This window comes from Rhinichthys klamathensis, unplaced genomic scaffold, assembly GCF_029890125.1.
Source record: "Rhinichthys klamathensis goyatoka isolate OS25496 unplaced genomic scaffold, OSU_Roscu_1.1 h1tg000769l_1, whole genome shotgun sequence".
NCBI classification, from domain to species: domain Eukaryota; kingdom Metazoa; phylum Chordata; class Actinopteri; order Cypriniformes; family Leuciscidae; genus Rhinichthys; species Rhinichthys klamathensis.
This window is the reverse complement of record NW_026607169.1, coordinates 260001-315000: the sequence shown is the minus strand read 5'-3', so window position 1 is coordinate 315000 and position 55000 is coordinate 260001. Positions and strand designations below refer to the sequence as shown.

Below are 55000 nucleotides of genomic sequence, written 5' to 3'. Positions count from 1 at the left end.
AACATCACTTGTGGCAACTACTGTGAATTAAAGTACAGTATTGTGTGTTAACATGCATCCTGAAAAAAAATGTATAGAAGTAGAACAAAATATTGTAATGAACTATATGACTTCAGAGATGAATTGTACTTTGTTAAATCATTAAGAGTGAAGCTGTTTGCACAGAGATGATTGGCTCTCGGTGTAGTTACAGTCTCCATGCGAGTGAAGCACATTTCCACATTAATGTCCACAGGAACAGGTGTGCTGATTACGATCTGCACACACTCACACACGCTCAACTGCACAAACACACACACACATGTCAAATACACTATAGCTCTGGGCTTTAAAAGGCATTTCTCCTCATTTGCCCTCGTCAGGTGTAATGATTAAACACTCTCGGAGATCTACAAAACACTCTCACATTACAGATGAAACTGGAAAAATTAGAATATGGTGCAAAAGTTCATTTATTTCAGTAATTCAACTTAAAATGTGAAACTAATATATTATATAGACTCATTACATGCAAAGTGAGATATTTCAAGCTGTTATTTGTTATAATTGTGATGATTATGGCTTACAGCTTATGAAAACCCCAAAGTCAAAATTAGAATGGGAGTTTACCTGTAAACCATAATCATCACAATACGAAAACTTATACATAGTTTACATTTAATCTTCAGAAATTTAGGAATTTTATGTTACAATATATAACGCTGTTGCTTTTTAGATATTTTAATCTGAAAATCTTACATATTGTGCCTTTAAATCAAAACAAGGGAACAAGTTAGCAGACATGATTTAGTAAAACGAGATAATGAAGAATGATATCGTGCGCACAGTTCATTTTAAACGAGGAAATTAATTAGTACCCAAAAAAATTACTAAAATGAGAGAACGAATTGTGCTGGGCTCAATAGTTTTAAATGTGAATATATAGTAAAGTGTAATTTATATCCTGTGATCAAAGCTGAATTTTCAGCATCATTACTCCAGTCTTCAGTGTCACATGATCCTTCAGAAATCACTCTAATATGATGATGCGCTGCTCAAGAAACATTTATGATTATTATAAATGTTGAAATCAGTCGTGCTGATTAATGTTTTCATGGAAACGATGATGCATTTTGTTTCTCGGGATTCTTTGATAAATAGAACAGCATTTTATGTATACTTAATATGTCCTTGCTGAATAAAAATATTAATTTTATTGATTTTATATATATTTATCTACTATGTAAAGGCCCTTTCACACCAGACGCGCAACGAAAAAGTGAAACGGAAAAGTGAATAGTTCGCGTCAAAACCATTCACATCAGCCGCGACGCGAATTTGCGACGTTCAGAGCTTCAACATTCCAAAACTTTCGGGCCGACAGCTGAGAAAACACGGACACTTTATCATCATCATCATCATCATCATCATCATCCAGTGAAGACGAGCTTTTCGTTTTCTTTAAAAGACAGAAAATAATGTTTTGTGTGCACCCAATCTTAAAGAACAGAGAGTCTGAAGGGGAGTATGCTAATCTTGTAAAGTAGCTAAACCTTTGACACAAAGAACCGGCCAAAGTAAGGATTATGCATTAAACTTTTGAATTGTTTATTAATAAACTAGTGTTTTCTGTCAGTTTTCGGTATGAGACGCGCTTCAGTTCATGTGCCGGCGCCTCCGTGTCCTAATTATATTGTCTACTATATTTGCTTCTTATTCCTATAAATCCAGGCAATTTGTTGATGAAACATTGATTCAAATTAAGATACAATTTATACAAAACGAAATTCACTTTAAAGAAAGGCTTTCTACAAAACAGAACTTAATAAGTGGCCAAAATTATGTCTGACCCATTCCAAATGTTTTCGATATATTGGGCATCTTATGATCCTTACTCATCTCATGCGGTCTCCATATAGCTCATCAACATAGATGAAATAAAAAAAAAAATAGCATTATATTATTTAAACGTATATGAAACGTATGTTTGAGTTTTTTAACTTATAGGCCTATTTAAGCGTCACCCCGCTCCGCTTTACGCACATGCTCTGGTGTGTGGCCTATACATGCATGCAAAAATAATATGAAACACACAACCATGAATGTTGAAAATATTCAAAATCAATTATTTCCCTCAAAGTCAAAAATATTATAAATCATCAGCAAGCACTTCATCAACTCGCCGGAGACACCAACTATCCCAGCTATTCCTCGTTCTTAACTGGTCCCTATAAGCAAACACCGTCATGTCATAAATGATGGGTATGCGTGCGTTGAGATGCGGAATAGGCAATATAAAAATGCTGTCATTATAAAAGGTTTCTAGTTTTAACGTATTGTTTGTTTTTAGTTTACATTTCATGTTGTGACACTTCTCTTCTCTTGCACATAACGCTGCTACATCAGAGCGGCCAAAGCGTCAACAAGCTTCGGCTTTGTTTCCTTGTATGTGATTGGCTGAAGCCTTTTCTGTCGCCGCAAAAGTAAAAAAAAAATCGATTTAGCAGCGGAAAAAATAAAAGTCGTTTTTCGCTGCAGCACATTCGCGTTCGGTGTGGAAGCACTCATTACACAAACAGAAACAGCTGATCAAAAAATACAACTATCGCGCGAATTATTCGTGCGTCAAAATCGCGTCCAGTGTGAAAGGACCTTCAAGGCTTGTACACACCGGGACGAATATCGGCGCGCGTTATTCGTCAGCGTTTTTCAACGCGTTTTTGTGTTCACACCCAATCGATTTTCGCTGACGTTGAGCCGAGTGAACATGCCAATTCATTCCCTGACATTAGATGGCGCTTAATGTAAAACAGAATAGTCCTATTATATTTTGTAGTCGCTGTCGCCTTTGTCATATAGTTCTTTATGTTCCGACACCAACGAGACCAGCAGCTCTACATTCATCTTGCCTCGCATCTTCCTCGTCTTATTTCTCCTCGGCAGTGTAGACCATAGATATCCATAATAAAGGCCATTGGCCAGCAGCGGGGACGAGACATCTAGCCTTTATTATGGATATCTATGGTGTGTAGACGCTACATGACGTATATCTTCTTCGCCGTTGCGTATGTGTGCTCGGCAAGACCGTTTTGTGTTTGAGCGCCCCCAAGTTGTGTTTTACTGTAACTTCAGAAGCTCCAGACACGTGAGCAAAAGCGCCAATCTCATTGGTCGGATAGTTTTTGACGCGGCGCGTCAAACCAAAAAAACGAACCTGAGGCGTTTTTTAAAAAATGACGCTTTTACGCGTGGCGTTTTTCGCGTCGGTGTGCACACTCACATTGGCGCCCTTTGTTTAGTCACGAGGCGTTAAACGTCGGCGAATAACGCGCGCGAAATTCGTCCCGGTGTGACCAGGCCATTACACCGTGTCCTAACTACACGCGGCGCGATGCCGCGACACGTGATGAAAGGTATCTTTTCCATGTTAATCAGAGTTCTTGTCCTAACCAGACGCGACGGCGACAGCGAAGTTTCTAATTTAGAAACGGTTCCTATTTCTGCGACGTCGCGGCTGAATTTCCCCATGAACAAGATCTGATTGTCATATGAAGAAATTACACTGGTTATGAGTACACATTATTTATTTTTAGTTAAAAATAGGTCACTGTGCCACAAGCGATAATGGATAATTTACCTCAGATTTTGAAAGCATATAATATAGCGTTCAAACTGAATTCTATGCAAACATACAACTGTACTTCATAACAAAATTAGTCAATGAGTATATTTTGTTAATGTTTTGATTTTTAATAATGTTATTTCTTGATTTGATTATGTCCTTACCCATTTCCAATGCGAGTGCGGGCCAGTGCGCTTTCACAGAGAGACTCCGCCCACACGCTGTTCTGAATGGCTGTGATTTTTGATTGACGTGTGGCGTCTCACAGTCGCGTCGCGTCTAGTGTGGACTGACACACTTGCTGTCGCTGGAATTTTATCGCGTCGCGTGTAGTTAGGACACGGTGTTATCCTGTAATTTTGATCAAATAAAGAGAAAATCAATTGAAAAGTACATTTATGTTAAGTAAAAACAATATGTTTCAAAATGGAAATACTGATCTGAAATCTTGATGGAGCTTCGATCTCTTTCATGACAGCGATTCCTAGTTAAACTAAGAGATCAAACACACACACACACATGGGAAAATGCAGATAAGGTCAAGCAGAAATGCTTTGATCGCTCAAAAACGTGTGGAAGATTGTGAGATAAAACATGTAGACATTACACAGTCGTGCAACAATATTCCCCATGCTTTCTCATCAGAAACCATCACTAAAGCATAGAGACAATTCTCTAAAGATTTAACATTTAAAATCTGCAATTAAAATGCAAATTTCACGTCTTCAAGTGATATGAGACGACAGGCCAAAGCATTAAAGGAAATCCATGTCATTCTTAATACTCGTCCAATGTTCTCAGTCTGAGAAACTCATTCTCAAGGGAAAACACTCCAACAGCCAATCAAACGCTCACAATCTGGCGGGAAATCTCCTCGATGGACTCAAACGTCAATCATCTTTAAAGTTGTAAAGCATTCTCACTCGTTTACAGACGTCAAACTCTGCGTCTGCTTCGCTCTCATCTGAATTCTGCTCGTGTTTCTCGATTCTCGTTCATTATGCATGACGATGATAAATTACAGACCTTGGACTAAATCAGAGGCAACAGCGCTGCTAATTACCTTTGTCTGAAAAGAAAAGCACACCGGCGAATTAGCCCTGTGTGTTTATATTCATCATAAGTTCATTCAAGAGGCAAAGCCACTTCTGAGTGTCGACTTCAGAAAACTGTGAAAGAGAAGAGAAGCGAGTCTGAAGAAGTCGACCCGAAACCAGAGGAATAAATAAAGAAATGAAGATGGAAATAGAGATGCCGAGTGAATTACAAATGAAAACAGGAGGTTAAAAACATCCTTCTAATAGATTGTAAGCTAATGAAGCAAAGCAATTATTACAGCAAGCATTAAAATATGCAGCACACATTATTAGTTAGTAAAACTATCAGTCTATCATGTATTTCAGTGATCATCATAAATCAGGTTTCATCCTGAAAACAGTTTTGAAGTTACATTTTTGTGAAATCATCTTAAAGCTGCAGTCCGCGGTTTCTCCTCTTTGTCGCCATCTCTGTTCGAAATCTGCAATTGCAGTCATTCGCGGAGTTATCAACTTTACATGAGTTGTGCCTCGGCTCGGCACAGCGCGGATGAACACAGTGTTTGAGGAGAGTGTGTGTGTGTGTCAGTCGCCGCCGGTGTGGATACTGGCGTTCGCAATCACAGATTATTCGTTTTGGAAGTATGACCAACATAATAATTTTCACTGGAAAATGTAATCTGAACAAGTAACATCCACTTTTGTTCTGGTTCTGACTTTGCAGTAAATCGCGCTGATTAAATCTAACGATCGCTTATCATCACGCAAAACCGTGCAAATTATACTTTTTTCTCAAATTGTTAATGTTAACAACGTCAGCATTGCGTGACTACATGTAATGCCCCTCCGATAATATCCTTGTGTTCGCATGGCCGTTGCAGTCTCTTCTTCTGTAGCCGCTCCGAAGTCTGAACGAAGTCTTCTGCGTGTTACAGCGGGCGAGTCTGCTGTCGCTGGTGATCATCGTTTGATCCTTTCTGGATCCGCCATCAAATTAATAAGTTTAATTATATCAAGTGCTGTGAGAAAAGGCTATAAATCTCCACCTCCAACATCCTCACACACAATATAGCGCATACTAGCCGAGACTCGTCTTTATGTGTACAGATGTGTGTGTGTACAGATGTGTGTGTGTACAGATGTGTGTGTGTGTACAGGTGTGTGTGTGCAGATGTGTGTGTGTGTACAGATGTGTGTGTGTGTACAGATGTGTGTGTGTGCAGATGTGTGTGTGTACAGATGTGTGTGTGTACAGATGTGTGTGTGCAGATGTGTGTGTGTGTGCACAGATGTGTGTGTGTACAGATGTGTGTGTGCAGATGTGTGTGTGTGTGTACAGGTGTGTGTGTACAGATGTGTGTGTACAGATGTGTGTGTGTACAGATGTGTGTGTGTGTACAGATGTGTGTGTGTGCAGATGTGTGTGTGTACAGATGTGTGTGTGCAGATGTGTGTGTGTGTGTGTGTGCAGATGTGTGTGTGTGTGTACAGATGTGTGTCTGTGTGCAGATGTGTGTGTGTACAGATGTGTGTGTGCAGATGTGTGTGTGTGTGTACAGGTGTGTGTGTACAGATGTATGTGCACAGATGTGTGTGCGCAGATGTGTGTGTGCAGATGTGTGTGCGCAGATGTGTGTGCGCAGATGTGTGTGTGCAGATGTGTGTGTGCAGATGTGTGTGCGCAGATGTGTGTGTGCAGATGTGTGTGTGCGCAGATGTGTGTGTGCGCAGATATGTGTGTGTGCAGATGTGTGTGTACAGATGTGTGTGCAGATGTGTGTGTGCGCAGATGTGTGTGTGCGCAGATGTGTTTGTGCGCAGATGTGTGTACAGATGTGTGTGTGCGCAGATGTGTGTACAGATGTGTGTGTGCGCAGATGTGTGTGTACAGATGTGTGTGTACAGATGTGTGTGTGCGCAGATGTGTGTGCGCAGATGTGTGTGTGCAGATGTGTGTGTGCGCAGATGTGTGTGTGCGCAGATATGTGTGTGTGCAGATGTGTGTGTACAGATGTGTGTGCAGATGTGTGTGTGCGCAGATGTGTGTGTGCGCAGATGTGTTTGTGCGCAGATGTGTGTACAGATGTGTGTGTGCGCAGATGTGTGTGTACAGATGTGTGTGTGTGTGTGTGTGTGTGTGTGTACAGATGTGACGTAATGACGCAAAGACAAGCTCGGAATCCACCAGTCCCGCTGGAATTACAAACATTATTACAAGCTGACCGCTGTGAGTCGAGCTACGGCAAGCAGAGAGTGTTCAACACTGGCTGGTTATGTATTTTCTCAAATATGTATTTTGGATCATTTTTAACCCAAAAAAAGCTACGGACCGCAGCTTTAAAATTTGGAACACAACTTGTTTAACTAACATGAACTAAAAATAAGAGAAAACGAATATGATGGTACAGTATTCTGTGTAAATACCAGACGGTTATCAAGCAAAACATGTTCCTAAAGCATCATTGGTCCTGGAACATTTCTATCAGACAAAACTGATTTTACAATATAGTTAACGTTAGTTAATTCCATGATCTAACAATATTTGCTAACGTTACTTCCTGAAAGTACTGTTCATCATTAGTTCATGTTCACTCGGGTCCATTAAATCAAATTAGATGCAACTACGGACTTTAAAAGTGTTTCAATTGACATGAACTAAACTTCTAACTTCAGAAGTGTTTTCATTGTTGCTAATGTCAACAACCCTTATTGTGAAGTGTTTTCAAAACCAACACAACTCACATCTGTTACATAGTACCTTTTTAATCGCTGCAAAAATGCGATGTGATCTAATCCAGTGTAATCTGATCCACGATACACTGACATCCTCTCACGAGTCGAGTATCACTGCGTTTCATCTCATCTTTCCCGTTTGAACTGTCCGAGGTTCAGAACTGACACGCAAACACTCGACTCGACGTGGAAAGACTGTTCACAGAGGAACGCATGCAGGGTTATGGAGAGAGGAACACATGCAGGGTTTTACAGGTTTTGCACATGTATTGAGGAATCACTCAAACACTGAAGTTTACATCTCTTCAGAAACACTGATCAACAGTAAAGCCTCGAGAGCAACGCTCCTGTGCATTAAACATCACTTCCTCATTCAGCGTCTGACGAAGAACAGCTTTCCAGTGGAACCAAGACAAATGCAACAAACAAACAAACAAAAAAACCTGTGAAGTATGCATGATGTTCACACACTTCTCCTTAAAAAGAATCACCTTTTCCTTGGTTTATGAAGTGTCATACATGTACACGCATCCAAATCATTATAAACAGCATTAAAAGCTTGATTTTCACCACAGGGGGACTTTAAAGGATTGGCATGTAAATATAACGCACACATGCGTTCTCTCTCTTTCTCTCACTCTCTCTCTCACACTCACTCTCTCTCACACTCACACTCACACACACACACACACACTCTCTCTCACACACAGACACACACTCTCTTTCACACACACACACACACACACACACACTCTCACTCACTCACACACACACACGCGCTCTCTCTCACACACACACTCTCTCTCACACACACTCACTCTCACTCACACACACTCACTCTCTCTCTCTCACTCACACACACACACACACACACACACACTCTCTCCCTCTCTCACACACACACACTCTCTCCCTCTCTCTCACACACACATACTCTCTCCCTCTCTCTCACACACACACACACACTCGAGCCGATGGCCCGAGGACAACCTTCCAGCGCAATCCTTCACACTATAAACATGTTTATCTTCGTCCAACAAGCCTCGAGTAACCGGCTTCATTTCCACATCACAGGCTGTCCTCCTCCTTCATCTGAGCCTGACCCTGGATCAGTCATTCATCTCCACACAACAGCAGTTAACGTCAGGACTCAGTTATTCCACACTGACCTCGAGCCACGCAAGGCCTTCCCTCTTATCAACACAACAGAGGATTCAGTTAAAGGTGTGTGTGTGTGTGTGTGTGTGTGTGTGTGTGTGTGTGTGTGTGTGTGTGTGTGTGTGTGTGTGTGTGTGTGTGTGTGTGTGTGTGTGTGAGATGCGTTTGATGTTGAAATGAAAAATGATTGTAACTGTTAATTAACGTTTTTACTGTTTTAGCCGTTGTTTGTTTACCTTGCTCCTTCCTTCTTCAGCTCTGTACAGCACTGGTCAGTCGTGTATAAGTGCTATACTAATAAACTGAACTTGAACTGCTTTATTCTTTACTTCTCGTTTGATGAGAGATCTCGACCAGCCTGACGAACTAACTTATTTCTGGACCAAAGATGTAGATAATCTGAAACCGAATCCTGTTTGGCGATGTTACGTTACACACTTCACCTTTACAGCATGAGTGCTGTGCAAATAAAACTAGTCAAAAACACACTTTAACCACACTTACTTGAGTAAAACAGAGGAGAGTCTGCTGGAATCAACATCAGATCCTGAGAGTGTGTGTGTGTGTGTGTGTGTGTGTACAGAGGAGAGTCTGCTGGAGAAAGAGAACGAGACAGAGCTGGTAATAAAACAAGAATCAACATCAGAATATGAGTGTGTGTGTGTGTGTGTGTGAACAGAGGAGAGTCTGCTGGAGAAAGAGAACGAGACAGAGCTCGTAATAAAACAAAACTCAACATCGGCTGAAAAATATGTGATGGAGAACTGAGGGATCTGACATGTTTTAAACGCGACGCAGAGATGAGTGGCAGAAGAGCCAGTGTTGCCAACTTAGCAATTGTGTTGCTAGATGTAGCAGTTTTTTTCCAAAAAGCACCTAGCAACAAATGTAGCAATTTTATTTATTTATTTGGCAACTTCTAGCAACTTTTGGAAAGTGATTCTAATCTAAACAACACGTGTACAAGCTAGACTGAGCGGTTCATTCATAATTCCTTAAGATCGCTGTGGAAAAGTGGAAATCGCTGTGAAAACCGGAAGACAAAAGACAAGAGCGCAGGGCAGGGGCTACATAAGGGCAACATAAGAGCTGCATAAGGGCTGCATAAGGGCTACATAAGGGTTACATAAGGGCTACATAAGGGCTGCATAAGGGCTACATAAGGGCTACATAAGGGCTGCATAAGGGCTGCATAAGGGCTGCATAAGGGCTACATAAGGGCTGCATAAGGGCTGCATAAGGGCAACATAAGAGCTGCATAAGGGCTGCATAAGGGCTGCATAAGGGCTGCATAAGGGCTGCATAAGGGCTACATAATGGCTACATAAGGGTTACATAAGGGTTACATAAGGGCTGCATAAGGGCTGCATAAGGGTTACATAAGGGCTACATAGCCAGGCACTGAGGCTGCGGCAGCAGTAGCACGCATTTTACAGTTTTGGTAAAATAATTTAAACACATTTCATGTGTATTTTCACTGGTTAATAAGAAAATAGCCTACATAAAATTGAAACTGTTCAATATCAATGTTGTATTTAAAATAAAAAAAAATCTGATCATGAAAAAGTGTTAACAAATCTTGCAATCTTTTGTAAACAAATCTAAATGAGCATTTCAAATAACATTCAAGTATTACATAATGGCGTAGTTTTGCATTGCTAGCAACTTTTAGCAACAAATCGATCCGCCTTTAGCAACTTCCCCTGACAGTTAGCTGAGTGACTGGAGTTAACAGGGAAACGGCGAAAATGTGAGTAAAACAAACGATTATCAGTTTAAACTAAAGGTTGGACTCGATATAGGGTTCCTTACAACTTACCAAAGCTCCGGTGATCGTGGATATTGACATGCGGCAGAATCATGTTTCCTCACAATTATATGAGCCGGATTTCCACGCCGGGGAAAAACAAAGCAAAGCCTGTGAACGCTTTATATAAATACAGTATAGGTGTAAATCCATGTGATCACTCATATCACTGTTATATATCATCATATCGTCCAGCCCTAAAACTGGTGTAGCTTTTTGTCAGTGTTTATTTAAAAACATCCAATTATGCAGAATATACGATGGTAAATATTGAATTGATGAGTTGTCAATACAATATATAACAATACAATATCCTAAACTCCTAAATTCTGCATATTGACACACAATAATAACTGTAAATCCGTCTTTCTCAGCCTGGATCCAGTGGCTTCTGTGAATCGCAGAGATCATTTGCTTCTCTTCTCTGTAGCTTTCAGAAGTCTGTAGAAATACACCTCAGATTTACTTAAAGCTCTTTCCCGCTTAAGATGTGTTTTCCTCAATTCTCAAGGAAGTATCGTGTCTATTAATGGTTAAAGCTATACAGTAATGTCTTCAGCTAGTCAGCGGGAGATCCTTTCATCTACACTGGTTGTATCTCTGAAGTAGTGAATGTTTTATTTGCAGAAGGATTATCATATTCATCCGCACATACCAAAACAATGTTCTTCCACAAAATGCATGCAGTTTTGTTTTTAGACGTTATATAGTGCACTGTACCTTTAACAAGCGGAAACTGCTTATAAAGTGTTTCCAAAAGCTTTTTTCTCCTGATTTCCACATTAAAGTAACGTATTCAGTTTTCTCAAACCTGTTGACCTCTTGAATCGAGTTTCATGATGAAGTGTGTCACAGATCGTGTTGAGTGAAGAACGAGTCTTTTCTTCTCAGAGACAAACGACCGTCGCATTTTACACACAAATGGATTTCATTGGCAAAAAAAGTTAAGCACAACTTGTGGAAGAATAAAAAAAAAAGAAAAAAAAAAGTGATTTGTGAAATATAATCTTGAAAGTCTAAATTCAAAACTCATTATTTCCATCAACATGTAAGGAGTAAATGTACAAGCATTCAGTTATAATAATAATACACAAATAGTGCAATAACTCAAGTGCTTCACAGCCCTCAATATGAACATCGCTCATTCAGAAACTTGGCAGTGTGTGTGTGCGTGTGCGTGTGTGTGTGTGTGTGTGTGTGTGTGTGTGTGGTTTCAACACACCTCGAGTTCACAAATGCCGTTTTTAATCCAGTGTCATTGTTGTGGGTCGATGTGCAAAACTGGTTTTTGGTGTTTGCCGCCGACATTCCTCATCCACCAGCTAATATGCAAATCCTGCGTCGGCAGAGACAGAAGAATATGAGTATTTGTGCTGGTCTACTTTAACAGGCAAAACACACTGGTAATGCAAACCACACCGACACATCATCTTCAAGCTAAAACTAAGCAAACTAAAGCGTTCACACTTGTCTATCAGCATAACATCTAGACACTTTGCCAGAAGTTGCACACTTAGGAAGAGATGTGAACGCTTGTGGCTTACATTAACACCAGACTAGCACTAACCTTAGAAACCGTGTAAACTTGAGTTGAGGAGATCTCGTTGGGTCATCGAGGTCCAACACGAACAGACGCCAGACCTGTAGATCAGTAACTTTCCTCGTCTGACCAGAGATAACATGGTATTACCGTCTAACCTCGTGTGTGAAAGGTTGACTTTGCCCTAAAATGAGTCATAAAATAAAATAATCCTATTTTTGGGACCAAAATGTGGTTTTGTTTGCCTCATTACTGCAATGCAAAATAAACAAATCATTAATTAAGTCTAAAATAAATTATATTTGATTGCTTTAGTATGCAGATTTTCTTTTGTATATTTATTCGCAAAGAGAGAAAAAATGACTGGCATACTTTTTATTATAATAATTTGATCAGTATGAAGAAAAACTATTGTAAGTAATAAGAAAGTGCTTAATTAAGGGGAAATAATGATCCTTAAACCAGGCTTGATATGATCTTTATATCTTTTTTCCTTTTGTCATGTTTTTCACTCAAATTCTCCATACTGCAATGCATAATAATAATACATTTCAGTATGAAGTCTGTAATACGAAATAATAATAATCATTAGATGTTTAAATAAATTGCCAACATTGTGTACATTGTTTCTTCTAAAACTTGAAATAATATATATACTTTTTTTTTTGGATAAAATAAAGCACCATTCACAATCCAAACAATTTATTCGAGCTCAGATTTGAGCTTTATAATGTGTTTAATTAAGCAGAAATAATGGTGCTTAAACCAGGCTTGATATGATCTTTATATCTTTTTTTCCTTTTGAATTTGGCGTGAAATATGATCCAGACAAATTCTTGCCATGTTTCACACTCCAAAATACTAAAGAAGCGTTGCACATTAGAAGTTGCTACATTAGTTTCATTGTAAGGGCCGTAATGAAGCACAAGCTCTTGAAGGGCCGCATCAGGAGCCTCAATGCTCTCGGTGTGGGGCCGCGAGTTCAAGATCAGTCTCTATACGGCTCCGCTCGACTGGATGAGACACGCTCACCTCGACCCAAACGCTCCCAGACTCATAAACTAAACCTGAGACTAACAAATCTATTGTGTCTGTGTCCTTTGCACTTCTGTCCCACAATGCCCCTGTGTTGAGGGGTGGTCCCGGGAGAAGCGCACATAAAGCATGCATGTGAAGCCTATATCACAGGGCTCATATAACAGCATTCCTCTTTCTGTTCACGCCGCTTATCGGGTTCCAGACTGGAGGAATGAAAGAGAAAACGGCATGAGAACAACAGCGTCAAAGAAAGAAAGAGCCCTCGTGAGAGAGAGAGAGAGAGAGAGAGAGAGAGGTTAGGTTAAGAGACACTAGTAAAGAGAGGAAAACCACTGTCGTTTGCCAGATGTTGCTCAGGAGAGACGTGATGTTTAAATGAAGAACCGACCTGGTCTCACGTGTTTCTTCTACAACTTGAAATAAAATAAAATAACTTGCATTTAAAAAAAATTGCAAATTACATTTTTTACATACAAAATTAACATGTTTTCCTCTCAAATTCTCCATTCTGCAATGCATAAATGATAAATAAATACATTTCAGTATGAAGTCTGTAATACTAAATAATAATAATACTCATTAGATGTTTAAATAAAGTACCAACTAAACAATTTCTCCTAAAACCTGAAATAAAATGCATAAAGAAATTACATTCATCCATCACATTTTTTTCCACACAAATTTAGCATTAATTATAATAATTAAAATAAATAAATGCATCTCAGTATAAAGCCAGTAATAATAAAAACAAAAACAAAAAAACAATATGAACCATTAGATATTAGATGTTTAAATGAAGTACCGACATTGTAAATTGTTTCTTCTTGAAATGATATAAAAATAACTTGCATTTAATTAAAAAAATTAAGCTTGATTTTGGGACCATTATATTTTTTCATACAAACTTATATTTTCCCCTCAAGCTCTCCCTACTGAAATAATCAAGTAAATAAATAAAACATTGTGCGTGAATGGATTTTTTGTAACAAAATAAGTTAAAACAAATTACTGGTATAATGTTTTAGTATAAAATCCAGTAATACTACATGGAAATCTAAATGAAGTACCAACCTTGTCTCAATTGTTTCTCCTAGAAGATCTGCGATGAAATGGAAACGGAATCAAATATTCGACACACAAAAGTCGATGAGAAATGTGAGTTCATTCTGAGATCTTGACTTTGGATTCCTGGTTGTTTTCCTCAGGAGGAACCGTGAACAGAACAAGCGTCGAGTGTGGAGAAACGGGACGTACCTTGAGTTACATCAGGACAAATGTGATAGAACAGCTCGATATTATTTTAACAAAGCTGCACAGGGATTATCATGATTTAATGTAACGGTGAAATGATGAAGGTCAAGCTCAGGCTGTCCTCAGACCTGTGTGTGGAAAACTGCATGCAATGATCAATGTCACATGACCTTATTATGTTTAATCATGTGCATTTTGGTGCAACTTTTGACAGTCTCACCAAATAATGATACAAGAAAGATTATGGTTGACATTCGGTTCATTTGGCAAATCAGAAATGGAGATAATGTTGGATAATGCACAAAACTGTGGTGTCATCCAGGCACTTTTTAATTGTGCATGAATGCAAAAAAACAAAACAAATTTTGTGCACAATATGCATGCAAAAAAAAAAAAAGTTAAGCACAATATGCATGCATGCATAAAAAAAAAAAAAAATGTTGAGCACAATATGCATGCATGCAACAAAAAAAAAATGTTGAGCACAATATGCATGCATGCAACAAAAAAAAAATGTTGAGCACAATATGCATGCATGCAAAAAAAAATTTGTTGAGAACAATATGCATGAAAAAATAAATTAAAAATGTTGAGCACAATATGCATGCAAAAATAAATAAAAAATGTTGAGCACAATATGCATGCAAAAATAAATAAAAAATGTTGAGCACAATATGCATGCAAAAAAAATAAAAAAAATAAAAGTTGAGCACAATATGCATGCAAAAAAAATAAAATAAATAAATGTTGAGCACAATATGCATGCAAAAAAATAAAAAAATAATAAAAGTTGAGCACAATATGCATGCAAAAAAAATAAAAAAAATAATTGTTGAGCACAATATGCATGCAAAAGAAATGAAAAAAATAAATGTTGAGCACAATATGCATGCAAAAGAAATGAAAAAAGCAGTTGGGTCGGATGCCATTCCAGACATAGCAGTGATTTGGGAGTGTCATTCGAGTTCAACCTTTTACTTTAAATGCCATTAATACTCTATTCTAAGATTATGTTAAACTAAAGCATTCACAATGCAAACAATTTATTAGACCTCAGATTTGAGCTTTATAAATGAATCTTCATTCCTGGTAAATTGGGTCACTGTTGCTGATGAATCTCATCCATTGATTTGCGAGCCTCTTTTTCTGCTGCAATACAGTCTGATGCTTATTATTAATATAGTGGGAAATATAACATATAGGTCTGACAATGTGAGGAGAAAGAGAAACACTGTTTCTTTCAGCCGTCGGTTGCTTTAAACTCTGACCGATGACAACATAATCCCATTAACAAATTGATGTTTTAATTCTTTTAAGAAACTGTGTCTGAAAATAGTAGCGTATTAAAGTCCGAGTCTCGCCTCGTGTTCAGAGTCAGATTTAACAAACTACTCCATTACATGAAGCCTCGCTCAGTTTGAGTGAATTAGCGCTCCTGTACTTCTTTGACTTTCTACATTAAAATAGGTTGTGTCATCCCGAGTGCAGAAAGTCAAAGGCTTTGTGTCACTGGCTTATTAACTCCAGTAATACTTTAATATTTCCAAACCTCAGTGACCAGAAACACTTCAACCCTTCGACTGCAAAAACACTGGAAGAAAAAGGCGTTTTTGCAGTTGTGTCGCCCACAGATGTAAACGTGAACATGTTTGCATGAAACTTGTTGATTTTACCAAGCAGTTTTTTAGCTTTAATTTAAAAGAAAGCATTTACATTATCAGATGAGAAATAAATGAGTGATGCTGATTGGTCAATACAGTGAAAGTGGATTATATCACAGCAAACACACAGTCGAAACAGTGAAATAATAGAAAAGCTGTTTTCTATGTGATTGTCAATGTTAAAGAACAGCATTTATTTGAAATAGAAATCATTTGTAGCATTATAAATGTTAAATGTCACACTTTTGATCATTTTAATGCATCCTTGCAGAATAAAAGTATTTATTTCTTTTTTAACCCATCGGTGCTCCTCGCATGACTGTCAAAAATGGCCTTTTTTATTATATTTCAATGTACTATATTTCAATTCTATTTTTATTTAACATTTTATAGGGGATTTTATGGTACTAAATTACATTTATGCAGTAGTTATAATCCATTCATTCACTTTTTGAGTTTCATAAATCGTGAATGCTTCTGAAGCACAGACATCTTTTTACAGATGACACTTGGCAAATTATTGCTGAATACTATTTACAATTTTTATTTGAGATATATATTTTCCAAAAACATGTCTAACTCTGAAATCAAAGCCATAAATCGAAACAAATTTGAGATTGATATACAAAAAAAATTGACGGCAGGTTTTGACCGCGAGGAGCACAAGTGTGACTTTGTTTTTAGGACCATTTAACCTGTTCAAATCACGTCCATGACATAGCAAGTGCAAAACACCTTTACCAAGTTTTGTACAATTCCAATGGTACAAAATAAAAAACCTAAACGTAACCCCAAAAAGACAAACATTTGAACAGCAGTGTAACCCACCATCAGAAACTGCCGCCCATCAATGATGCACAAGGAAACAAAATGGCAACTCAACTTTGACAGTGTTTGAATGTCAACAAAGAAGTCTTCTAGGAATCAGCCGGATCATTAACCCAGTCCTACACCCCTGCAGTGATGCTGAAATCTCAATGTTTATAATGAACAGTTGCAATGTTTGACGCCGCACACCCACAACCCAACTTTTCCCCAAAATTAAAGGAAAACAGTATAAATACACTTAATGAATTTACTTAAAGGGGAAAGTTCACTTCAAAATGAAAATTCTCGCCCTCAAGTTGTTTCAAACCTGTATGAGTTTCTTTCTTCTGCTGAACACAAAGGAAGATGTTTTGGAGAATGTCAGTAACCAAACAGTTCCTACTATGGAAGTCAATGGGTCCAGTTTGGTAACTGGCGTTCTTCAAAACATCTTGAACAGTGAGGAAAGAAACTCATACAGGTTTGAAACAACGCGAGGTCGTACAGGTGAAACTGGAAAAATCAGAATATGGTGCAAAAGTTCATTTATTTCAGTAATTCAACTTAAAAGGTGAAACTAATATATTATATAGACTCATTACATGCAAAGTGAGATATTTCAAGCCTTTATTTGTTATAATGTGATGATTATGGCTTACAGCTTATAAAAACCCAAGTTTTGTGAAAAGTTTTCATAAGCTGTAAGCCATAATCATCACAATTATAACAAATAAAGGCTTGAAATATCTCACTTTGCATGTAATGAGTCTATATAATATATTAGTTTCACCTTTTAAGTTGAATTACTGAAATAAATGAACTTTTGCAGCATATTCTGATTTTTCCAGTTTCACCTGTAGATTATTTATTTTGAAGTGCACTATCCCTTTAAGACGAGTCTCTGCTGCACATCTAATAACTCGCTGCTACTTCGCTGTCATCTGTTGTCATATTACCAAACAGCGAGTGCATTTGCTATTGAGGAATTTAAACATTTCCATTCTACCTGCTTATTTCTCAGCCTATAATTATGTAGTTGTGCTAGTTGTTTGGTGTGTGTTTTCTAGGCCACTTCTCATCACACATCTAACCTAATTTGTCGGCACTAATCAGTAAAATGTGGAAGTACAAGCGCAGCTATTCAGAGATGGTCTCCACATCACATGCTATGAATTATTTATATATATGCAAATGCAGAGCTTCAACATGCATACGATAAATCCCTCCCCAACCTCAATGCCACACACAATAACAAACACACATCAGGTTTGATGAGTCTTTTCTTCATGATTTTGCATGTTTTGACGTTGTTATTCTGAGCGAGTCTTTGGCTACGGATGAGATGTTGTTCATAGTGTCTTTTGTAATGTGAAAAATGATATCGGCCCACCGCAGAGATCTCGGTTTCAGGCGGATGCTATCGACTTACTGTGTTCGCTTCACTGGCTACAACAAATGAAGCTGGAGGGATGGCACACCGGTCCGATGTTTGCAGATAAGGGAAGACACGAGACGCTATATCACTGACTTCAGTCCTCACGACCCTTCAGTGCTTTAACTCTGAGCTACTCCTGTCCTGTCTGTCCTATGAAATAACACAAAAAACACTTCAAAATATGTGAGCGACAGATGGCAGATGGCACATTTAAACCCTGCTAAATATTAACTAGAAGCTAGTGTTCGGTGTCCGACTTGTGTGCAAACAGCAGCTTGTCAGACCTAATGTTTGATTAAGTTTCAGGTGTTTCATTTGCTTACAGGGATCGTTCACACAGAAATTAAAGTTCCCTCAAATCTGTGAGACTTACTTTCTTCAGTGGACCACAAACAAAGTTATTTGAAAATTTGTCTGTGTTTTGCCCATACATTGAAAGTCAATGGGGTCCAAAATGAAGACAAAACCAGTTGATATATTGCAGAAGAACGAGAGTCATACAGATTTGGAACAACATGAGTGAATAAATTATGGCAGAATTTTCATTTTTGGTTGAACCGTCCCTTTAAAGCTGATGCATACACATTTTCAATGGTAAAAAAAGTTCTCATATTCCAGTTAAACTATGACCAAGTGAAGCCCAGGGTTCGTTTTCACGACAACGACGCAATTAAAATGGAAATGTTTGTTCTTTGCGTTTTTCGTCAGGCCAGTAGATGGCGATGTTCTTTGTAAAGAAACACTACACACACCTATAGACTGACCACGTAACACTCATGTGCATGACGGCATCATTTTCACAGATTTGCATTTTTGTAGTTTACACGGAGACGATTAAAAAAAAAACTTGCACTTTGAAACGGGTTTCCAAAAGTTTGCGTTTTCAGGCCCTCAAAACACCATTATTATGTAAATGAACAGCCAAAAAACTAAAGGTTTTCTGTTTTTAGTTGAAAAGGTGTTGTGTAAACTTCCCCTGATCAAGTCCAGCTCACATTTCAATGGAAGCTCGTTTCCGCCACAAAATAAAACATTTTAAAAGATAATTGCGACTTTTTATCTCACAATTCTGACTCTATAACACGCAAATGCGGCTTCATATCATGCAATTGACTTTATATCTCCCAATTGTGCGTTATAAAGTCAGAATTGCGAGTTTATTTCTCACAATTGTGTTTAAATCTCACAATTCTGACTTTATAATCACGCAATTGTGAGAGAAAAAGTCGCAATTACCTTTTTTTTATTTATTATTCTGTGGCGGAAACAAGCTTCCATACATTTCACCCCATAATCAAATGGTTTAAAAGTTCAAAATCAAATCAAAAAGTTCAAATCAAAAGTTTTAAAGAAAGAAAAATAGAGTCTATTTAAGGTTCACTGAGATCATATGTACAGCAATGCATACGTAAAGTAAAGTGTCCCACTGAACTGAATGTGGGAGCGATTCACACAGACGCATGTTGTTCCGCTTTTACACACAGCAGCTTTACACACACCAGAAACAAAAAACAAATGACGCACTGAGCTTTGAACAAAAGAGTGTAGCGCTTTTATAATTATTAATATCAAGTCCTTTACAAATAGTCCCGGTGTACAGCAGCCGTTTGCATGGCAGGGTTCACAGAGTCCAGAATTCATCACATGTTCTGCAAGCCCTTACAGTCACATATTATTCAGATATGTTCTTCAATCTCATCAGAGATCAGATCAGTCTTAGAATTGAAAAAAACACCTTTGAGACCAAACACAAGTGCATCAGTCACGCATTAGTTGTTTTTGAAGTAGTGCATATCCAGCGCAGTAAACACCTCGCATTACAATACCATTACAGACGGTGCATCGGTTTTTTGACAATGCTCATTGAGTGAATCTCACGACAGCTCAAGTTCAGGTCACATTTGCTATGGAAGCTCGTTTCCGCCACAGAATAAAACATTTAAAAAGATAATTGAGACTTTTTATCTCACAATTGTGAGTTTACATCTTGCAATTCTGACATTATTTCTCAGAAATCTGAGATATTAACTTGCAATTGCGAGATATAAAGTCCAATTTTAAGGATAAAAAGATTCTAGTCCAATTCTATTCTTTTATTTTTTTCAGAATAGCATGTTGATATCTCACAATTCTGACTTTATAACACGCAATCGCGACTTTATATCGCGCAATTCTGAGATAAAGAGCCAGAATTGTGAGATGGGAAAAAAGCGGAAACAAGCTTCCACCCGAAAATCTGGGAATCTTTTTTTATATACATTTTCCATAAAGAAAATGAAGTCTATTGAAGGATCATTAAGACTTTTTTGCATTGTGACATTTTCATGAAGGTTATGCACACACCGAAACGTGTTTAACTTTTGAGTTGAGTTTTCATTGATTCTAATTAGTCATTTTTAGTCAAACTAAAGACACTTATATAATAATAAATAAAAAAAAACTTTACTTTTTTATAACAGTAAAAAGAACTGAAAGGGTTTATTTTCCATGCAAAAAAAAATTCACAATGCAAAATCTAATTTTTTATTTTAGGATGAAATATTCTGAGATTCACTTTATTAGCATTTCCTATATAGCTGTTAATATTGATGCTTCTGAAAAGGTACTACAAACCACATGTCTTTTTTTTTCTCCCCCAATTAGGGTTGTTTACTTGTGGATAACGAGATGATAATGATAATTACCTGCATAGGGAGAGAACATCATGTTGCATTTATACTGTTCTACAGAATCTACACAATGCTAGAAGTGCCTATTAGCAGAAGAGTAACAGCCCTAGTCCTGATCTAAGTGTGTTGGTTTAGCAAGAGCACTAATTGTTTGTTTTGTTATGAGCAAATCAAATGAGTTGCCTTGCTAGGGAAAGATTTGCGTGCGAGTGTGTGTCAGTCTCTTGCACGGGGCGGTTGATAATATTGTTGCGTCGGTCGAGAGCGTCGAGGTTGTCCGTCTCCTCCTCTTCGAAATTCAAGGGAATTCTCATAGTAAATGTCTTCGTCATCCTGTAAAGAAGTTACCAGGACATGAGTGACTAATGTTACGAATAAACGCAAGTCTAGTGCATCAGTCATGGCAAACAAGACAAGACTGCTCTTTAAATAAATACAACACAGCCAAAATTTGAATTTGGGAATTTGGTACGTGTGTCTTTAATGCATATGAACATTTTAGCATTTAAAAGGTCTGTTCCAAAACTTGGTGTATTTTTTGCTGCCTACATAGGGAACTGTCTACCAAGGTAGCGTACAAACTGAAATGAAACTTGGAAAAGGTTCTGAAACTCACATAAATAGTGAGTTTTACATTAGCATAATATCACAATGCTTTAATACAGGGGTTTTCAAACTAGGGTCAGTTAACAGTGTGAAATAACAAGAACAAGAAGCAAAACAATGGAGGATATGCTGCTTTGTATGCACTCTTCTTCACCTAATGCACAGCACATCACTGCGTAACTGTGCATATCGCCACCTAGTGGAGCTTCGGTCTCGTCATTCACCGTGCGCATGCGCTGTTGTACACGCACGCGGTCTCATAAATTGGGCTGCATGTGGGCTGAACCGTCCCGATGACGGAAGTTACGTCACGTGGACTGCGCAAACCGCCGCGGTCGAAGTTTACTTTGGCTTTAAAGTATCTCAGGGGATCTGATGCTTACCCACACATCCATGTGCAGAGGTTTGATATTGTGAAGCAGAACTTCTTCGCAGTTTCCGTAGTCGCTGAACACGACCACAGCCGTCGAGCCCGAAGGGTGGACAGCGTCGATTCTCGCCCGGTAAAACTGCCACGAAGATGCAAGGTGTTACACAAGTACACACAATGGAATATGCAACAAAAGCGTATGATAATTAGTGCCGGGCAACGATTAATCGCATCCAAAATAAAAGTTTGTTTACATAATATATGTGTGTGTACTGTGTATAAAAATATAGAGACTGCTCATGCCAATTTTCACGCTTGTATCACCAACTAAATGATTTCTTAAGCCTAAATTGCTCCACTAAGGTGGTGGCCATCTTGAAAAATGGCCGCCATCTTGAAATTTCAAGTAGCTGTGGGTGGCTTATTGTCTAGTGACCATCAGAGACTGCTCATGCCAATTTCCATGCTTGTATCACCAAATAAACCACTATATCACTTAACTGCTCCACTAAGGTGTCGGCCATCTTGAAAAATGGCCGGTATCTCGAAATTTCAAGTGGCTCTGACAATTTTCGTGTCAAGTGACCCATGGAGACTGCTCATGCCAATTTTCACGCTTGTATCATAAACTGAACGATTCTGCCAAACATAAGCACTTAGCCGCTCCACTAATATGCATGTATACATTTAAGAATTATTTTTTTTTAAATATAAAATATTTATATTTATGTATAATATAAATTATGTATAAATATATATACATGCAAATATTTCTTAAATATATCCATGCATATGTGTGTATTTATATATACAAAATAATTATACACAGTACACACACATATATATTATGTAAACAAACTTTTATTTTGGAATTAATTGCTTATAATTAATAGTTGCCCAGCACTAATAATAATAATAATAATGCAACAACAAACAAAAATAATCACCTTATTGTCTTCCCAGTAGAGCGCGAGACACTGGTCACCAGCTTTCCAGTTTTCGTAATTATTGGCGTCCGCTGGCTCTCTCTGACCTTTGATTGGCCCGGATCTCTTTCTGGGGGCGGAGTTATGCGTGTGGGTCTGCTTTTGAGGCGGGCCTGAAGACTGTGGTTTGATTGGACCGGTCCGTCTGAGCTCTAAATCGCCATTAGGGATCTGCGTGTTTGAAACCCCAGTCACTTTAATGAACTGGCCTGATCCCACATCCTGCGAAAAGTCTTTTTTCATTGCATCCTGGGAACGCTCAAAGTAGCCCGAGTTTGGCCTTTCTGGCTTGCCTTTCCTTCTGTTGTTCGCCTCATTTCTGGCTTTAGGATCTGGACCGGATACAGCAGGGTTTGAGGGTTTGGGTGCCGTGGATCCATTTGATTGGTTTCTCCTTTCAGGCCATCCTGTCCCATCATGCTCTTTCCATCCACCGTTATGAGGTTCCTGCTGGAAAGCCTTCGACCCACTGTGTTCCTTTCCTTGCGTCTCCCTGGGCTTCCCCGCCGTCGAGGAGAATGCAATTCTAGCATCTTGACTGTCGTTCTTCCATCGCTCTGATCCTCCTCTTCCCGTTCGCTCGCCATCCCTCCATTTCTGCGGCTGGGAGAAGGTGGAAGAGGCTGGGGTTGGTTTAGGGAAGTCTCCGTCCCTCTGGAAGCGTGGAGGCCTGTCGTTTCTCTGCGACCGTCCCTCACTGCGAGGAGGGTGTTTGAACGGGCCGGCGTCTCTGGAGAGGTGATCGGTGGTGGGGAACGTCATCTTTCCTGGGTGGTCTTGTAGTGAATGATGGTTCTTTGACTCTAGCGAGTTAATTATAAAAAAAAAAAACAGGAAGTCAATTGTGGCACAATTTGGGAGGAACATAATAATTGACATTAAAAATTTAATAAAAAAAAAAAAATCCACGTTTGCTGTGCTGCACAATTTGCCCAAAATTGTGATTATACATCAATATGTCTATAGAATTATGATAATAATGAGTTGCTTTAATGTGCAAATGTATGTTAAAGCGACTCAAACTGATGCAGATCATGTGGAGCAGCATTTACTGTGAATCGAGATCATCGAGATCATCATCATCAACAGCGGCGGATCACGTGTAAATTATATATTTATTCAATTCAATTGCAGTCATATTGCGATATTGGCTTTACAGTATTTTGATTGATCAACCAGTCCTACATGTTATGCCAATGAATGAAATAGAATATCTGTGATCAACCGATATTGATTTTTTTATGGCAGACGCCGATGAATAATATATCTCACAGCATTTCATTTAAAGATAGTAAAAACACATGCATAATTCCTGAAATTAAATTTATATTCATGACATAACATTGACTAAATTAGAAAAAGAATTTGATAATGAATACTGTAAAATAAACTGATTTATACTTTAGATGGCAACGGGTGATTCTGTAATCCTATTAATTAAAGGGTATTAATTAAAAGGAAATAAATTCAATTCCAGGACTTTCAAAGCACAACTTGAACTTTTTCAAGGACTACAATCTCACTAATCAAACAATATCTTTATTATCTTTCAGACTCTAAAAAAGATAAATAGATAGATAAATATAAACTAAATAAAGCACAGCAAATGTAATGACTGCGGTAACTTTAACAATTGAAAGGATACTATGACAAAGATATCGCTTTCTTTATTCAAAAATGATTTATTTTTCATGAATATCTGATTGACCTGAAGAATGAAAGCTGCATCATATACTTCAAAATACTTTAAGCACATTGTACAAACACTGTAACCAACTTAATCAATGCTTAAATTATATAAATGCTTATTTGCTGAATGCTGACAGTAGATGAGCATTTGCAGTTCTTTTACTAATGATAGAAAAGCAGACAGCAAACACTTCTTTGTATACCGTTTATTCATTTATTAGACAGAACTGTTAAACCGAGACAGTAAACTAACGTGAGAGTGAAAAATAAAACACATTAGCCAAACAGAAAAGCTTATCGGCCGATGAAGATAATTAAAAAAGGCCAAATATCGGCCGAGCATTAATAGAAAACATATTTCCATATTTGCTAAGAAAAGCCTGCAAAGATAACTCCAGCTCACTGAATAGCCTGTTGTTTCGCATATCTGTAGTGTCTTGCAGCACGAGTGCCACTGCATACATTTAAATCACCGCGATGAGACATGCGTCAGAAATAATAAGAGGAAATACCTAAGAGTTCTTTCACAAAACCCAGAGTGTCTCTTCATGGAAATATCACGCTACAGAACTATTACAGATCAGTGGGTGGGACCCACTCACGCTACAGACCTATTACAGATCAGGGGGTGTGACCCACTCACGCTACAGACCTATTACAGATCAGGGGGTGGGACCCACTCACGCTACAGACCTATTACAGATCAGGGGGTGTGACCCACTCACGCTACAGACCAATTACAGATCAGGGGGTGGGACCCACTCACGCTACTGACCTATTAGAGATCAAGGGGTTGGGACCCACTCACGCTACAGACCTATTACAGATCAGTGGGTGGGACCCACTCACGCTACAGACCTATTACAGATCAGGGGGTGGGACCCACTCACGCTACAGACCTATTACAGATCAGGGGGTGTGACCCACTCACGCTACAGACCAATTACAGATCAAGGGGTGGGACCCACTCACGCTATAGACCTATTACAGATCAGGGGGTGGGACCCACTCACGCTACAGACCAATTACAGATCAGGGGGTGTGACCCACTCACGCTACAGACCTATTACAGATCAGTGGGTGGGACCCACTCACGCTACAGACCTATTACAGATCAGGGGGTGTGACCCACTCACGCTACAGACCAATTACAGATCACGGGGTGGGACCCACTCACGCTACTGACCTATTAGAGATCAAGGGGTTGGGACCCACTCACGCTACAGACCTATTACAGATCAGTGGGTGGGACCCACTCACGCTACAGACCTATTACAGATCAGGGGGTGGGACCCACTCACGCTACAGACCTATTACAGATCAGTGGGTGGGACCCACTCACGCTACAGACCAATTACAGATCAGTGGGTGGGACCCACTCACGCTACAGACCAATTACAGATCAGTGGGTGGGACCCACTCACGCTACAGACCAATTACAGATCAGTGGGTGGGACCCACTCACGCTACAGACCAATTACAGATCAGTGGGTGGGACCCACTCACGCTACAGACCAATAACAGATCAGTGGGTGGGACCCACTCACGCTACAGACCAATAACAGATCAGTGGGTGGGACCCACTCACGCTACAGACCAATAACAGATCAGTGGGTGGGACCCACTCACGCTACAGACCTATTACAGATCAGTGGGTGGGACCCACTCACGCTACAGACCTATTACAGATCAGTGGGTGGGACCCACTCACGCTACAGACCTATTACAGATCAGTGGGTGGGACCCACTCACGCTACAGACCTATTACAGATCAGTGGGTGGGACCCACTCACGCTACAGACCAATTACAGATCAGTGGGTGGAACCCACTCACGCTACAGACCAATAACAGATCAGTGGGTGGGACCCACTCACGCTACAGACCAATAACAGATCAGTGGGTGGGACCCACTCACGCTACAAACCAATTACAGACCTATTACAGATCAGGGGGTTTCAGGTCATTCACACACTGAATACCGTGAGTTTCAGGTCATTCACACACTGAATACAGTGAGTTTCAGGTAATTCACACACTGAATACCGTGAGTTTCAGGTCTTTCACACACTGAATACCGTGAGTTTCAGGTCATTCACACACTGAATGCAGTGACTTTCAGGTCATTCACACACTGAATACAGTGAGTTTCAGGTCATTCACACACTGAATGCAGTGACTTTCAGGTCATTCACACACTGAATGCAGTGAGTTTCAGGTCATTCACACACTGAATACAGTGAGTTTCAGGTCATTCACACACTGAATACCGTGAGTTTCAGGTCATTCACACACTGAATACAGTGAGTTTCAGGTAATTCACACACTGAATACCGTGAGTTTCAGGTCTTTCACACACTGAATACCGTGAGTTTCAGGTCATTCACACACTGAATACAGTGAGTTTCAGGTCATTCACACACTGAATACAGTGAGTTTCAGGTCATTCACACACTGAATACAGTGAGTTTCAGGTCATTCACACACTGAATACCGTGAGTTTCAGGTCATTCACACACTGAATACAGTGAGTTTCAGGTCATTCACACACTGAATACAGTGAGTTTCAGGTCATTCACACACTGAATGGAGTGAGTTTCAGGTCATTCACACACTGAATACAGTGAGTTTCAGGTCATTCACACACTGAATGCAGTGAGTTTCAGGTCATTCACACACTGAATACAGTGAGTTTCAGGTCATTCACACACGGAATACCGTGACTTTCAGGTCATTCACACACTGAATACAGTGAGTTTCAGGTCATTCACACACTGAATACAGTGAGTTTCAGGTCATTCACACACTGAATACAGTGACTTTCAGGTCATTCACACACTGAATACAGTGAGTTTCAGGTCATTCACACACTGAATGCAGTGAGTTTCAGGTCATTCACACACTGAATACAGTGAGTTTCAGGTCATTCACACACTGAATACAGTGAGTTTCAGGTCATTCACACACTGAATGGAGTGAGTTTCAGGTCATTCACACACTGAATGCAGTGAGTTTCAGGTCATTCACACATTGAAAACAGTGAGTTTCAGGTCATTCACACACTGAATGCAGTGAGTTTCAGGTCATTCACACACTGAATACCGTGAGTTTCAGGTCATTCACACACTGAATACAGTGAGTTTCAGGTCATTCACACACTGAATACAGCGAGTTTCAGGTCATTCACACACTGAATGCAGTGAGTTTCAGATCATTCACACACTGAATACAGTGAGTTTCAGGTCATTCACACACTGAATACAGTGAGTTTCAGGTCATTCACACACTGAATGCAGTGAGTTTCAGGTCATTCACACACTGAATGCAGTGAGTTTCAGGTCATTCACACACTGAATGCAGTGAGTTTCAGGTCATTCACACATTGAATACAGTGAGTTTCAGGTCATTCACACACTGAATGCAGTGAGTTTCAGGTCATTCACACACTGAATACCGTGAGTTTCAGGTCATTCACACACTGAATACAGTGAGTTTCAGGTCATTCACACACTGAATACAGCGAGTTTCAGGTCATTCACACACTGAATGCAGTGAGTTTCAGGTCATTCACACACTGAATACAGTGAGTTTCAGGTCATTCACACACTGAATACCGTGAGTTTCAGGTCATTCACACACTGAATACAGTGAGTTTCAGGTCATTCACACACTGAATACCGTGAGTTTCAGGTCATTCACACACTGAATACAGTGAGTTTCAGGTCATTCACACACTGAATACAGTGAGTTTCAGGTCATTCACACACTGAATGCAGTGAGTTTCAGGTCATTCACACACTGAATACAGCGAGTTTCAGGTCATTCACACACTGAATGTTAAAACAATGGCACTGAAAGAGCAGAAATGGTTTCTCCACATATTAGCCCTGTCTGTTTTCTCCTAAAGCCATATGTCAGGCAGAGCTTACCAGCCGCTGAGACTTATCTAAAGCTGACTAATAGAAGCGCCTTCATTTGGGACTGGCCATCTGTTTGACGGCCCACCGGGACTCCAACATAAGAAGAGATTAAAAATCCTGATACAATGTTCCTATTATTAGGACTTCTTCCATTGCACATGCAGTGGGAATGAAGCAAACGATACGTTAGTTTGAGAGCAAGCGATCATTTACAGTAATTAAAGCACAATGAACTCTCAGGCTGATCACGACTTCAAAAGCAAGCAGGGTCTTTTATCAAGCCTGAAATGGTTTGTTTTGAAATAATGTCAAGCTAACTACATTATCCCACTTTTAACTCGGATGCTTGAAATACTGATTTAAGCTGGAAAATCAGTGAAATTATGTGAAATGGGAACGATGCAGAGATATAGAAGTGTTAACTACTTTAGAAAGTTGGCACAGAAAAAGAGTTTTCTAAGACTGTTAAAAATTGAAAAAGCTGAAATTACATATATATATATATATACCGTATATATATATATATATATATATATATATATATATCAGATGAAAAACTTAGAAATTATAAAAAAAAACCAAAAAAAATAAGTTGAAATGCCTAAAATGAATAATGAAATACAATTACATTAAAGGTAATAATTAAAAATAATTAAAAAAAAACTTAAAATACTGAATTAAAAAAAATAAACGGAGCAATTCCAATAGGGTCCTCACACCATTGGTGCCCGGGGCATAATGATACAAATTAAAACTAAAATTAAACAATATAACCGTAAAAGTAAATTAATAAATACTATAATCTGCATATTTTCAATTTAAAAATGCCATACTTTTTCCAGACTCAAATTTCCAAACCTCTCTCTAGATTTTTCAGACCATTTTTAAAATAAATGGTTCATACAGCATTATCTTTGCTATCTAGTACAGGCATCTGTAAATATTTTTATTTTCTCGTTGGTTTTCTCAGTGATATACGATAAGAAGAAGCCGCATATATTGACCTGTGACACACATCAGTTTAGGAATGTAAATGTGGTTTGATGTCTGACTTAGATGAGTGTTTGCTCCTTTATCTGTTGCTGTAAACATTATTTTAAGTGAAGCTCAAAAGACTTCTGATAAAGACAGTTTTGCATTATAAAAATACGCCTAGAATTTATTCAGCCGTGTTTGATAATCACTAAACATTTGCTGTGAAAACACTCTGCTTGTATGATACATTTATTTTTAAAAATACCTGATTTTATATTTTAGAAAACCGAATAGGGTCTGAAAACACATTTTTTGTCCACTTATCCAGACCTAGAAATGACTCGAATTCCATACTTTTCCAAACTGCGTAGGAACCCTAACAGTACATAAACAATACTAAACACTATTACTATTGGAAAGGAACAAAATAAGCCATGATATTAGCCAATTCAGATATCAATAATTTAAAGAAGCCCTAATATTGGCCTTATTGTAAAGCACCCAAGCGGCAACCTTCTAGTCTCTCTCTTGAATCCGACACTGAAGTGAGTTAAACTGCAGTTCCTCCACTGGCCACTAGAGGCCGGCTGCAGAAGAGACTCAATCCCATAAACCCGCATGTTAAAATGCACAACTTTACAGCAGAAAAAAACATGTTTACAGCCTGGTACAAAAACTGGTTTTAGTCTATATTGCTAATTTTGCCCTTCATGACGACTGTGAGAGGGGCGAATTTTTTTATAACTGATCTGTTTAAATATTTAATAGCCTTAAAGTTCTCCATAATTAAGGGTGTGGCCACTTGAATGACAGGTGGATTGCCGCTGATGTCACTACTAGCAGTTTGTCTGCTGTGTGTTAGCGTCACGTCACCTCAGCTAATCCGCCTCGCTGCACATTTTCGTTTATCCGGGAGTGACGCGCGACCAAGATGGCGACGGCCGGCTCCGCCCACTTTGGGCTTCAAAAATGCTCTTCAGGGTGACATCACGCACACTACGAACATTTTTTTTACAGTCTATGAAAGCACCACAAAAACATAATAAAGGTAAAATAAATCCGATGTACCGTCAATGGAGAATGTCCCCATTTTAGACTCTAGGAAGTCAAACAGTGTGCTGGGCCCAGACGGTCTTCCTCCTGCTTCCTCATCCTCATCCGTTCTGGAACGTCCCCGTCCACGACCCTTTCCTTTTAAAGATCAAATAAAGCATAAAATTATTAATTATTAATGAGTTTCTGAGACTGTTACAGTACTTTTTGTGCTCTCCTTTTGCCTTTGCGTTCGTATTCAGGATGTCCTATGGGTGTGCGATATACATCGTCTACGATAATATTGTGATCGTTGTTTTAACGATGTGCAATCTGTCATTATCGAATATATTCCTCACATAGAGAGTGCACAATGTGAAGTAGTCTGGTATGTTAGACTTTCCCTGCGTGATTTACTCTATTAAATGCATTTATAATGCCCTACATATTCAAGATAAGGGGCAAAAATACCTCTGTATGTCTTTAATATTTATATAATTTAACATAGTTAATCAATATCACATGAAGAGTGCAGTTTGCACTTTGTAAATATCAGCATGAGAACAAATGTGATATTGATTTTATACAACAGTTCAATAAACAAGAAGTTAATATTAAGTCATGACTTACATTTTTAGACATTATTGCCTGTTTTTGCTCTATTTCGCCAACAAAAATAGTTCCAAACAAAACAAGAGGGATTTTTTGCATCTCTGATCAACACATGGTGAATGAATGAACTGGTTGAATGAATGATTCAATGACTCTCAATAACACTGACTTGCTGCTGCCACCAACTAATGTTTTATTTTATTTTATTTTTATCATTTCTGATATCAATATTCAACTTTTTATGTTTAAAACATCAAAACATTATTTATGCATTTGTAACTGCAGGTTAAATGCATTCATGTCCCTCTGAGCTGCATTAAATCTGTGTAATTGCATCTAAATACCAGATTTTTGTCAATATCGCACACTCCTAGCGATTAACGTCCTGTTTCATAATATTTCCACACAAAATTACATTTTGGAAAATAATTGCAATGCAGTTTGTGTGCAAAGTCCGGAACAGAGATCGGCCAAAATGAAACAAAATCCTGCCGTTTTTCTCCTCTAAACACACGATTGGCAACTGGCCGATTGTGTTTATCAATGGGTTTTATTGCATTTGATTTTGTTTTTATTGCAGAGTGAACATGAATACACAGGGAAAAAGTGCCTACGCAACAAAGAAAACGTTCACCCTAAACGTGGTGTGGTGCTCGCTTTCGGGTTAAGCTTTCCGCGACTGCGCAGCTGAGTTATAGGTTGCCAGGTTGAGATGACAAACGAGTTGAAATTGTATATGGTGTGTGGATTGTGTGAATATAATGCATTTAATAAAAGATCTGTGAAATGGTCAACATTAGACAAACATATTGTTCCGATTATTCATAAAAGAGTTTGGGCCATGCAAATTATAGGAGTTTCCCGGCAGAAATAACAAACTGGGAGGGGTCCGGGAGATAGGGCTAAAAAACGGGAGAAACCTGGGAAAAACAGGAGTGTTGACAGGTATGTCTATAACAGAATGTAGGCCACAATTTGGACACCGTTACCATAGGGGAATAACTACCAAATAGATATTTTTAATAGCATCTCATAATTTGGCAGCCGGTATATTAGGCTACTGTCACTTTAAGACCTGACGCACGGACCCATTATGCTCTTTTATATAGCCAATATACTTTATGTGCGCGCACTTTGGGTCAATACGCGCCAGAATTCAAGCCCTGAACCACCAACAATATTCATCCGGAGCAAATTAAGCGAGTGAGTAAAGGGTTGGTGTGTTGACTCGCTGTCGGAGAGATTAGAGAGCGAGAGCTGGTGTCTTTTGTATCTATTCTGCGGAAGAGTTTCAGATCTTTCAGTATCAATATGCATCGAAAAATCAATATTACTGCCAACACTAGATTGCACTTGTTTTATTATTTCAGATGCCTTTTTAAAAGACTACAATTGAAAAATGTATATTACAGTCCCTCCAGAAAAACACGATCATGTGATCGCATGATTCAGTGCATAATCAGCCAAAGTCTGCATATTTATACGGGGGGCATTTTTTCGAATACGCCGCACTTTCGCCGCATAAATTGCCGATTTCTGTGCAAAATATGCAGGGCTTGCATGATTTCATAATCCTCGCATTTTCGTTGCAAAAAAAAAAAAGTCACATATATCTGAGCAGAAAGTTGAAAAATGTTGCGTTTGCTTCACACAAGAGCCGCCGTTTCCCCCGGTTGCCATGGGAACGTTATGAAGTGATGTAATTACGCGACATGAACATCATCGAAAAGCTGTAAAACAGGAACACACTACAGAACTTGTTTGACTCATCAGTGTTTTGTAAGTTTGATGTGTTTATTAAGGTCTGAAATAAAACAAGATGAGAACTGAAATATTCCAGCACTTTCTGTGATGTATATGCTTGCTTATCATAAGAAGTCATAAGAAATAGCTCTTTACATTAAGGTAGGAGCCTAGTGAGAACAGGGTGTTGGGGAATCACTTTTCTTTCTCTTTTTCATCAAAACGCAGTTCTTGCAAGTTCCCGCAATTTCATCGCATAAAAATCCCGCATATTCCATCGCATTTTTTATGAAAACGGGCCGCATAATCAAGGGTTTTTGCCCGCAACAATCACAAAAAAACTCGTTTTTCTGGAAGGACTGATATTATATCAAATTCAACCCGAAATTTAACTGCGTTACACGCCACCGCTGAAATACCCCCGGGTTGGCGGGTGTTAATGTCAAGCCCTGCTCGCAACTATCTGAAGGTTTCTGATCTTTCCTCGGCGCCCGAAGGCTTTACCTCGTGGAGGCGGGCGGCTCTGCTCGGTCTGGGCCGCTTTGGGCTGGTTTGTTCCGGTGAGGAGGAAGTTGAGGGCCGTCTCCAGGTTATTGTTGTGATCCAGCAAGGCTTCTCTGGCCGCCTCACGGTTGAAGCCCATCTCCATGATGTCCCTCAAAGCTCGCTCATCAACCTTGAACAGACAGCAGCAAATCATGAAATCATGAACTCGAGGGTCATCGAGCGTTGCATTAAAATCCATCAAGCAGGGACAAGAGAACATGTAGAAAACATGCAGAGCACTTCTGGAGTGCAAAAATAAACCAGAAAAGACAAGGTCACATCGACTGATCTTTTATTCAGAGAAGGCATTTCCTTGCTACTCTACTGGCATTAGAAGAAAATAATGGCATTTAATTATAAATAAAAGCCCATCACACAATTTTTGGGCACTTGAGATGTTTTTCCAGATTGTTATTTAAGAAACACAGTAGAAAATCTATTAGCAAAACCTTCATGTCATTTTTTTAAAGAAATTAATAGTTTTATTCAGTATTCAGCAAGAACACATTAAATCAATCAAAAGTGACAATTTACAATAAGGTTTAATTTAAAGTATTAACTAACATGATATAACTATGAGCAATGCATTTGTTACAGTATTTATTAATCCTTGTTAATGTTTGTTAATAAAAATACAGCTGTTAGTTCACGGTGCATTAATGTTAACAAATACAACGTTTGATGTATTAGTAAATGTTGAACTTAACATGAATTATGATGAATAAATGCTGTAGAAGTCTTGTTCATTGTTAGTTGATGTTAACTAATGAAACCTTATGGTAACGGGTTACCAAAATGTATCAGTTTTTCCAAAAATATGAAGCAGCACAACTGTTTACAACATTGATAATAATCAGAAAAGCATCAGATCATCATATTAGAGTGATTTCTGAAGGGTCATGTGACACTGAAGACTGGAGTAATGATGCTGAAAATCCAGCTTTGATCATAGGAATAAATTACACTTTACTATATATTCACATAGAAAACAGAATTCAGAATTTTTACTGTATTTTTGATCATTAATAAATGCAGCAGAAGAGAAAAACATCAATAAAATCTCTGTTCAGATTCCCAGATGACGCTTACTTATCTGTGCAACAACACATTTTTACATTTTATGATACTTGCAAGAACCAATGGCTTAAATAATAGTGAGTGTTCAGTCTATTTGGACCTTCACTTTTTACTGATCATCTCAACTTTAAAACTGCTGACAGGACACCATTTATTTTTATGAAGATCTTTGCATCTTACCAAATCTCTGTAAACTCCTTCTGACTTGTTCTCCGTCCAGGGCTTCTCTCTCTCCTCTCTTCTTCTTTGATAGGAGTCTCGACTCCTGTAGGAGGATCCTGGATTGGCAAGGTTTCCTCCGGCATTGCCTCCACCGCCAAACGTACGCGTCTAGAAGGAAATCAAGAGCACTATGAAAAATAACAAAACACTGATGCAACTCCAGCACAAGAACATCAGATTTCTTCCATTAACACACACAACTTTAGCACAAAAAACAACAATTCTGGACTCCACGAGTGTGTTTTTAAGTTTAAATCAAGCTGGGTTTTGAAACACAGTCCAGGTCCTGCAGAGGCAAAGTGTTCAATCATTCACTTATCACGATACATTCATAATTACATACTCGAAATCAAACAATTCTTAATGAAATATCGGAGAATATTAAGTTCACCCATGGCCTGAGGATACAGTCATGAGAATGAACAAATTCAATTATATAATGCTTTAATGCATCAATATTTCATTATCAAAAGGTGCTGTTTTGTTGCAGGGGATGAAAACGATATTTATTTTGAATTGAAATGTCAATATCTTTGTGAAAGAGTGTATTCTGTAAAATGCTGAAATCTGGGTTATGTGTACACTACACTTCAACGGTTTAGAATAATAGAGAGAATAATAAGAGATTTTAAATGTTTTTGGAAGAGTCTTCTGCTCAACAGGGCTGCATTTATTTGATTAAAAATACAGTAAAACAGTGAAATATTATTACGATTTAAAATAGCTGTTTTCTATGTGAATATATAGTAAAGTGTAATTTATTCCTGTGATCAAAGCTGAATTGTCTTCATGTCTTCAGTGTCACATGACCCTTCAGAAATCACTCTAATATGATGATGCGCTGCTCAGTTATTGTCATTAAAAATTGGTTCTCATTATTATTTTGCTGCTTACATTTTTTTTCAGGAATCTTTGATGTATAGAAAGTTCAAAAGAACAGCATTTATTTGAAATAAAATCTTTTCCAACGTTATAAATGTATTTAAATGTCACTTTTGATCAAATTAATGCATCCTTGTGGAATAAAAGCATTTTTTTTTTTTTTTTTACTTTTGCAAATCTAGCAAAATCATCATATTAGAGTGATTTTCTGAAGGATCATGTGACTCTGAACACTGGAGTAATGATGCTGAAAATTCAGCTTTGATCACAGGAATAAATTACACTTTACAGTATATTCACATAGAAAACAGCTGATTTACACTGCAATAATATTTCCCTGTTTTACTGTATTTTTTATCAAATAAATGCAGCCTTGCTGAGCAGAAGAGACTCTTTCAAATCGTAATCATTCCAAACAATTGACCGGAGATGTTCACTACTATTGTTAATAGTCTTAAAGTCCCTGTAAAGTCAAAATTAAGTATGTGTTTTGAGTTTGTCACACCACAGAAAAATGTGTTATTAGTCACCCAGCCAAATTTGAATGATAAAAAAAGCCAGCAAGTACATAAAATAAGCTATCAAAATCTTGAAAAAATGAGCAGTAATCTCTGCTCTCAAACGCTGGGGGCGTGTCCACTGGCTGCGCTGAAACCACGCCCACTCGCGGGAAAGCTGCCGTCGTCGACTCGCCACACTCAACTCTACAGCCGGAATGGATGCTCGCACGGTGGGCACGCACTGCCGAATGGCACCAGTTGTCCGCGCGACGGGAGGATGAAGGCTGAGGCGGGAGATAGTCGGTTCGGCCCCATTCACCAGTAACAGCGGATTATCAGTGAATCCCAGTTGTCTCCGACGAAAGTTTATAAAACTATCCCGTGTAAAATGATTACTTACAGAGGCGGGTTTTGGCGGTGATCCTCAGCTCTCCATCAAGGTGGCTCTTCACAAAATTAATCCACTTCTTCTTGATGTAATCGTTTTTCGGAAATTTAAACAAGGACACCGATCTGTTTTGTACGTGATCCGGTGATCGCATCCAGGTAGTACGCATTTCCGTGACGAAGGCATAGCTAGTAGCTAGCAATCTGTAGGCTGTGTTACTAATAATAGTACTGACAGTAACTCGCGATTGAGCGGCACACTGATGTGTATGTCAGTATGTGTGCTCTATAATACTGTTAGGAACGGCCAGCCTCAGCGGCTTTAGTGCGTCATCAAGTAGGGGCGTGTCCAGGAGCTCAAGGGCTCCAGTGCGTCATCGAGCCCTGTTTTAGCCCCGCCCAGAAAATCCGGAAAATAGCAATGGTGAAAAACTGTTTAACGGTCTAACTCCACAATTCAGTACTTCACAGTTCACAGTCTTTGTAATATGTTTTAGCAATACATTTCTAACATTTATAATGTGTTTAGAATTTTTTTTTGAAATTGCCTTTACAGGGACTTTAAACACATCTCGTAATAATGGTTATGAACGGCAGCGCACCTCTTTGCTCTTGGCGACCTCAGCGATAGCAGCGGTTCTTTGTTTCTCAAACTCGTCGTTGTCGTCCGCAGATTTGACAGCGTTTGTGCTTTGAAGGGTCTTCCTCTGATCCAGGGCTCTGCTGTCCACCTGCTCCTTATGAGCACATTTCTACACACAGATCACAGCGGATTATACAACACTAATCTCCCGGGGAATCAAATCAACTGATGTAAAGAGTCCTGACCTGTCCGAAGGGAACGAACGGAGGAGGTCCACCTTCGGCACCGATGTTTCTGCGGTTGTGCTTGGCCAGGCTCTTTACAGAAGAAAAGGTTGAAGGTTTCATTAGATAGAGTCAAACACACATTTATTCAGACACCTTCAATATTTCTCACATTATCACAGTTTATTCGCTGTAGTTTAGAAAATGGTGATGAAATATGACAATATTTGACTGGTTTTGTCCGTCCTTCTGTTAGACTCTCACACATGAATTATGTTGAATATCTGTCAGCTGTTAAATTTAACTACACAATTAGATAATACCAGTTTAGCTCAACCAGTGACCAAGCAATGCTTCATGTTGTTCAGTGTGTGTGTAAAAAGAGCATTAGCAATTACAGAAAACACACTTCAGCAGAACATGATCAGCTCAAAGTGGAGGAATCATTTTTGGTCACATATTGTTACTGGTAGTCACTGTATGAAGAATATTTGGGTATAATATGTCATAGTTTACTTTATTTTGCTCTCCTCACTTACATAAATGAACTATAGTGTCCTGCACACACTAGTGAAAACATATCAAAAATGATACCAGGTGTGTTTTGACTGTATGTGAATAAAGTGAATCCAGAGAGGGGAGAAAAATCTTTGGACTGAAGTCATTTACCCATCAAGGTGAATAAAGAAATGTGCCTTATGCTTTCTGGCTTTGATTGATAATTAAAATAAATCATCTGTTGCCAGTGTGTCATCCATCACTGAGCTGAAACATGATATTAACAGATGGCCACAGGCACTGCTGTTTCTGCTTGACACCGCGGCTTCGCTTTCTTAACTTTTAATGAATACAACCTTTAAAGAGGGCATATTTTCATTTTTCAATATTTTACACTTTTGCATCTCTTCTTTTCTCCCTAGAGCCCACTTAAAATGTTAGTCAAGGTTTCTTGCACTTAAAACATTCAGTTTGTGATTTAGTTTCATGATTTTACACACACTCTTTGAAATTTCTGAAAAAAACAACAGTTTGTGCTATAGTGCATTTAAGAATCCTATATGTAAATTTCCTCTGTTGTGATTGGCTGAGCTCCATGTGCTGATGTCATTTAAAAGACATCTCAACCTCCAGACCTTCAAATCTCAAATCTATGCTCAGTAAATCATTATTTACCTCTCCATTTCTCTGTCTTCCACTTTTTAATTTTTGTTACATGTTTACTTAATCGTAATAATAATTATTTGTAATTATTTGGTTGTCTCCATCTGCTTTTCTGCTTGTTTATTGTTATAATAAGCAGATTGCTTGTCTCTTTGTCTGTCAACTGTTTGTATTATTTTGTGAAGCGACCTTGTGTTCTTGAAAGGCATTATAAAAAATAAACATTATTATATTATTAAAAGGACGGGTGAAATTGATAAACTCAGACATATTTCAAATGAAATTAGCATGATTGTTACACACAGTAGAGTGAACCTTTATTTAATAGAAGCAAGAAGAAAGAAAATGTCTCCATTAAACTGCATCATATTACCAGAATACATTCATAATAAAAGAGAAAACTATCGATTTTCCTGGAGCTCAAAGAGTAGAGCGTCGACGCTTGCAACGCCAAGGTCATGGGTTCGATTCCCAGGGAGAGCAAGAGCTGATGAGAATGTAACGGTGTACCTTGAAACGTATGAAGTCTGCCAAATGCATAAATGTAAATGTAAAACATGTCTCTCACCCTCTGAAACTCCCACTTGTCAATCATGTGATCCACCTCGCCTCCGAGAACGTCGATTTTGGAATCGTCCAATAGCAGGATGCCGTTCTTAACCTGAACGACCCCCAGGAGCTTCACTTTGGTTCCAGGCGGCGTGTTCAGACTGAAAGTGGAGCGGAAATCAAATTAAAGTGGATCAACCATTGAACAACAGTGACACCAAAGTTGGTAAGATGTTTTTGAAGAGCTGCATTTATTTAATCCGAAATACAGTAAGAACTGTGAAATATTATTACAATGTAAATCATCTGTTTTCTATTTGAATGTACAGCAAAGTGTAATTTATTCCTGTGATCAAAGCATCATTACTCCAGTCTTCAGAGTCACATGATCCTTCAGAAATCACTCTAATATGATGATCTGATGCTCAAGAAACATTTATGATTATTATTATCAGTGTTGAAAACAGTTGCGCTGCTTAACATTTTTATAATAAACTTTTAAAAATATTTTTTTCTTTGATTAATAGAAACTTCAAAGGAAAATATGTTTTTTTTGTAACAATGTTTAAGTCTTTACTGTCACTTTTGATCACTTTAATGTGTCCTTGCTGAATCAAAGTATTAATTTCTTACAACAACAACAAAATATAACTGATTATATTTCAATTGTATTTCAAAGGGAAAAAAAAGCAATGGCTATTATTGTTGCAAACATTAAGATCTGATAAACTTTTTCAATCCAAATTTCATTCTCATAACTGCATTACAGGTTATTTTTCTGATTAAAATAAGAATTTGTGAGGAAAGTGTGCATATTTGAAATGTCTTAAGTCTGTATATGATAAGTACCAATATAATTTATGAATTTTTCCTTTTGATTATGGGGTAAAATGTGATTTTTTTTTTTTAAGAGACCCCAAAATAGGTCAATTTTCCTTATTTGGCGGCTGCAATGACTTTCCAGAAAGCGGTGGTGAGAGAATTTAAAATTCATAATTGCACTTCTCTGCTTTAAATGCTTCTATTTCCTGGTTGTCAATCAGGGTTTTTTTCTCTGATGTGTTGCAGCTTTAGTAAGTGTGGGGCATTTGCTGTAAGTTGGGATTAAGAACTGGCTGTTTGACTTTAATTAAAGATTAAAGGAGGGGGAGAAGGGATGGATTGAGAGAGAGGAAGAGTCAGAAACTCTATTTTGCCCTCACAAACACTCTAATACCCGAGGAGAGAAGTGGAGCAGGGAATTTTCCAAAACGCAGGCTTATTTCCTCAAACGTGTGCCCTTGCCTGCTCCCTGATCAAATGTTAATGCGACGCTCTGCACTGCAGAAGAAGCTCCTGCTATAAATACATGCTCTCCTACACGGCAAATAAACTCGCCCTCAAGCACACAGCCGAACCCTCGTTAGACAAGCCCGAGGGGTTTGTCATGTGACGCGACTATTGCAATTACAGACTTTCCTGACCAGTCCATCGCCACGAGACTCAAAGGAGCCGATCCGATCCGATCCCCCAGGAGCCGTCAGACAAAACACTGTTTGTTCCAGTGCGATGCTTTGGTTCATTCAAACAGCTCCACTTTCATTCGAAGCTCATTAATCATTAATCAAGGAAATAATCATTTGAAGCGAGCAACACCAAACTGAAATTGTAACGATTTTATGCATTTAGCAGAAAGATTTTTTTTTTTGTTATATAACTTAATTTTTTTGTTAAAGTTCCCATGCAGTCAATAATTGTATCCCTTAAAACTCATCTTGAGACATTTTAACGTTTTTTTTTTTCTGTGAAAATTGTTTCTTCATGCCTTAAAATAGCTTGAATGTAACTCGACACCATTGCTTCATGAATATGCAAATTAGTCCCCGCCTCCACTCACTCGTCACAGCGGCTAGAGAGAGCCATAGAGAGAAAGAGTTGCGACACGCTTTGATGTCGCCGCGACGGCTGTCACGTGGTTCATGTAAGCCCCAATAGTTCCAAAACATACGCGGGCTGTCATGTTCTTCTATGGACAGACAGCAGCGATTGGATTATTAAACGGTAAATATAAAATAAAACACACACCCAAGTACTTTTTAAGCTGTTATTGCATTTTGTTAATGTCAGTTTTGCATTTGGAGAGGCAGGGTGACAACTTAGATAAGTTTTAGGCTATTTTTTTGGAGGGAAAAGCTTAGTGTTCATGTTCGCATGGGTAGTAGCACTGGCTTTAGCGGCTCTAACTTAACTTTTCCATGTCATTCATCTGATGATGGACGTCTCGTGATATTTATTTTAGCACAACTGGGCTGTATTAGGCTATTGATTCCCGTGATCTTGCTTATAAATTCCGATTCAGCCATTAGCCTACCTTCGTGATCACGCAAAGAGGTCTGCGGGCCGTTCAGAACTCCAACCAACACAAAATATGAATAATTACGCTGTGCATGTACAAATTAATGATTTAGGAGGGAAATAGACTGCTCCCATAACGTAGAAAGCAACGACTATACAGCAATGTTCGGTAAATATTCAACCGAAAAATATTCTTCATAAAATTAAACCGGAGAGATAGTTAATGAGTGAATTAACTATGTTCCTAAATACATATAAGCACATGCATAACCCTCCCTAACCCATTTAAATAAATGAATTGTGTGTGTGTGTATATAATATTATATATAGGTTATATATATATATATATATATATATATATATATATATATATGTAAGCAATAAGGTACGAGAGGCTGTGCTGTATCGTGAATAAGTAACGGCTGTAGGGCGTTGTTAGGCACGACGCGAAGCGGAGTGCCTGCAACCCCTTCAGCCGTTACTTATTCACGATACAGCACTTGCCTCGAGTACCTTATTGCTTTTATAAAACGGTTGCCACACAATAAAAATATTAAAGGCGAAAAATATGTATCTATGCAACTTTCATGAAGTAAAATCACTAAAAGCCTGCCTTCCGCTGGAAAAAATAGTCCCGGAACGTGAACAGCAACAGAAGTTACATATATTATTTCGCCAATAGATGGCGGCAAAGACTGTCTTTATGAGTGAGTGAGTGAGTGAGTCTGTAGAGAAGGCTTTTGAAAGGACTCGAACTTGTGATCACGGAGAAGACAGACGCAACTGACAGATGACTAACGTTATGCACGGAAAACCCCATGACTGTTAAAAGGACAAAATATGCAGCGGACATTCAAACGCATTTTTTTATTATGAATATAGGACTGACCTGAAGGAAAATGCTACGTCTACTGTAAATGCAGGTACACTCGCTTACTCGATCTCTCACAATGCTCTGCTCTAGCTTTAAATGAACAATATCAATGAGATGAAACATCTGTTTAAGTTGCTAAGAGTGGTTGCTAGGGGTGTTGTGTAGTGATACATAGAACCGTTGGGTGAAGCGGTCATAGCCGTGTTTTATCGTGAATAAAGCACAGCTATTGACCAATCAGAATCAAGGATTGGAACTAACCGTTTTATAAATATATATATACACATATAAAATATTATTTAAAAAAATATTATATATTATATACATCAGTTACCGTAAGTTAGCTAACGTTAGTGAAGTGTTGGTCACGTAAGCTATCGCTGCAATTAACCTATTATCTTCCAATAAACATTTACTAAAACTGGCTACATTAAATATAACTACAGACTAGATTCACGAGAGGTCGGCGAATGTGTGTAAAAGTAAAAAAATACAGTAATTTCATTAATTTACCAGCGAACGTACTTCTGAAGCACTGAAAATGAATGGGGTTCAATGGAGAAACTATCAGTGTTTGGAACTATTGGCCGCTCCACGACACGCGTTACTTCCGCATTCCAAAGTTCCTATGGCGGTCTATGGGAGTGTCGCAACTCTCTCTCTCTATGGCTCTGACCCGATCCACTCGCGTAACTGTAGTAAACGCGACACAATCGACCCTTTGCAGGGAGTTTGATTGACAGGCGATCTGACCAATCATAATCCGCCATCCGCCGAATCCGCAATTTTTGTCCGACAGCCATCAGGAGTTAATAGATTAACATTGGAGGATTTGAACTTGAGAAACGGTGTGTACTGACGTCTTTCCGTGGTTAAAACAACATTCCTTCTGATGTTCATTCATGTTTATTTGATGCTATAAATTAACTAGAAGGAAGAGATGATCGGTTCACGAGCCGCTTTAAGAGCGGTTCAGACACAATAAAGAGCCACAAAACAGTTTTTATTGTTTAAATTTCTTTTAAAAAAATGACCAAATTTGAAAGTTGAGACCGTTTCATATCAAAAGTAAGCTGGTGTGTCCTGTCTGTCAGTGTGTGGTCAGTGTCCTCTCTGCTCCGCGATGTATTTTTCACTGCGTGAGAACATGTGGCGTGAGAGAGGCGTGGCTTGTTGGACATAGCAACAGTAACTAAAGGGGGCGGGTCTTTGCGAACAGTCAATTGCAAGTGGAGATATTGGTTTAATTCAGTTAAACATGTTTGAACCAGACACTGATTGAAGAAGAAGAGGAAGAGTGAATTATACAGGATTGTCTATAAGATCATGAATCATGATGTGTTTTATACAGTGTCGAACACATTGATATGATTAGCCTTTGTCTCGACTACGTTATCAAACAGCTAATAATGTGTGTGTTGCTAATGTCACACACATATGTTCCCGTTCCCCATCTCAGAGTCACAGCGTCCTTCTAAACATCAGCATCAAACATCATAGAAACTCAGCGGAGAAAAGCCCCATTTTCAATCAGGCTTTAGTAGTTTTAAGGAGAAAATGCTCTACGATGCTGCTGTTGACTGATGACTTTGCCTTAAAGCATATTAAAATATATATACAACATTAAAAACTTGATTTGCACCACAGGGGGTTAATTATTTGTATGCATTAAGCATCGTATTCCTAATAGACAAACTACACTTTATAAGCGTGCAATGCCATCATACACATGTTGCAATAATGCATGTCCATTCTGTGCTTGTAATTCTGCAAGGGAATGAAGGAGGCTTTGAGTTCTCATGAACAGTGGACAGTTTCATTCTGTATGTTAGATGTAGAGAGAGAGGAACAGATGAATAAAGAGCGCTCTGTTCTTCGAGCGGCACAACAACAGTCTCCACCTGTAGTCGCTGGCCGGCGGCCACCAGGAATAGAGACGTGGGATTGGTGGGATCTGAGCCAATCAGAAGCTCTGAAACTCGGGTTAAAGGAAGGGGAGTACAAGAAAAGCACTGAAAAGGTCATTTGAATTTGAAGCGGCTTTACAAGATTACAGTGTCAGATTCCTTGGATTTGTGTTTGACGGTGTAAAAAAGTTGCAAAGATTATACGAGTACGTTATACAAGAAAATACTATTTCATGATTAATTCAATGCGTTACTTGCGGTTTCTTAGTAATCATTTGTGAAATTTAATAGCAATTTCTGAGTGAAAATTGGGGTTATTTATTTGAGCAAACCCGTAATATTACATATTAAACTTTCACAATTCAAGGCTTTAGATACACTATTATAAGTTTTATGCAGTTTTTGCATATTTTATGCAGTTGACAAGTTCATTAAAGTTTTTTATTTTTATTAACAAATTTAAATAACGAGTCAATACATCATCAATCCTTTTTTCAAAACGTTAATTGATCTGTCAGGATGGTTTTGGGGGGAAATTGCGTACATACGTCACTCGCCCGTGTGTGTCTCCTGATAGAGTAAGTGTGTGTGTCTGTGTGTGTGTGTGTGGTCAGATGTTAGTCGTCACAAGTAAATCTTCAACATACGGAGAATCACCAGTTTTAAACACACTGATCAGAGGAGAGATGATCATCTGCAAACTCATAAGATCATCCACACTGACCTTACACTGCAGAAACCAACGCTTTAAGAGATTTAATCACATTTTCCATGAAAGTTAAAGCCACAGGTAGGATGTTATATAGTCTGTGTATATTTATATATATATACACTCACCGGCCACTTTATTAGGTACCCCATGCTTGTAACGGGTTGGACCCCCTTTTGCCTTCAGAACTGCCTCAATTCTTCGTGGCATAGATTCAACAAGGTGCTGGAAGCATTCCTCAGGGAGTTTGGTCCATATTGACATGATGGCATCACACAGTTGCCGCAGATTTGTCGGCTGCACATCCATGATGCGAATCTCCCGTTCCACCACATCCCAAAGATGCTCTATTGGGTTGAGATCTGGTGACTGTGGAGGCCATTTTAGTACAGTGAACTCATTGTCATATTCAAGAAACCAATTTGAAATGATTAGAGCTTTGTGACATGGTGGAAGTAGCCATCAGAGGATGGGTACATGGTGGCCATAAAGGGATGGACATGGTCAGAAACAATGCTCAGGTAGGCCGTGGCATTTAAACGATGCCCAATTGGCACTAAGGGGCCTAAAGTGTGCCAGGAAAACATCCCCCACACCATTACACCACCACCACCAGCCTGCACAGTGGTAACAAGGCATGATGGTTCCATGTTCTCATTCTGTTTACGCCAAATTCTGACTCTAACATCTGAATGTCTCAACAGAAATCGAGACTCATCAGACCAGGCAACATTTTTCCAGTCTTCAACTGTTCAATTTTGGTGAGCTCTTGCAAATTGTAGCCTCTTTTTCCTATTTGTAGTGGAGATGAGTGGTACCCGGTGGAGTCTTCTGCTGTTGTAGCCCATCCGCCTCAAGGTTGTGCGTGTTGTGGCTTCACAAATGCTTTGCTGCATACCTCGGTTGTAACGAGTGGTTATTTCAGTCACTGTTGCCCTTCTATCAGCTCGAACCAGTCTGGCCATTCTCCTCTGACCTCTGGCATCAACAAGGCATTTCCGCCCACAGAACTGCCGCTCACTGGATGTTTTTTCTTTTTCGGACCATTCTCTGTAAACCCTAGAGATGGTTGTGCGTGAAAATCCCAGTAGATTAGCAGTTTCTGAAATACTCAGACCAGCCCTTCTGGCACCAACAATCATGCCACGTTCAAAGTCACTCAAATCAACTTTCTTCCCCATACTGATGCTCGGTTTGAACTGCAGGAGATTGTCTTGACCATGTCTACATGCCTAAATGCACTGAGTTGCCGCCATGTGATTGGCTGCTTAGAAATTAAGTGTTAACGAGCAGTTGGACAGGTGTACCTAATAAAGTGGCCGGTGAGTGTATATATCGGGAGTTTATTTTTAAGATAGTTCCTTGTCTATAAATGGGTAAAGCTACAGTAACATGAGATCCTCTCCATCTAAACTGGTCAAATCGGTTAAGCCTATAGTGAATGTTTTATGAGCAGAAGGATAATCTCTCTCTTTTAGTTATGAGAAAGAATCATATTAATCCGAAGCACAACCAGAACAATGTTCTTCCGCAAAATGCATGCAGTTTTGTTTTTTTAAGAGCTAGAAAAGTCAGTGTTCCTTGTGAATCCTTATGGACATTTTTGTCCTTTTCAGTTTTGTGTTTTTGATCACTTAGCCTGTGTTAATGCTAACTGCATAAAATTTGGCACAGGTGTGTATTTTTATTGGAATTTTTCTATTTCACTGCCATTTTCTTAAAAAAATATTTTTTGCACTAGGTACACAAAATACTCCCTCTCAGCGCCTTTTGGACAAAAATGTCCCCATTGAAACCCATTAAAACTGCATTTTTTAATCCCAGGTTCATTTAACTATAAAATGATGCAATCTTTTTTAAGAGGCTTTCATTCTGTTGGTAAGGCTTCAAAATGTTAATTTTTACCATTTTTTATCAGATGGTGTCATTTTTCCAGGTTTGGCCTATAAAACAAATATCGCTTTATTCCTGTTTTCTGCTTCGGCATATTATAGAGCCAATTGGATAAATTGTGCAACGATAATTGTGTGGGTGTGTTGGTATGGATGTCTGAGTGTGGTTAGTATGTGTGTTATAAAAAAAATTGTGTGTTTGTGTGCTTGTAATATTTGAGAGAGAAAAACTCTATTGCAAATCTAAAATCCAATCACTGTGTGCACCAGTGGAGTTTTGCTGGCACCCAATGGGGGAAATCTGTTACTGCACCCAAACAAAATCTTACCGAAAGCTCATTTTTTGAGATATCAACCTCAAATTTGGAACACAACTTATTTAGATTTATGGCTTGGAATTTATATCAGTTTTAGAGTTTAACATGTTTCATAAAATATATATTTTAGCCGCCAGAAGTGATCTCTCGCGCGTGTACGTCACTCATTGTTTACACAGAGATTTCGGAAGTGTTACCTTTCACTGTGAAGATCTAAACATATTTAGATATACAGGAAATCCCAATGGAAGACGATTTCGATTTATCAACAGACAAACGCTGAATTTTTTTCGCCACCGCCCAAGAGATCACTTCCGGCGCTTTCCGGCGCTAGCGGCGCCCTCAGATCACTTGGACGTGGCTGTGTTTACAAGAGGTAAAAACGATATAAATACTGTTCGTTTTCTCACACAAACCGCTTGTTTCGTGTCTTAGGCCATCAATGTGTACTTACATTTACGAGTCATTAAATCATGTTTAATCTGGACTTCTCTGTGCTGCTCTTTGAGGTGGTGACCATAGACCTGCATTATATGACTGACAGACAAGAACGGTTTGACCTAAAGATATCAAAATTGCAACTACTGCGGAAACAAAGACACCTACACCTTGGATGCCCTTGAGGTAAGCTAAAACATACCAAAAATGTATTTCAAAGTGAACTATCCCTTTAAGAGCTAGAAAAGTCAGTGTTCCTTAAAAAAAAAAAAAAAAAAAGTGTCACATTCTTGGCATGTACATCCACAAAGACACATTTTTTCCGCATTTCAAAATGACATTTATGTTTTAGGTTCATTGAGTGAAAGAAAACGAGCCTGAAGTGACATCGAAAGCAACGCAGTGACTCTGTAGAGCCGTGAACATCAATTCAGTGTGTGTGTCAGAGAAACCCTTTTCTATGCCACTCTCCACAACATCCAGAGCTCTTTCTTCTGACTCCAGGCAATTACAGACCCTCTTATCACATTAAGAGCTACGTTTAATCAAACCCTGGGTTTTTGGCCTCATTATGGGCCACTTCACTGTGTCTGACGGGCCGAGACATTATTTCATTAAATCACCCCGTCCAATTAGACGTGCTTCAATTAAATATCTGAGGTACTAGATTTTACAGCCACGAGAAGTGAGTGAGGGAAACTCTGTGAATATCGCATTTACTGGCCAAATCTTGACGTTTGAAATCAATAAGCTTGATCAAATTAGCCAAAATATCTAATAAACCATCATGTAAGGTGGATTTCAGTATCCCACAATGCAATGCACTTGATATTGCATTACCTGAAGTAACATCAGGCACCATTTTTAACATCTCTTCCTCTAATCAGGGTTCGTACAGAAACTGTTTTAAAAAGAAATTCCAGGACTTTCAAGGACTACTTTTTTGTTTTTCAAGGACAATAATCAGAGATCGCACTTATCAAACAATATCTTTAGGATTTTTTTAACTCAAATTACAGATATAAGGTATCCAACATACAACGTATTTAGTAATATATATTAAATACAAAGTTTATAATGGCTATTATTGTTCAATAAATAATGTTTTATATTATAATGTTGGCGTTGGCCTACTTCGTATCGAGAAAAGGTCTGATGGGGGTTTATGTAGTGTTCATTTTTGAGTGAAAAGATTGTATTTGTGTTTTAATAAGTGTTTTAATAATTCATAAAAATGGCTGTTTTCAAGGGTTTTCCAGGACTTAAATGTCAAAAAGTCAAATTCAAGCACTTTAAGCACCTTGTACGATCCCTGTCTATTTAATCAGACTGCCATGAGACATTTTTACACAACTTTAAATCAAAATACAAGATATGATAACGATGCCACTTGCTGAATTAAACACGCAACATAACGAGGTCACGTAACAACAACGCAACATACTACTGTTTGATTATTTAACGCTGCATGTCGCATACGGTTTCACACACTTCTTTTAAATAGCAGGCAGTATTAGTGTCAACACAAATGTCGTTTTCGTATTTTTTTTTTGTGATCAACAACTCACATGTGTTCTTTTAGTATCATGTGTTATTCGGTAGAAATATAGAATGATTTAAGTAAAAATTGACTTTGAATGGGAGTTGTGCTTTGTTTCAGTCGTCCCTCCTGAGCGGGAATGAAACACACGGGTGGGACGGATGAAACATAACAGTTTAAACGGTAAATATTCATCTAATGCTTGTTTTTATGAACCGTACCTGACAAGTAACTTATGTACCGGTCCTGTCTCAGGAGCTCTGCTAGGAACAGGTCGATTTTGGCCCATCTAATTAATATTCATGAGCCTCTCTTCTGATTGGCCTGTTGTTTTCTGAGTGACACATGGCCAGATATTGTTACAAACATATTTAGTAATTTATTTTAATTTTAAGGTTCATATTAACATTTTTGTTCTGTCGCTCAATAAACAATAGCCGATTTGCCTTTGCGCATTTTGCGTAATCTTTCAAATAGGCTATTTTGAAGACGACAGACAAATCCGTTTACAATTCATTTTCTTACATTTACCGGTATTCCTTGAGTCATATTAAGTGATTGAGTCATATTGAGCGATTGAGTCATATTAAGTGATTGAGTCATATTGAGTGATTGAGTCATATTGAGTCATATTGAGTCATTGAGTCATATTGAGTCATTGAGTCATATTGAGTCATTGAGTCATATTGAGTCATTGAGTCATATTGAGTCATTGAGTCATATTGAGTCATATTGAGTGATTGAGTCATATTGAGTAATTGAGTCATTGAGTCATATTGAGTGAATGAGTCATATTGAGTCATTGAGTCATATTGAGTCATTGAGTCATATTGAGTCATTGAGTCATGTTGAGTCATATTGAGTCATATTGAGTGATTGAGTCATATTGAGTGATTGAGTCATATTGAGTGATTGAGTCATATTGAGTGATTGAGGCATATTGAGTCATTGAGGCATATTGAGTCATTGAGTCATATTGAGTCATGTTGATTCATATTGAGTCATATTGAGTGATTGAGTCATATTGAGTGATTAAGTCATATTGAGTCATTGAGTCATGTTGAGTCATATTGAGTCATATTGAGTGATTGAGTCATATTGAGTGATTGAGTCATACTGAGTCATTGAGTCATACTGAGTCATTGAGTCATGTTGAGTCATATTGAGTGATTGAGTCATTGAGTCATGTTGAGTCATATTGAGTCATATTGAGTTATTGAGTCATATTGAGTGATTGAGTCATATTGAGTCATATTGAGTCATTGAGTCATATTGAGTGATTGAGTCATATTGAGTCATATTGAGTCATTGAGTCATATTGAGTCATTGAGTCATATTGAGTCATTGAGTCATATTGAGTCATTGAGTCATATTGAGTCATTGAGTCATATTGAGTCATTGAGTCATATTGAGTCATATTGAGTGATTGAGTCATATTGAGTAATTGAGTCATTGAGTCATATTGAGTGAATGAGTCATATTGAGTCATTGAGTCATATTGAGTCATTGAGTCATATTGAGTCATTGAGTCATGTTGAGTCATATTGAGTCATATTGAGTGATTGAGTCATATTGAGTGATTGAGTCATATTGAGTGATTGAGTCATATTGAGTGATTGAGGCATATTGAGTCATTGAGGCATATTGAGTCATTGAGTCATATTGAGTCATGTTGATTCATATTGAGTCATATTGAGTGATTGAGTCATATTGAGTGATTAAGTCATATTGAGTCATTGAGTCATGTTGAGTCATATTGAGTCATATTGAGTGATTGAGTCATATTGAGTGATTGAGTCATACTGAGTCATTGAGTCATACTGAGTCATTGAGTCATGTTGAGTCATATTGAGTGATTGAGTCATTGAGTCATGTTGAGTCATATTGAGTCATATTGAGTTATTGAGTCATATTGAGTGATTGAGTCATATTGAGTCATATTGAGTCATTGAGTCATATTGAGTCATTGAGTCATATTGAGTCATATTGAATCATATTGAGTCATATTGAGTGATTGAGTCATATTGAGTGATTGAGTCATATTGAGTCATTGAGTCATATTGAGTCATTGAGTCATATTGAGTCATTGAGTCATATTGAGTCATTGAGTCATATTGAGTCATTGAGTCATATTGAGTGATTGAGTCATATTGAGTCATATTGAATCATATTGAGTCATATTGAGTGATTGAGTCATATTGAGTGTTTTCCTATGACCAGGTTTAACTGGCAGGAGTCGCTGTTTCACCCGTCCCGACCGCGCCTCCTGCCAGTTAAACCCGTTTTGTCCTTAAACTTAAAAACTCTGATATTACACACTTAAGGGTGTGTTGCAGTACTAATACACCTGCCGTATTATCATTACAATGGCACATGAAACAATAAATACAACTCGTCAGTCAAAAAAAAGTAAGGCACGAAAGAAATCACTAACCCCACTCAAAAACAGCTTTCCAGCTCTAACTTTAAACCGTTTCAAACGTCCCGGCTCTCCCCTACACTAGTGTTCAAAAGTTTAGGGTCTTTTGAATGAAATTGATACTTGTATTCAGCAAGGATTCGTTAAAAAGTGCAGGAAGACAGATGCAAATATCCTCAGACACACATGAGCTGTACCTGATTTTGGACAGATGTTTAAACTCGAGGCCGGTGCAGAGTGTGTGTCCGTCTGTCATCTGCACACGGAGCATTCTGGGGGCCGCCTGCGACTCCTCGTGGTCTTTAGAAGCAGCGACATTACGAATCTTCTGCACCTGGAGGACACACGGACCGTCCAACTGTGGGAGAGCACAGGGATCTTGCATCACACACACAGAAAAAACGCTAAAAGCTAAAATGGAAGTAATAATGCATCATGAGTGTCAATTGTTGTTACAGAAAAACAGCTCACAGACATTATTAAGCAGAATCATCATGTACTTTTGGGGTGTTTTACCCTTTTGCTTTAACATATATTTCCATTAAGTCCTGCTGATGTTCTCTTTAATAACAGCGCCATCTTGTGGGCAGCATTAGCAAGTGCATGACGTCTAATTGTTTGCTGGACAGTGTCTGTCATCTTTGCATTATTCTGGATTTTTAGCTTAAATCCAATGGGAAAATCCTATCCATTTCCTAATGATCAACATAAGTCAAGTCCGTTAGCTTGAATACCTTTTCTATTCGGCCACTGTTGATGTCCGCCGGCAGAAAGCTCTTTCCTATGGGTCTCAGATCATTCTGGGGATTATATAACACTAGTATTATTCATGTTCTGTTTATCAAGGTGTGGAGAGCCGAAACCCGAATATAACTCATCATCACAAATAGACAAAGAAACACAACTGGTTTATAAATGTGACACTTTTGAATATATAATGACAATGTCAAATATCAGTCTTACATTTAACGCTACTTGGATGATGTCAGTCAGTGATGTTTTCTCCTTCTCTGAAGAACTTTTACACTCCTCTATTCCTTCATCTGTAAGGTACCTGTGAAGAAAAGTGAGAATTTAGAGCAAAAGAGTTTGATTTATGTTAATAATTTACATAATCATGGACCTAACCTGTATTCAGACTACTTTTAGATTACTTTTGACCTAGCTTGTTTATAACTTAAGATTTAAAGAGCTAGTTCACCCAAAAATTTAAATTATCCCATAATTTACTCACCCACCCCAAGCCATGTCATCATATTTATCTAGTGACACTAACAGAAAAATTACAATGACAATACAAAATATGATAGGGCAAATCCACTGCGGGTTTTTCATGCATTATATTGCTTTAATAACTTCAGACTAGTGGAAAGATAATCTAAAATACACACGTTTGCATTTATTTTATTGCACTTTATCTATTTGCATCTGTAGATTTCAATTACAATACATATCTTTAAAGGCCATGAGTTTTACCATAGTAATGTAAATGCAGTGATAAACACCAATGCATCAAAGTACCATGGTATTAGCACTGGATACCATGGTAGTTGAATATAACACTCAGTTAAGTGTGAGATGTAAAGGAACTGAACACACATTAATAAACATTAATAAACATCAACACTAAATACTGAAAGACGCTGTTAATTGTTCTTGTGACGTGTTTATTTAATAGAGATTGTGAAAGTTGACGTGACAGTCCGAGTGTGTCGATTAGAATCTTCATCAGATGATTATTAAAATATCAGTCATGACATATATAATATATGTATTAATAATTGACTGGTAATAGACTAGCAGTTAACAAATGTTGAATATCGTGCTAATCATTTAGTCGCTATCTGCACCTAACAGCCAGAGACAATGAAATAAACTAATGAAGTGATATTAAATGAACTTATATACTCCTGCTAAAACTCAAACGGAGTGAGTAAACGAATGTAAACATGAGTTAGCATCACTAGCATGTTAGCCGTTAGCACTCAGTAAAGACTCACCAGCCCTCTTCAATGAGCGCGGAGCTCAGATCGCACATCTTCACAGAAACTGACGAGACTGTGAGGAATCACGGTGTGAAATATCGCTGGCTTCACATTCTGTGTTATTCGGGGTTCATTTTTTTCAACACCGTTTAGCTGCTCCTGTGACGGACAAAGACGGATAACGTCACGCGCAAACTTCCGGTACGTCACGGGTCAAAGTGGAGCGGCGCTGCTGACGTAGACCTCGAATAATATGGATAATATTAATAATGTTACACTAAAGTAAGGGTGCTATGATTTACACGTGTAGTATATATACACTACCGTTCATGTTTTTTTAATGAGTCTCTTCTGCTCATCAAGGCTGCATTTAGTTGATCAAAAATACAGTAAAAACAGTGAAATATTATTACAGTTTAAAATAACTGTGAATATATTATAAAGTGTTATGTATTCCTGTGATCAAAGCTGAATTTACTCATTCCTCCAGTCTTCAGTGTCACATGATCCTTCAGAAATCATTCTTCTAATACAATGATTTGATGCATTTATGATTATTATCAATGTTGTAAACAGTTGTGTAAAATTTATTTTTAGGATTCTTTCATGAATTGAAAGTTCAAAAGAACAGCGTTTATTTGAAAGAGTCTTTTGTTACATTAGAAATGTCTTTACTTTCACTTTTTAATGTGTCTTTGCTGAAATAAAGTAATTTCTTTTTTTAAAAACATTTGAATGGTAGTTTATAATGTTACAAAAGATTATATTTCAGGTTAATGCGGTTCTTTTGAACTTTCTATTCATCAAAGAATTTTTTTTTTTAAATGACTGTTTTCAACACTGTAAGCATTTTAATGACCTTATATATATATATATATATATATATATATAGATTAATATACTTTTTAAGTATGTATCATAATATATTACTTTATATTTTGAGCATTTTGAGCTTTAATTGATGAAAATGTTGGTCTAATTGTCCTTTATAAACCCGTCAGTTTCTCCTTTAGAGATTGAAATATTGTATGTGTGAAAGAATATGAATGATTGTTTGTTATTAATGAGTGAGTTTGGCCGTTTATAAGAAAGGAAAGAGAAAGAGTTCTAGTGGATTTGCTTTGTGTTCCTTCCAGAAAAGGAGTGAGAAAGATTTTCCCTTTCGGTTTTATTTGTGAGAACATTAGACATGTTTCTCGGCGAGTTTGATCTGTCATCTGTCACAACAACTCCTAAAACCACTGCAGTCCTGGTTTACTCTCAGTTAAAGACAATCAGTTAAACAAGCTAACATCATTGTGAATGATAACGACGATATTGTGTCCCTAGATGTTTAAACAATAGCTTTAAATTGTATTTTATTCCCCAAGCAATCAAGTTTTAAATGATGCTCCCTCTAGTGGTAGTAGATGAATAGACACAGACTGGATATCAATCAGGTTTACTATTAGAGTAGTTTTTATGTATTCAAATTGCAAATAATACGTCAAATGTGAATTTGCCAAATGTTGTGTGAGTGTAGCCTACGCTGCAAACAGAATTTCCCTACGGGGACAAATAAAATAATTAATAAATAAATAAATACCGATAAATCTGCGTGAGAAAAGAGCAGAGAGCATGTTTCTCGAATCAAAGGCAAAGATTAAAATAAATAGATGAACTATTAAAGTCTCTATGACTCGTGTTGTCAGCTTTATTCCAGCGTTCAGTGAATGTTCAACTCCATCTGAAATCTATCAGTTTTCTTTTAAATGTGTTTGTACACCTTTTATTATGTTTCTTCCAA

The 55000-nt window shown here is 38.1% G+C and overlaps 1 protein-coding gene across 2 annotated transcripts; it reads right to left on the bottom strand.

Moving 5' to 3' along the window:
• Nucleotides 1-17934: 17934 nt before the first annotated feature.
• Nucleotides 17935-53440, bottom strand: tdrd3 (tudor domain containing 3). Of its 2 annotated transcripts, none has more exons than XM_056243025.1 (13): nucleotides 53230-53440; nucleotides 52193-52283; nucleotides 51964-52029; nucleotides 51427-51587; nucleotides 38819-38960; nucleotides 37111-37182; nucleotides 36885-37034; nucleotides 34472-34621; nucleotides 33173-33344; nucleotides 30350-30472; nucleotides 22661-23502; nucleotides 21727-21852; nucleotides 17935-18218 (listed from the first exon to the last, which is right to left on the bottom strand). In XM_056243025.1, exons 1-13 carry the CDS (start codon nucleotides 53265-53267, stop codon nucleotides 18180-18182), a joined length of 2172 nt encoding a protein of 723 aa, XP_056099000.1. In that variant the 5' UTR covers nucleotides 53268-53440; the 3' UTR covers nucleotides 17935-18179. The 2 variants fall into 2 exon arrangements, with proteins under 2 accessions (XP_056099000.1, XP_056098999.1); XM_056243024.1 differs by lacking the exon at nucleotides 17935-18218 and adding an exon at nucleotides 20831-21070 and having other exon boundaries at nucleotides 53230-53439.
• Between the last annotated feature and the right edge of the window lie 1560 nt (nucleotides 53441-55000).

Coding starts and splice junctions, on each gene's coding strand:
- tdrd3 (XM_056243024.1), bottom strand. CDS start 53,267: ATGTGCGATCTGAGCTCCGCGCTCATTGAAGAGGGCTG. Junction 30,473..33,172: donor GAGCCGCCCGCCTCCACGAG/GTAAAGCCTTCG, acceptor GATCTTTAAAAG/GAAAGGGTCGTGGACGGGGA. Junction 21,071..21,726: donor CTCTGCACATGGATGTGTGG/GTAAGCATCAGA, acceptor ACTTCTTTACAG/GATGACGAAGACATTTACTA.